At 39.7% G+C, this 60,948-nt stretch overlaps 4 protein-coding genes across 6 annotated transcripts in view; 2 read left to right on the top strand and 2 right to left on the bottom strand.

Moving 5' to 3' along the window:
• Window positions 1-892: 892 nt before the first annotated feature.
• heatr3 (HEAT repeat containing 3) lies at window positions 893-16,968 on the bottom strand. The gene is given in 15 exon segments (XM_042340326.1): window positions 893-1,269; window positions 1,733-1,909; window positions 2,331-2,474; window positions 3,044-3,132; window positions 3,552-3,688; window positions 3,772-3,857; window positions 6,653-6,816; window positions 8,383-8,473; window positions 9,194-9,489; window positions 10,322-10,462; window positions 12,434-12,543; window positions 13,369-13,481; window positions 13,883-13,970; window positions 14,646-14,818; window positions 16,901-16,968. Coding segments are annotated over 14 exon segments (1,851 nt in total). The 5' UTR covers window positions 14,750-14,818; window positions 16,901-16,968; the 3' UTR covers window positions 893-1,158.
• A 1,554-nt stretch (window positions 16,969-18,522) lies between these two features.
• On the bottom strand, window positions 18,523-23,015 carry cnep1r1 (CTD nuclear envelope phosphatase 1 regulatory subunit 1). The gene is made up of 6 exons (XM_007889434.2): window positions 22,837-23,015; window positions 22,251-22,322; window positions 21,802-21,875; window positions 20,670-20,779; window positions 20,156-20,210; window positions 18,523-19,510 (listed from the first exon to the last, which is right to left on the bottom strand). The coding sequence occupies exons 1-6, from the start codon at window positions 22,859-22,861 to the stop codon at window positions 19,469-19,471; spliced, it is 378 nt and encodes a 125-aa protein (XP_007887625.1). The 5' UTR covers window positions 22,862-23,015; the 3' UTR covers window positions 18,523-19,468.
• A 65-nt stretch (window positions 23,016-23,080) lies between these two features.
• Window positions 23,081-37,217, top strand: LOC103176076 (nuclear receptor coactivator 5). Its single transcript, XM_007889433.2, has 9 exons — window positions 23,081-23,174; window positions 27,590-27,654; window positions 28,982-29,044; window positions 30,517-30,593; window positions 31,262-31,388; window positions 31,658-31,857; window positions 33,008-33,289; window positions 34,922-35,137; window positions 36,357-37,217. Exons 2-9 carry the CDS (start codon window positions 27,596-27,598, stop codon window positions 36,392-36,394), a joined length of 1,062 nt encoding a protein of 353 aa, XP_007887624.1. The 5' UTR covers window positions 23,081-23,174; window positions 27,590-27,595; the 3' UTR covers window positions 36,395-37,217.
• An 8,775-nt stretch (window positions 37,218-45,992) lies between these two features.
• znf423 (zinc finger protein 423) overlaps window positions 45,993-60,948 on the top strand; it is a 128,338-nt gene continuing 113,382 nt past the window's right edge. For 2 of the 3 annotated variants that reach the window (XM_007889430.2, XM_042340318.1), the window contains exons 1-2: window positions 45,993-46,372; window positions 60,604-60,663. In XM_007889430.2, the coding sequence (XP_007887621.1) occupies window positions 46,333-46,372; window positions 60,604-60,663 (100 nt within the window). In that variant the 5' untranslated portion in view covers window positions 45,993-46,332. The remainder of the gene's footprint in view (window positions 46,373-60,603; window positions 60,664-60,948) is intronic. The other variant, XM_007889432.2, reaches the window with a different exon arrangement.

Below are 60,948 nucleotides of genomic sequence, written 5' to 3'. Positions count from 1 at the left end.
AAGCTGAGGATGTTGTTTCCTCGCACTCACACTGATTAGATTATTTTTTGATTCTATTTTAAGATGAGATCAAATGGCTGTTCATTTTTTTTTGGAAAATGAGAAGGAAGTTTTGACTGACACCTCATTATAAATCTACAGTGTTCAGTGGTAAACTGTACTTTAGAGTTCAATTGTTCTGTGAGGTGTGTTGCTCCAAAATGTTATCTTACATGAAGGGCGCTATGTAAATGCAAGTTGTTTGGAGCATAATTCTACAGACTGGACATATAGTGTGATTTGCTTAGCACCCTCCCCCAAATCACACAATTTTTTTTAGCATATCAATATTAGTTGTATGGTCAGTGTGCGTCCTCCCTATAAAATTACTTCCAACAGTACTTGAAAGGATTTTTTTTCTCTACCACACCAAATTCACAGTGTTTGTTTATTTTTTTGTGCTTTGCAGATCTGGGAAGATTGTTTTTATACTACTGTAGTTCAGTTGAAGGCTTATGAAAATATGACGGTATTTTGAGGAGGCAGAGCAAGTTTGTCCAGCAAACAAGTTCTATTCTAAACCAGATCTACAAGTAAAGATTATATATGTAACACAACGTACAACAACAAAATTACATTTATAGAGCGCCTTTCAATCCTAGGTGTCAATGTAGATTTTATTTCATCAAGAAGTCATTGCAAAACCATTAGTGCCTGAAGCTGAAGAATTTCAACTAAAACCCTCCTTCTGAGATGTATTAAAGATAAACAAGATCATTATTTTATACAGGAAGAACTGCATCTGTTTTGATACCACTAATATCTTTTGCCATCAAGTTCAGATGCAATTCTAGTCATCCTCAAGTATAAGTATGAATGCTTTTGCTGACTTGAACAAGTTAATAATTTAATGTTAAGATTTTGAACTTTTTTTATTGAAATAACAATCTTTAATATTAACACATTAACACTGTCAGTTCAACAGCATTGTTGCAACATCCCAACTTAAATTTTCCAGATCAGTAAGAAATGGTGGCATAATTCAAGATAGGAAATGTCTTAAAATAGTATCTTGTATTCTATTACAATTGAATGAGTAATGTTGCATTTAGAAGTTTCTGTCTGACAATACAAACGTCAGTTGCACTTAAAGCAGCTTCTCAATTTGTCTTCCTCTGCTTAATTTGGCAGTGCTTCTCGGTAGGCAATAAATCGGCGCAGATTCATCTTTACATTGTCAAGCACAAGCAGTTGATCGGGACCATAGTTACCCTTTCCTTCCTTCCGCATCTAACAAAAGACATTCATTGTTAATTAAAAGTTTACAAATGTACATGAAATTGTTGTATAAACCATTCACTTACTCATAGAATATTACAGCACAGAAGGAGGCCATTCAGCCCATTGTGCTTGTGCCGGCTTTTTGGAAGAACTACCCAATCCCCTGCTCTTTCCCCAAAACCTTGCAAATATTTCCTTTTCAAGTATCTATCTAATTCTCTTTTGAAAGTAGTTATTGAATGCGTTTCCACTAATGAAGGTTATTTCTACAAAGTAATGTACTTTGGAATCCACGGTCAGTAGAGGCCTTGGAGCCAGTGTATTCTGAAAGTGCGTGCATATTCACTAATCACACACTTACCATGGAAATGTTTGATTTATGGGATGATTGTGAATGAAGAAAGAATTGCAATAAAGAAAAATATGAAGTTAAATAGTGATTGGCAAAGTATATTTTAGGCAGAACTCTTACCCTTGCTTTGAAGACTGGCTGAAAGGACTTCAAGGTTTGGACGAGCTTAATCTGATCAGCTGCCTTGTCTGCCTCTTTGCCGTCTGCAAACACATCTATGATGGCATCCAGTGCCTCGCCGACCACCACCAATGAACAATCCTTCGTGGCTACCTGCACCAAAAAACTGCCCATCATCTGAAATTAAGGAACCACAGGCAAAGACAGATGAGCATACAAACAACAACAACAACATGCATTTGTATAGCGTCCTTCACACAGGGTAGCGTCTTGGAAGTGCTTCCGGGAGGCTTTTGTTTTACAAAACCACACTTGGTAAAACATGGTGCAAGTTCTGTCGAAAGGTCAAGTCAAGGATGAAGACAATTTGCTATGCCAAACAATTTGTGAAAATATCAGTAGAATGCAAAAATAATTTAAAAACTAAACATTCTTATATGACTGGACATTATAAAAGGAAGGAATAGCTTATACTTTTTTAAAAAACATACACTTTTTGTCATTTAAAAAGAATTCATAATAACCAACTGAATTGGATTGAATTCAACCACAAGAACGTATAAATAGAACTACTAAGCGTAGGCACTTTTACAATTACCTTGAGAGTTTCAGCTGTGTTCTCTTCTTTTGCCAGCACGCTACCACCGATTCCCAACATGGCAACTGCGTTGACACGAGCGCTGGCATTTTCACACTGCACTACAGCTTCACACAAAGCCATCAGCTGTTCAGGACTCATGGACTATTTAGGGACAGCAGGAAGAGAGAGAGGGAGAGAAATAGTTAACAAGGATATCATTCATCTCTCCTATTAATAAAAGATTAATCAATATATTTTTTTAAATCAAGCAAAATCAAGTCAGTACTATATGGCATAAATACAATCTCAGGTACATTAAGGTCACTAACCTCTTCATAGCACAGAAGGTTTGTAGACTATCACTTTAATTAGTACATTGCCCTTTGCCTTACATTCTGGTCCTATCTCGATTATACCCATATCAAAAAGGATTAACACGCTTTCTGATATTCTTATAAAGAATGAGGGAAGCATAAAACCAGAACTTATATTTAGTTTCATCTCAATTTGTCAAATTTCCATTTACACTAATTTGTAGTATAGCTCAACAAACTAGTTGTTTTTTAAAATCAAATCAGCCTCATACTGCTTGCCTGCTGGGCTTCCTGGCATCTCAATGTTCTATGAAGATATTGTAATTTGATCCAAGATTATTTTTTAACGCTTTATCACGGTTACCTTTTTAAACCATCCAGTTCTCAACTGCAGTAGCTGGAGAATAAAAGTCTCACCTGAGAAAGATTTTGGGAAGCCATAATTTGGAACAGAGACCTCATTGCACCAGTGACAGCCTCTAAAAACTCGGAATCCTTTGGCAGCTCTGCAATAAATGGGAGGTGTAAACACAACTATAAAAATTGATACAATAGCATTTGTTATTTAGTATAATATAGCTTAAATTTATTATTCTATAGAACCACCAGGGATTTTCTAAATGGCATGTCAGTTTTGGGGCCAATTATGCTAGAAGAGATGTAATACTACAAAAAGGTCAACAATTCATCCCCAGGATTACCTACCAATGAAACTATAAACCCAGATGATATTTAGACAAGACAATGTAAAAGGTCAGTCAGCATGAGCACAAGTTCAAAATACCTCAAAACGATTTGAACCTTTATCTATCATACAGTATATTACAACTGAACCAATTTGTGATCTTTGCACTGCAAAGAGCTATAAATGAATTGTTCAAAAGAAAAAAAAAGTACCAAAGGTTCTCATTTGCACGTAACTCACCGGTTTGTGAGAAAATTAGCTGTGCAAGGTGTTGTGACAGGGCTTGAAGCGCCACTGGTCCTCCAAGTCCCTCAACATCCAATACTGATAATATGTTGTGGAGGCACGTCAGGGCTCTGCACTGTATGCGCTTCATTCTGTAGAAAGTATTGTCATACATAACAATCCAAATCATTTAAAAAAATCAGCTGTTGCTTTAAGTGTAATGTCAAGCGGTTACTTACTTTGTAATCAGTGTCGCCATGGCTGGCTATTCATACATATATTCACAGTAACGGTGTCTGGGAATGTAGTTTTCTCCAACACCTGAAATAATTTGTGAATAAACAAAGCATCTTTACCAACAAAATGTTACGAAACCAAGAATAGGATTCCTCTCTCTGTTACCCCATACTATTTCTCTCCTGTTTTGCAGACACCCACCGAGACTGTCTATCCACTTGATTTTGTCCATAGAAACTGACATCTGAAACCATCTGTGGAACTGCAGTCTGCGCTGACTCAGTGAATCACTTTGCCTCCACTTGTTATGTCCAACAGAACCAGCTGAGATTTAAACAAAGAAACGGAGAACCCAAGAGTGCTGAAGGATGCCATTCAGCCATTGAGTCTGCCCCGGTTCACTGGGCAAGGAGATCACTTCAGTGCTACACACTCCCCCGTTCCACATCCCCCCTCAAGCCCCTTTTTACATGCCTGTCTACTTGCCTCTTGAAAGTTACAATGCACCGTCTCCACCACCCTACTCAGCAGGGTGTTCCACATCCCAGCAACTCTGGGTGAAAAACATCCTGTTGTGGCTATCTTACAACTATATCCCCCGTCAATGGAAATAACCTCCCTGTCAAAACCTCTCATAATTTTGTACGCCTCATGATTTAATTCTCATCTCATAATGATATTATTTTGAATATATCCAACCCCAACAAAGACCACAATGTGTTCTGTTCCACTTTGCTACCAGTCTAAACAATCAATTTCAGGCTGCCTTAGGTGTACAAACTGGTCTCTGCAAAGGGTAGAATGGGAGAAAGATGAATATCTAGCACAGTGAAATCCTATCCCAAGAGAGGGAAAGGAATGTATCTTCTATCATTGATAATGAAACTTTAATTATTCTGGCTACCATTTTCCTTACAAAACAGTCAACTGAGAAAAGATTGTAAAGCCCACAATGTGATAGTATTGCATGGAATGCAACTGAATGTTGCACACACTCCACCATCTGGAGTTGCGCTGTATTTCAGCCACATCTGTGCATAATTCCAATAAGGGTTGAGCTTGCTCGAAACTGATCGACATGGCTAGGGAATGATGTTGTCAAACATGAGGCTATATTTTGGAGGTGAGGTGGTTACAAAGTGATGACCTATTGTATCAAATTACAACTACCAGCAGATATTTGAAAAAAAACAGGCAGGTTGCATGAACAATTTTTCAACTGAAGGGAAACGCTCGTTTGAAAAAATAAATTAAGAGAGTATCTTTCAAATAGAACACAAAATGTAATTAATGCTACTGCAAATAGAGTGGAAGGCAATTAACCAAGAATGTTCATCACTTTAGCAGAACACTGAAGTAGGGTGATTTGTCAGTGGTTAAAGTGCAACCACTGTAAAGATGCCACAGAATAAAATATAATGCAACCATCTGCTATGGCAGTAATGATTTTATAGATGGCATAAATGGAAATGCTGTCATGAGAAAACATTCATTGGACATTTATAGCCACAAATGCAATTGTGATGATCAAAATGTGTAATATATTTATCAGTGTCTTCCTCTTAAACCAGATTGTAATTTATGGTCCATGTCAAATACGAACCAAACAGATCTTTAAGTGCTATTTATTTTCAAAGCCACACTGTATTCTAAAAGTTTTGCATTATCCCTACAGAAATAAACTAATGCTGCATACAAATGTTCTGAAGATTCACACTCACGCAGCAAGTGAGAATCATTAACAAGTTAACAGTTTGACTCTGTGCTGGTAGAACATACACCCCAGGGAAGGGAAACACAGCAGCTCTTGCCAGCTCTGTAGCGTGCACAGTAATTGTGCTGGTGCAGCGTGCCACGGTTCTGGAAGGGGCGATTTGACAGCACAAACCCAGCACAAAGCCAGATAGGGATCAGGAAGGATACGACAGGCATATTATTAACAGAGCACATCATTCCCATCATTTAACGTTCATACCAGTGTTTAAATTTTATTCTGCTATTGTAGGCAGGTAATGTGTTGATCAGCTGGTTAGGGTTGACAGATGGTCCTGCTTCACCACATCGCTAAATGAACCAATGTTTTTTGCTAATGGCTTCATTACTGCCAGAAAGTCTAACTTCGTAGAATACAGCAGGGTACGTGCAGTGGTTCTCTGCAAGTTCTGTAATTTTTTGATTGAGTTTCAAGTTTTAAAAGCTTGATTTGAGAGACAACAACCTAAGTAGCTGCTGCAACCTTACTTAGTGCAACTCTTGGCAGAAATATGTCAATCCTTTTCGAACCCTAATCCGTTCTTAAGTGCTCAAAATGATCAGAACTCAGTACCTTCATCTACAAAATACAGTCACTGCACCTTATAGAATATCTGGTGAAGCGTTTTGAGACAACATGTGGAGACTATTACTCCTGATTTGAACATTTAATCTTGTTAAGTAAATATAAGAATACCCGCCTCTCCATATTTCAAGCGATGGACAACTTTAAAATTGTGGAATTTAAAGAAAGACCGACGACCGTAACAAGAGGAATCATAAATAGCGAGATGGCACTCGAACAGCCACAGCAATAATACTCTATCCTGGCTGGCCACAGGAGGGCACTATAAACACACAAACATTAAAATGATTTTGTTTAAAACAGAGAACCCAGTGAAGGACCCAACAGGGTTTCACGGCTCAGTGCGCCACCAAGATCAAAAAGAGTCACAAAGAAATGATAAAGGACAAGAAGTGGTTAAGTGATGCCGAATTTGGAGTTTAAATGTCTGTAGATCGTAAACAGAGGGGAAGGACCAAAGGAGATCAAAGGGTTCGGTCCTGAGGAATGAATAATTTCACTTTACAAATACTATAGTCAGATCTAAAGTTTTTTTGACTACCTTTTTTGGAATAAGGCAGTTCATGAGGGCAGAATGGACCTCTGCGGATAGGCACAGCGGTGTACACAGTGCTCCAGTCCCTTCAGTGATGTAGTTCTCGGTGCAGAGACTGTAATCGCTCTCGTCACTACTTGACATTTCCTCCCACTCATCGTCTGAAGGATCTGAGCAGAGGAAAGATAGCTTTATATACTATATAAATGTGTATTATTATATATTTATATAAAACACTTGAATATCACAACGATAAAACAACGAAGATGCAGCTAATAGAAGGTTTGCATTACCCATTTAAAAGAAATTTAAGATTTTAGGGTATAAAACCTATGCATTACGTAATAAACACTAAGATTTATGGTTTCATTACACTCGCTAGCAGCAATGCAGTGTTGTAAGCCATCGATTTCTGTACCCAAAGCGAAGCATTTGGCAAATGTAGCAGTCACAATGCAATCTTCATAAAACAGGTTTACAAGCAGTTTTAAATGTTTCCTTGCATTTTTTTTAAAAAAAATCTTCTTCACTATTACATCCCCTATGGACTAAAGTAATATTTTGCTCTATGCACCAAGATTCTTATGAATGAAGTTCATGGAATCTTCAGCACTGAAACAAGCTATTAGGCCCTGCTAATCCGTGCCTATACTCCACATTAGCCCCCATTCATCATAATCTCTCCCCCTCCCTTTATTCTCCTCTCCCTCATAGTTATGATCTCAAAAATATGTAAACTAAGCTGGTTTACATGATAAAAACTGAATGGATTGAAATGGGTTGCAAGAGCCTCATTCTTGTCATTAAGGGCATTTATATCCCTTATTGACAACACAAATTAGTCTTCACTTTCAAATTATGTGAGTGCATTTTCTCTGTGGCGTGAAATAATGACTTTGGTAGGACAAAGTATTGTATAGAGAAATTCCTTCAAAATAAAACATTTTCTCATTAAGACCAAGTTCAAACTATTTTGTGGGAACTATCTTGTTTCTAATATATACATGATGATCCTGCCTTTATTAGGATGTCAGTGCATTACATTATCTATCCACTGTTGTGCAGTTATTTCAGAACAAGAGTAATTTCATTAAAACAAATTAATGTGAAGCAATGCTGTATCGACTCAACAACCATCTGCTAAAGTTCAACCAAACTCCATCCTGTAATGTAATGAGTTGTCAGAGAAATGCTTTCTTACATTATTGGTCTGGTAACTTGTCACTCTTTAGTGAATGAACAACATACACACCTGCTGGAGACAACAAAAGGCTTCTACTTTTCTTAGACAAAATTGAACAACTGTTTTTAACCATTGCGATACTCAAAACACTCAAAAGGTGCATCTACAATTATTATGTTTGCTGTTTCTTTCAAATGCCATTCTTTCCCCTGTTGCAAGTTATCACGGATTTTGGGAGTTAGCTTCCACGGCTGGAGAATGATGTATGCAATCTATACCAACAGCTGCTCGAGTCAACCTCCCACACATGTGCTGAGGTTCTATGAAAGAGAGTCCTCTTCATCCAGTCATTCCAAGTCAAGACCAACAAATTTAGAAAAGAAACAGATTCTGCGGCTATGGTCAGACCACAGCAAGTTCAACTCCAGTCTTTGGTTTTGTCTCCACTGCTGGATAGTCTTTCTGTTGCTGGAGGATAAATGAATGAGAAATTCTGCTATTCCATTTCAAACGTGTAATGCAATCGGAAAAGTAACCAGATTTTAGTTCATACCTTCTGAACAGCACATGTTGACGATGATCTCTAAAGCAGTCTGTTGAGCAGATAGCAAGGCCGTGGCGTGCCTCAGCTCCTCACTCTTTGGCTAAAAGAAATTCATAACCAGGAAATTAGTAATTTCTTACAATCAAAGCATCTATGTCTTTTCCAAAGTGTTCCAAAAAAAATACCGTAAGAATACTCCAATGAAAAGCAAATATTGTTCATGGAATCAAGACTGCTTTATAAGCACTTACTGACACTTTTTAAATTCCATCTGTAGGGTGAAGACAGTTTCAAAAGATAATACGAGTCCATTCAAGTGCAAAAAGTGAAAGTCGATGATGGAAAATCTTTGTACCAGAGATCAAAACCCCTCAGACGCACATCTAAGACACAGTTTTTTTCAGTCTGTAAAGTTTCAAAATAGAGAACATCTGCATGGGCCCTAAATCAAAGGAGTTTGGGTATTTTGTTTGTGTATTGTCAACTTAAAAAAATAGAAAAAGTGTCTGAGAGACCTACAAGTATATTTTCAATTGTTGGATTTTTCCTACAAGTGAAAAAAATATTCTTCTCAACATCTCCATGGTGGAGTCGAATAGGGTGGGGTGTGATGGAAGTCTTTTGAAAGGTGAATTTGATGGGATGAAAAATGGGATTAGAAATGAGACTAATTCAAACTTCGAAACACTATACAAACTTATTTTGATTTGCATTTCAATTTACAAATTGTCCCACAAAGGACAAGAGAAATGACAACAATGGATGAAGAGTCAACTTTAGCATGGTTTGAAATAACAAGATGGCCAAACTGGTCACTTACTGGTAGGAGGTCTGAAATATCATCATTTGTTATTTTCTTCGTTGTCCTTAATTTAGAAGCCTTTTGCGTCCCATCCTCCAGGTAAGTAGCAGCCTCCTCCTCCTCCTCAGCAATGATATCCTCCTCTGTGTCAGTCTCTCCCAGGACCTTTGATGCTGCACATTCAGCCTCCTTAAGGCTCAGAATGACTTGGTTAGCATTCATCTCCAATGTGTTGGATAGAATCTTTACAATAGCATTTATGGTGTCTGCATTGCGACTGGGAGGTATCAAACTCTTCACGTTCCATACAGTACCTGGAAGGCAAATATTTGCAATAATTATGAGGATGATAAGCCTGGGTGCTTTAGTGATGTACAATTAGAAACTCTTTAAACTAGCGAGAATCACTGTCCCTCACCACCTGCCGTGAGTACAGCATAAAATTACATTGCCAAAGGCAATGTACTGTAACACACGTACAAGTCATGTAGTGCTGTTATCCATGTTCACCGTGTGGCAGTGCTGCTGTATCAAAAAGTATATGTAGAGACATCTGAAAATATGAAGAAACATGCAAAGTTTCTCCTGTATCAATACTCAGTTGACCAATAAAAATATTATTCTTGTAGAGTCAGGTACCCTAATCAATGCCGGTTAAAAGCTGTAAAATATTCTAAATACCAAATGCACTACTTGGAACGCTTCTTTCACAGGGAACATGATAAATCCATGTCATGTAGATTTTGCATACAGCATTACAATGACTGCAGCATTTATACTACAGTATCAATCTTTTTTTCTTTATTGTGATTTCACTTGGGTTTATTGAAAACGAGCATCATCATTTTATAATGAAAACTAAAAGTAGAATCTAACTGAAATCTATAGTATCTAATATCGAAGAACCTAAATACATTTCTACAATTAGGATTTATAAATGAGACAAATTCACACTTCTAAACACTGTACTAACTGGTTTTGATTTGCAATATTACAAAATATGTTTAATGCGAGATTGATCGCTGTTATTCCTACACCCAATGTACATACAGAATTCATAGAATAATGAAAGGATTACACTCTTTTCTCTTGGGCAGATTACTGGAACAGAATTTTAGTGTTGTTGCCCTGAATTAGATATGTTACCTGCTACAAGTGTTTGCAACAGCAGATGTTCGGTGGTATCTTTGGATGATAAGAGTACTACTTCCAACACTTGTAGAGCTGAGGGAGATAAAGCCGCCAAAAGCTCAGCATTGTCCTCAGTGACTGCCTGCAAACAATAAGCTGTGGACAGAAACATCAGATCTACTCAGCTTTAAATTATTCAGTCGCATGCAAAAAAAAATCCACGTTTCATACTTGCAAGCAGCAGAATCATACCAATTTTTACATCATTACATCTGATTTATGTAGGTTGCAATTTGGTGGCATTTCAGATAAAGAGTCCAGGTTCATATGGAAACTCCCTTTAGACCAGCCAATATTCCAAAATTAAAACCAGGAAAATATATTAACAACAACAAGATTCCATTTATTGAGCGCCTTTCACGTCGGGAGGACGTCCCAAGGCGCTGGACAGTTGGGTCAGGACCCGAGCAGGGGGGAAATGGTCAGGTGAGGGGAGGGAAGGGAGGGAGCGAGGAGGGGGTAGAGAGTCGAGAGGGGAGCTGAAGGCACGGTCAAAGAGAAAGGTCTTGAGACCGGCCTTGAAGGAGGAAAGGGAGGAGGCAAGGCGAAGGCACTGGGGGATAGAGTTCCAGAGTCTAGGGGTTGAGAGGCTGAAGGCCCGGCCACTGATGGTAGGGCGGTTGGGGCGGGGGATGTGGAGCAGACCGGAGCCAGAGGAACGGAGGGTATGGGCAGGTAGGTAGGGGATAGTAGGTCGGAGAGGTAGGAGGGAGCAAGGCCGTGAATGGCCTTGTAGGTGAGGGTGAGGATCTTGAATTCGATCCTCTGGGGGATGGGGAGCCAGTGGAGGCGAGCGAGGGTGGGAGTGATGTGTTCCCGCATTCCACAATGTGGAATATATTGGAAACCTGAGAAGCTACCAACATGTTTTCTTCCATTAATTTAAATGTGCATTACAATGGAAAGAGTTTAGCAACTTCAATTAAGATGAGACTCTGATCAGTGAGAAAGAGGGTGGACAGATTGCACTCAGGATCTGGAACTCTGGCTGATTTCTACTTCCCTCCCTTCGTATCCGAGACCAATTGTATGTGGTACCCCAAATGCTCCTCAGTTGCAGTCAACTAATTCAGACAGTAAATTGAGCCTGTAATATCAGTTGCATATGGTTTGGTGCTACAGCAATCAATATCTTTTTACTCATGAGGACTTTAAGAGAGCTCTCTATGTGGGTTATCTGGGGAGCCTCAAGCAGATTAGAACTTGTTTGTAGCACATTTGGAACTAATTCTAAAATTACTTTAGTACTTGGAGTCTTGTAACTCAGTGGTTAGAGCACTCGCCTCGCAAGTGAGAGATCTGGGTTCGATTGCTGCCAGGGAGAAATGTTGGGCAGGTTTCCTTATGCCTCGGTTTACCTAGCAGTAAGTAGGAACCCGGTTGTTAAGACGGTCTCTCAAAAAAACAATAATAATTTGGTCACTCAATCCAGACTATTTGTGGGACACTGCTGTGAGCAATCGGCTGCTGCGTTTCACCCACAAATGTACAGCCAATTCACTTTACAGTATATTCTGTGAAGCGCTTTGAGACATCTAGAAGACGTGAAAAGCACTATATCAAATGCAAGGATTATTATTATCACTTTTCTCAAAAATACAAACCACAAAAATAAAGATCTATGTAAGTTTGAGATACATTTCTTTTCTGGTTTAGCTTTAACAAAATAAACTGGAGCGATACAAATTATCTAATTGCACTGTTTGTTTTAAACCAACCGGTTACTTCATTTTTCAACATTGACAAGTAGAAGATACATTGGAGCTGTCATCATACACTGACTATTCACCTGAAGCAATTGGGCAAACTGTAATCACACAATCAAGTGGATACCCAGAAAAATAAACAAATAATATTCCCCAGGGTGTTTTTATTGAGTGTTCATTCATTAAATGTTCAAGTGCACAAGTTCCCCAATTCCAAAAGTAAGAAAGCAAAACATAAATACATACAGTCACACTTTCATGCACAGATTTCCTACAATGTGCAGTAAGAGCAATTACTGAGGCTTTATCGTAAATACAACAGCTGCACCACACACTGAATGTTGTTAATGGAACAGCTTACCTGCAGAAAGGGCCAATTCAACATTTGTGGAAAATTGTCTCAGGCACTGAAGGCAAACATCCAGCAAACCTTCTTTGTTAAATACGAACACTGCCCTGCTGCTGCTCTCACTAAGAAAACAAGAGAGAAATGCCAGTCAACCTCTCTTCGTTCAACAACTACTGTGCAGTACATTTGTTTGGGTTTCCAGTGCCAAGACTGCTTCATGCTTGTGTACAAGCCATTAACCTATCCATCTAGAATAATGGAATCGGATACCTTGCCATGAGGCAAGATTTACAAGAGAAACAATGCATTCGTTCGAACACAATGCCAACCTCACCTGATAAAAAAACATGAGTGGCAATCAATATTTAGGCTAATTTGCCAAACAAAGAAAANTCTGTTTCTGGAACAACTATTATGACAGAAGCAATAATTTCCAGGAAAAATTAGCATATATCAGTTGCTTATGTACAAGGCACAAAATGATAATGTAAATATACAATATTGAAGCATCTCCTTCAAACGGCAGCTAAAGCAAATACAAGAAGAGGGAACAGAAAATAACTTGTATTTATTTAGCTCTTATCACATAGAGTAGAATAACATCTTGGAGCACCCTTTATAAAGATGGTGCCAGAAAAAGTTTAATATCCAACATGAATTGCTCTCTAATCATTAACGAACAATAACTAAGCTTATCCTTAGAAAGAGAATTTCATAAAGTCTGTGCTATGAACATGTAGGAATGATTGCCCCCTTTATAACAAAGAACATACTTTTCATAAAATTTACTCTGTTAAGCCAATGATTATCTGCAGCAGACAAATAGGATTAAAAACTACAGGAAAAAAGAACATTTAAATTGTTTGCAGAGTAATGAAAAAATACTAACAATTACTTTACTCTGTGGGTACTTGTGTTTCTGAACATTTAGTGAAAAGTAAACTTACCACAAATTCCAGAGAAGGTGGATAGCTTCATTGGCTATATCCTCCACATAGTTTTTCTGTGCACCTTTCCCTTTTTGTAAAACGGCCATGTTTGCATCCAATCCTGTACAACACTGTAACCATGCAACAGATATAGTTTAATGGCTTTTAACTGAAATTACTGCACGTCTGTAAAGAAGGCTCATATAAAGGTGGCAAAGTAAGCAAGAGTTCCAACACTTTGTGCCAAGGAGTGGCACAAAGATCCGTGCCCACAATTCACATACAAGTATGATTCCCAATCTCAACTGTGGCACTGTGAGGGAATGAGGAATAGCAAGCAGAGTGCCAATCATGCCAGCTGCTCTCACACAGCCCTTGTGTGCAGCCAGCTACATAATAGCATCAGTGGAAGTTCCTCTCAAACTGCCCTCTCATAGAAGGAACAGAATATGAGTAGACAGGGAGGGAAATCCTAAAATAATCCAAAACAACATTACATGTTTGGCTCGTCTGGTTTACTCAAAGGGCTTACCTCCCGTAACAATGCAATGAGTGGGGTCATGATACCTCGTTTGACCATCTCATCGCACACATCGAAACCACCACAAGCACTGAGGTTCCTGTTGTAAATAAATACGTTTCACATTAGATCCTTTCATGTTCATTTCAAGACTCCTTTCATACAGTATTGCTATTTACAGTTTTCGCAATAAATTATTTATTAAGTCCAGTTTCTTAAGTTTATTAAGTTTCCCTTAACCCTAAAATGAACTGCAAGTCCCGTTAACTCCTGGTGAGGACAAGTACAGCAAGGCACTCAAGTTACAAGGCACCGTTTCTACCGAGTTATCACAATTACAATAATAAACTGACAATTATACAGAGTGTGTCTTTAGTTATTGATCACTGCGCCTCCTGTTACCATGACATCCCTAGTTTAATTTGAAAGGATTCTTCAGTTTCAAACAACATACTTCTTGCCACTTTTTATATTGCAGCTTTTATATCTTCTGTTTTGCAAATGATCTCTCCTCTCCCCTTATTCGATTATAATACTACTGACCAATATTGAATAACCACAAAAAAGCTACATGAATTACTAAAAATGCTAACAATATTAAAGTACATTACCATGGCTAGAACATCTTTATAAGCTTGATAATTTTAAAGAATTATGATATGATAAATACAAAATCCCATTTGATATGTGATACCAATGCTCTTACAAGCATTAATACAAAATACAATACAAAATTACATTTGTATATTGCCTTTCTCATTGGGAGGATGCTAACCTGAGTGCACCAGCAGCTGTCTCCCTGACAGCTACGCTCGGATCAAGAAGCATAGGTCCCAAACACCTGACAGCATCTTTCTGTAGAAAGGATGGGATCACCATTTTCTCCTGAACAAGTTTTGAAATACTTGCACACGCAAGTTCCCGTACATCAGGAGAGCCACTCTGCAACTGTCACAAGAGCAAAGTTTAGTCTTTATGCACGTTAATAATAATAATCCTTGCATTTGATATAGCGCTTTTCACATCTAGACGTCTCAAAGCACTTCACAGAATACTGTAAAGTGAATTGACCGTATATTTGTGGGCGAAACGCGGCAGCCAATTGTGCATAGCAGTGTCCCACAAAGAGTCGTGGATTGAAAATTATCAATTTATTATTGTTTTGGAGGGATTATTATTAGGCGCGTGGAGTAAGGAAACTTGTCCAAGGTTTCGCCCTGCCTGGAATTGAACCCAGGTGTCTCACTTGCAAGGCAAGTGCTCTACCACTGAGCTACAGGACTCCACGAGGTTAATAATAATAATACTTGCATTTGATATAGTGCTTTTCACGTCGGGAGGACGTCCCAAAAGCGCTTCACAGAACACACTGTAAAGTGAATTGACTGTATATTTGTGGGCGAACGCGGCAGCCAATTGCGCACAGCAATGTCCCACAAACAGTCGTTGATTGAAAATGACTAATTTATTATTGTTTTTGGCTTTGGAGGGATTATTATTAGGCGTATGGAGTATGTTATTTGTCAGTAAGGTAAAGTGAGGCTAACTAGTACAATTCTCACATTTGGATTACCAAGAGCGCTTTTTAACTTGCTGATATATACTTCTTTGCCTTTGTGCTCTTTACAACTCAGATAACATCTGGCATTCACTCTAGGGCACGCGTACATTTCCCGAGCTTTTGTAAAGCACCGATCGTTCCATTGTCGAAATGCGAAGCCATGATACAAGTTTCCAAATCGATTGTGACAAGTGACTGAAAGAGCTTATTGATCACAATGTTTCTTTCTGAAGAGCAACACGACCGGGTTTGCTGTAAACATATTTACATGTCAGCGCCATGCTATTACAATCTTACAATTACTTACTCATCTTACTCGCTTTGCAAGTGAGAGACCTGAGTTCAATTCCAGGCAGAGGGCAAAACCTTGGGCAAGTTTCCTTACTCCACACAGAGCCTAATAGCAATCCCTCCAAAACCAAAAACAATAATAAATTGGTCATTTTCAATCTACGACTGTTTGTGGGACATTACTGTGCGCAATTGGCTGCCGCGTTCGCCCACAAATATACAGTAAATTCACTTTACAGTGTGTTCTGTGAAGCGCTTTGGGACATCCTCCCGACGTGAAAAGCGCTATATCAAATGCAAGGATTATTATTATTATTATTATTACAAGCATCAGTTATGAAGGCCACCCAATTGTAAGGTGTGATAATTCTGGTCCTTCGGATGTGCTACTTAAACCGAGGTTCTGCTCTGGTGGACATTAAAAGATCTCACGACACGATTTGGAAAGAGAAGGAAGTTTCTCATGGTGTCCTGTCCGACAATCGTCCAGTTAAATTGATCATTTCCGTGACACCACGAATCGGTACAATTGTTGAACTGAATGTGTTTTCTTTCACTCAGACACAATATTAGGCAAATCCCCCATTGCACTGATTTTTTAAATTAATGTTTGTAATTTTTTTCAAATGTTCAGCGCCCCCTGACGCTACCCCACGTTAAGGAGGTTATATAAATCCTAAGTTATTGTGGTTAAAATGATAATTTGAGACCAGCCAAATGGACGACCGTGGTCTCTTCAAGTTCGGCTCATTCCCATTTAGAAACAACAATGAGGGGGGGGGGAGGGTTGTTGGGTGTGACAAGACCTAAAAAAAAAGATACTCTTGAATATTACAACAGCACTATTCCCTTCTTATCATGAAGAAGACATCAATCACATCACTGAACTGCTGGTGCTGTCTAGTCCAGCTCAATGAGATGTGAGGGTGGGTGGTGGAGGAGGGGGGGGTCAGGATGGTAGTGGGTGGGGGGGTCAGGGTGGTGGGGGGGGGTGGGGGAGAGAGGGTGGAAACACTCAGTAACACTCCAGGCTTTTAAGAAAACTGAAAGAAACCTGAAACCCATCCATGGCACTTCAAGCAAAAGATGACCCATGACTGGGCGACCTGCTGCAGCTGTGGCACAGGAGGGGAAGCGATGGGAGCAGAGGGGAGAGGTGCAGATGGGAATCTCCTTACTTTATCCAGTAAATCCCCGGCCGGTGAGCAAACTTCCCTCTCCCCTCCTCCTCCTCCTCCTCCTCCTGCTGCTGCTGCTGCTGCTCCTCCTGCTGCTGCTGCTCCTCCTGCTGCTGCTGCTGCTGCTCCAGCTGCAGCTCCTCGGCGCCGGCGCCGGTGGGGGAAAACACGGGCCGTGCAAACTTCCTCGTCTTCATCTTCCCCATAGCTGTGCGAGGAGCGGGTCCGGGCTCTGGTCAATCTGGGGTGTGGGGAGGGGGAGAGAGACACAGACAGAGAGAGAGAGAGAGAGAGACAGACACACACACACAGACAGACAGAGAGAGACAGATACAGACAGAGCGCTGTGGCTACAGTGCGATACAATGTAACGCTGCACCATGTGAGGAGCCGCGGTGTAACGCTGTCGCACAGGCAGCGAGCGCATGTGTGGCAGAGCCTCCCCACCCCTCACGTCACGACCGGGGAGGGTACAGGAACATGACTGCACTCACACAACAACAACAACAACAAGATTCCATTTATAAAGCGCCTTTCACGTCAGGAGGACGTCCCAAGGCACATTACATATATATATACATACATACATACACACACACACGCACGCGTGTGTCTGCAAATTAAAACACTACCCCACCCCTCCCTGCAACTGGGCAACGGATCTGATGGTGCAAATGTGCAATAGCATTCCCCCCCCACCACACCGCCCACCCCACTTCCGAGTGCTCGACACAAAAAAAAATCTAGGGGGGGGGGGGGTGGGGTTTGATGACCACTGTCAAGGTGCTGTCCCATCATCTCCTGATTTCAAGAGGGTTTTCTTCATGCAATACTTTTTTTTAAAACAAAAGGGTTAAAGGCGGATCATTTTTGGTACATCCTCTGCTGTACCGAGTGGGCAGAGCTGGGGCTCGGGTCTCAGTCGGTGAGCAGACCCTGTTAGGTGCTGAGTTAACTATTTTGACCTCAGCTGGGATGTGGTGAGGCTACTGAAATTGGTCCCTGTATTTCAGGAAGGGTAGGGGGGGGGAGGGGGAAATCAGACTAGAATACTTGAACCTGGCGTAGGTCCAAAGAAAATCACTATTCTGTATCATATATTGGAAATCAGGGGATTGCAATAGCAAAGCCATAGGATCTGCAAATGTCTTTCTTGCTGGCCTTACTCTTACCCGATTACCGGTGGCATTTTTTGTTGTGGGAGTTTTTGTTTTTCCATCCCTCTCGTGATTAGATGTCCAACGCCTCTTCTCCTTGTTTAATATAGTGCTGGTGCCCACCAGGTTCAAAGGATATGAATTCAATTATGTATATATTTTGTAAACAATTCTTGCTTTGTTAATGTATGTCTTCCAAAATATCAAGCAGCATTGCTGACCGTATTCCCTATGTAACCTCCTGAGGGAAAGCTGGTGTGAGTTTGTTAAATGCTAAATTTACCCTCTTAAAGAAACATCTGAGAAATTCCATACTCCATTATACCAATAGAATCCGAATTTTTCAAACCACCCTATGTATTCAACAGATTCAAATATGTAATTCAAAATGTAATTGCTAATGTTTTGCAATTGATTTATTTCTCTAAAACCATTGAGTTCACTTTTCGAGACATTGATCCATATAAATGGTTTATTGCTATGTACACAGGCCTACAAAATTTAAGTGGCTGAAAAAACAGTTACAATGTCATGATGCTTTTAAAATTTAAAAATGTAAATCATTCAAGTCATTAAAATACATCTAGAGGCAAAAGTAATACTGTAATAAGTTCCAGAAGTATAATAAAGCAAGATTCAAAAATGTGAATTATAACTTATACACAACCGCACAAGTCTGTGCATAATTGAAAAGTGATGGTAGAATCTTCAATTTTTTTGTGCAACAGTTTGCAAAACAATTATGTAACATGATGTGAATGAGTTAAGGATTCAAGTTATCACCTGAAGTACTGATTATCCATCCCTTTAATTCATCTGCAGCCTAGATGCAACAAGGACAGAGGTGCCTTATAACAGATAGGTGAACAGCAAAGGTGTCTTGGCAACAAAGTTGAACAAGATATGCTAACCATTTTTGTCTTAGAGGCATATGTTCATCAGGACAAAACAATAATGAGAAGTACACAATAGATTTGATGTCTTGTTGGAACATTGTTTTATACATTTAACCCAATTCTCAATCAATGAGAATCAGTTTTTAAATTTCTTGTTACTGTATTTAATGAGTATGTATATACAATAGGTACAAAAAGCATCATATTAAAATATAAAGGAATAAAGTCCAGCTCAGAAGTTAAAACAGAAGAATTTAGGATCTTATCAATAAATTAAAGTGACCCGGTGACATTTAAATTCAGAAAAAGAATTGCCAATTGTATTTTGTACAACCTGCTAGCTGGAGTCCTGGATTTCTTATAAAATAACGCATCCTTATTGCTGATAATTTTCCTAATCCGAGGATCTTTACTGATGTGCAAATAAGGAGCTGATTCTGGAAGAGGCTGATCAGTGGACTTTTGCAGTATTTTCACATTTTCGAAGAGCCACGAATGAATGACCTGCAGATTTGTTATTGTACGTGAGGTCTGGGCTTTAATATAAGCTTTCCAGTCTATAAAAGAGAAACAGCCAAACAATTAAAAAAACTTCCAAATGTCATAAAATCCCAACCAATGCTATAACAGAGTGGATTCACTTGTTCACATTTGTTTCTGCATGCATGCAGAAAGACACTCAGCTTCATTCGTGCTTCAAAACACTGGCGGGCATGTGGGAAGCCAAATTGGCAAATTGGGTCATTAGGTTGCTGCCAATATCACTTTCTGGCATAAAGACATCGGCGGCAATCTGAATACCTGGACGTCAGCCATTGATCAGTGTGCTGGAAGCCAAAATGGCTAACTTATGGGGCATTAAGTGGCCAACAATGCCACTTTATGCCTGCACATCAGTGTTTTGCAGCATTAATGGAGCTAATGCATTAATTTTGGATAAGTAAATGTCAGGGTCCACACCCCAATAAGGGAACACATTTTATAACTGGGTTCTACCGCATTAATAAAAACAAACTACTGAAATTAATGACTTGCAATATTCCAATGTTCATAAAACAACCAGGAATTATTGCATCAATGTTTCCAGAACAAGTAAAAATAAAGGATTGTATCCAATGAGGGGGATACCCGTAACGAAAATTGGTAAATTCCCTCCTTCGGCAATTTATTCCCATGTATTTATTCCATAGAGAGCTACTTACATCATCGCATGACATATTGTACTCTGCCAGGACAGTTCGACATCTTGCAGCAATACTGTGAGATACAGTTAATGAAAACCAACTTCTTTAGAAAGTTTGTCCTTTACTTTTGTTTAAAAGTTAGGTTACTTGCTATTGATATCCTTCGAAAATAGACAGAATGAAGAGAAAACTATGCATGAGAAATTCTCAAGTTAAGTATCATGATTTTGATGAAGGATTTCTCTCTTAGTCCACACCATTGCTAGCATAGACCCTTTTCACTCTTTGTACCGGTTACCTCCACACAAATGTTAATTAAAATTAAACAGAGTTAGGGAGATTAACGGACATTATTCAGCTAACAGTTTCTATGCTTTTAAGTGCTTTAGTTAGCAGTTATACATGATGTGGACATGAAGCTCAATTACAACATAACATTTACCAAGCCCTGAAAGCTTTTATCTCTCTTTATCAACCACTACCACATTCTCAGCAATTTGTTTCACACTGTGAAAGGTACTACAAAGGATACATTGATGGTGCAACCACTCTTTTATGTATTCCAGCAAAAAATAAACCAATAAGAGTTATACAACTAATTGTAAAGAATGGATGATTCCATAGCGATGTGAAGAAAGATACCTAAAAAGATAGAACAGTCATAAAGGCATTTTAATTTTGTAATGTTTTTATAAATAGTATCAACTCATTTCAATAAATCCTAAAAATGAATTCAAATATTAGGATGATATCAATAAAAGGAATAAACAGCAACGATTTACATATCTTAATTTATTTTATGTTTGCTGCAACATCACACTTATTGCTGTTGAACCTGAAGTTGTTTGAATTGGGCAAAAGCAGGTGCTGAACTTTTAAAATAATGCCATCAACAATGGAAATTGCTGTCTCTTCAATTCACATAAATGAAAAAGAACATGGAATGAGAAAAGGTAATTTAACTCATCGTACTAGTTCCCTCTACAGATCAAGTACAAACTGCATTATCATAAAAACTAATTAATCATGAATTTTACACAGTTCAACAGGACCCAACTATATTTGACTTATCCAGTAAAACTGGTCGTTAACATCTGACATAAAAAGGAAAATTAAACTAAAATATTTCAACAAAGATCTCCTTTACTGATATAATCTGGGGTGTGAGATGGTATTGCCTTCCAGGACTCTAATGTTATCCATGCCATTCTGGTTATATATAAAAATCAGTTCAATTGTGCTAATTTGTAATTGAGGCAAATTTCCAAGGGTGACATGTAGCCAAATACAGCAGTTGTAATTTACAAACTTCAGCGAAGCTGGCAATACATCATATAACCATATGGTTTTCTAGCAACACCATTAAAAATTGGAATACAATCAGAAAATGCTGGAAATGAACACTTGATCCATCAGGATCTGAAAGAGAATATTGGATTAACAATAAGTGTTACCTTATTTTTCTCTTTCAGATACTGATCGAATTGCTGTGCATTTGCAACAATCAAAATGTTTCTTTATTGCAAATTTAGACTTATTATCAGCAGAAAAATCAAGCAGCTACAACTAAATTGCATGCAAATAATAATTACTAAGGATCTTTGAGGTCCACATATGAGTGAAACTCGGATAAGAAAGTGAAATAAACAAGGGTTCAACTTTACCTTTTGTGTTTCAGGATCTATTAACCAGTTCCAGGCACCTGTTGCAGTACACACTGAAACAACTATGAGAATCACTGTGAACAAAGTTAACATTTTGATATCAAATGATTAAGCAGAGCACAGTAATTTGAATTTCAAGGAAAAAAATACATTTGAAATATACTTGCAATAGCTCCATACATAAAACTGTACATGTACCATTCTTTGCCAACTATTTGTCTGTAGACTTAGGAGGTAATTTATTAACCCACCCTCCAATCCGTATTATTGTCATACTGTATATTATACACGTATTGTTAGGATTTCAGTTACTCATAGTGATAGAAGAAAGGATTCCTATAAAATATAATGGTGGCATGAAACAATATTGCGCCCCGTCCAATTAGTCTGAACTTCAGCAGCTTAATTCTACGATTTGTTGTTGCATTCTCAATTTATCTAACACTCACTTCGCCAACGTCCTGTCGCAGGTTGTAAACAGGAGACGTACTCTGTCAATCTCCTCTCAAAAGCCTTCAGATCTGTAACAGAATACGAAAAGTGTCCAACTTGCTGCTGCTGCAAAAAATGAGAAGATGACCACCCAACCCACCCATGCCCCCTCCATCCTCTCACCCCTGAACCTCTCGCTCAATCTCCTCCACATGTAGGTGGCAAACATGTGTCTTGAGTTGGCTATTCTATGTAATGGTGATGGAGTTCCACATGTGTTGGGACACCTGGGGACGAGTCTATCTCAACCCCAACCTCCACCACCCCCTGCCCCAACCTCCACCACCCCCTGCCCCAACCTCCACCACCCCCTGCCCCAACCTCCACCACCCCTTGCCCCAACCTCCACCCCCTACCCCAACCCTCAGCCGCAACCTCCACCCTCAGCCCCAACCCTCAGCCGCAACCTCCACCCTCAGCCCCTTTCTACGCCCGAAGTCCTCCCTCCATCTCAGATCCCCTCAACCTCCCTCAGATCCCCTCAACCTCCCCCAGCTCGCACCCTCCAGTCCAGCTCACGCTTCCCCTCTCTCTCCCCCCCACCTTCAGCCTGCTCCAGGGAATTCATCGCCGCGGAACCAATGAACGTTAGTGAAGAGGTCGCACAGCCCAAAACGCCGCGGAGGAGGAGGAGGCGGCGGCGGCGGTGATAGTAGTAGTAGTGTGGTAGTAGTTGTTGTCGACGTCTTGTCCTGTCCTGTCCTCCTCTGCCCTGCACTCCCCCAGAGAGGTGGCCGGCGATTGGCCGCTTGGCCGCGTGCGTGTGAGTGAGGAAGCGTCTGATTGGCGGAGGGGAGCGGGTGCTGATTCCGGTTCCGGTTCCGGTAGGCGGTTGGTTGGTGGCGGTGAGGCTCGAGCTCCGGGAGTCCGACAACACTCGTGTAAGTTTTTTTTTAATTCGGAGTGGGGGGAGAGATTTTTCTCTCAACACACACTCTCGGACTTCTTGACCGTCCGCGGCTCAACGGGCAGAGAGGAGGGGAAGACGGCGGGCTCTGGAGCTGGAGCTGTAGGCCGTGGGGCGGCCATTGTGCCGCGTGTTTGTTTTGTTGTTAGCTGCTCGCTCTCGTCTCCCTTTGTTGGCCGTCACTAAGGCGCAGGCCCCGCCCGGGCGGACAAGGCCGACTTCAGGCCCTCACTCCCGTTTCCTTTCCGGGAGCCGCACCGGCTCGGTCCGTCTGCACTCCCGCCTTCCGTTACCGCCGAGGCGGTGGGTGGGTGGGTGGGGGGGGAGTCGGTGCAAAACGATAATACTAATAATACTAATAATAATCCTTGCATTTGATGTGGCGCCTTTTACCACGTCTTTGAGGCGTCTCAAAGCGCTTCACGGAATATACTGTAAAAGTGTAGTGACTGTGTCTTTTGTGGGTGAAACGAAAAGATTTGTTGGGGGATTACTGAGTTCCTGGCTGCTTCTACTCTCATTTTAGGCCTATACTTCCCCCTCCACCACCACCACCCACTTACTTCCCTCACTCGTTTTACATTAAATTCACGGAGTTTGGGAGGTGGGGTTGGGGTGGAATTGTTATCAACGCTCGCATTTGGTGCAGCGCCTTAACCGTGTCTTAGACGTCGAGATGTCTCCAATCGCTTCACAGAAAAGGGTGTAAAGTGTATTGCTTGTGTATTTTAATTTCCTTGTCCCAAACTTTCATTGATATGGTGGCCGGATAATATCACAATGGTTGAAACATGTAATAAAATACCATTGAAAAGATCCAAGTGAGATTATTTGAAGCAGAGACTCATTCTCTTTGAACTGGACTCGTTGTTTATCACGTGATGAAAGTTCAGCTTGAGCAGTTTTATTGTTTGGTTGTTCAAAATGGAAAATGAGCCTTGCACTTTGAATACTGTATTAAATATTCAATTTGACATGGCCTGGTCAATAAGCAATGTAATCCTAACCTGATTTGATGGTTGTACCACAAACCAATCACTCCCATTCTTGCACGGCTTCACTTGCTCCTCACCGTTCTCACCTTCAAAGCCCTCCATGGTCTTGTTTCCCCCCCTGACCTCCTAACCCCATATCAGCCTGTCTGCTCCCTCTGCTCGGTGGACACCGGCCTGCTTCAGGTCCCCCACACTTCCACCCCACCATTGGCAGTCGGGCATTTAGCATCTCTGCCCCTATGCTCTGGAACTCTATCCCACAATCTCTCTGCCTCACCCCCTCTCTTGCCTCCTTTAAGTCTCGTTCTGAAGAGCTTCCTCTTTGACCGTGCCTTCGAACATCCTCCCACCTTGTCCTCCACCCGTCCTGACCTCAACTCCCAGCTCTCGTCCAAAAACCTTGGCTGTCCAGCGCCATGGGACGTCTTTCCAACGTGCAGGGCACTATACAAATGTAATTTGTTGTTCTAGTTGGTACGGGAAAGAGAGAAGAAGCATTCTTCTGATTTGTACATCACAGCTAATGATAATCTTTGCATTTGATTTAGTGTTTTATCATGTTGTCAAGACATCTCAAACTGCTTCCCAGGATTTTACTGTGCAGTGACTGTATTTGTATGCAAATGTAGCAGCCAATTTGCACACAGCAATGTCCCACAAACAACCAATGAAGTGAGTGATGAATTGCATTTTGGAGACTGTTGGCCACGCCACTGGGAGAAACCCTCTTCTCTTTTTTGAATTGTGCTGTGCGGTCTTTAACGTTGATTGAACAGGCAATTAGGGCCTTGAATCAATGTCTCATTCGGAAGGTCCACCTCCAGCAATGCAGTGCATCCCCACTGCTGCACTGTGGATGCAGCCAAGATTGAGAGTTTAAACTCCTGAATGGGTTTGAACCCATAAATTACTGACTTGGAGGAGAGATTGCTACCAACTGAGTCAGACTGATACCCAAGAATTCAATTGCAAAAAGTGTAGTTTCAGATTGTTGTAGTTTGACTCAAACTATTGTTTATTGGCTTAATGTAACTTTATTTTTGAAACAATAGTTTTATTGGTGAGGGACTTTTAAAATAGGGTCCTACATCTTATAGCTTGAGTTTTTGTTCTATTTATATCACCAAACAACATTGTCTTAAAATTGCTAGTTTAAGACGTTTTATTTCATTTCCCACACTACAAACTGCTTTTATCCCTCATTTCTGAAATTTAATTACAAAGGCTTTGTAAAAGTTAACTTATTAACAGTTATTGATCTCTTTAGATTTTAATTAGGCAGAATGCTTTTCCCAATCAGATCGATAAACTTTGAGGTGAATTTAGTGCTGCTGGATTGCATTTTAAGGAGTGAATTATGGGAAGTATAACTTGGCATTCTATGGTATGGAATGTAACCAGTCTTGTAATTGATTCTTGTGTAATTATATTGGGCAAATAATGTAACTGTTGTATAGCCTGTTTCTGTAGATGCAAAGTAATATGTAATAGATGAGTAATGATATTTGAAAATGGAAATTATTTTTACGGTGATCTGAATCCACAGCAAGTAGGTTATATTGTCCAGTTGGAAGTTGAATGTTGTCTTCAGTGTTTTGTTAACTCCGTTTATGCCAATGTTTTGAGTAAAATTAGCACCTTTTCAGCAGTGTTTTGAATTAAAATAACATTGCTGCAGATTGTTGTGGAAAAGACTTGAGGAATCTGACTGGAAACTGAACTGTAGTTTGGCCTCTTGGACTTGTATTAAGAGGATGCTGTGAAATGTATTTCTTAGGATGCACAGTAGTCGGTGGATGCATTTTTTCTTTTTCTCTAGCTGGGTTGCCACATGTTATTTGGTCATTTTGTAAAAGAAGAGCACTTTGCTTCCCTTTGTGGAAGCATTCTGCCTCTTGTGCGTTATTAACAATGGAATGCAATGGTGTTCGAAGGAACACAATAGTAAACAGAATGTTAATGGTAAACTCATTTAGAACACATTAAATACCAGGTGGAATGGTGTGGTGACTCGTAGTTATGTCTTTTGGAACATAATAAATAGGCAGTTTAGATGTCCCTTGAAATTATAAAAGTACAAGTACAAAGGTATGTATGAGAAGTCACCACTGAAATTTTTGGTACTTATGGGGCAAAGCCACCCCCCCCCCCCACCCCGGCTCATTCACTTACTGTAACTGCTATTTGTTTTGTGTATCATTTTGTATATGTAGTAGAGCTTCTTGAGAGGCTTGACCTAATAAACTGTTTAAAAACAAAAATAGAGACCTCTCTGCCTTTGTCAGAAAACAAGATAAGGCATAGGTGTTTTGGCTCGAAAGACCTCGAGTCTTCAAGTCTCATAAAATATTGCAAATTGGCAATGCAATCTTAATCCTTTGCAGCGTTCTGCTCTTGATTGTTGAAATTGGAAAATTAATGATGTAGAAGATTGTGTACTCACAATCCCAAATTCTCCATATTAGTGCTGTAATGCAACGATTAACAATTCAAATAGGAATTACTCATTGGCTAATCTTTATTGATCGAGCTTTGGTATTCTCTGATTCATAAGAATTTTGGTTAAATGACTAATAAAACAATACTTATGTTTCATATATTTTCGCAAGATGCAGGATTTGCTGTAAAGTGCATTGATATTTTGTGAGTGAATGCCCACAAATGTTTATGTGTTGTCTTTTTTTAATTAGAGCATCTTAAAATGCCAATGCATAGGATTATAGGTGATTTTGGGTAGTATTATTCCCAAGTAATGAAGTATGATTCTGTGGTTGAGATTAAGTGCTACAGTGATACTGTATTGTACATTGTCATTTTGCTGAGATCCAGAACAAACTAATTAAATGAAAGTGTTTTCTCTCTACCCTCAGTTATTGCCTTTAAAATGGTTTTGGCAACTTCATTTTCCTGTGGTTCACAGATGAAAACTGCCAATAATTTTGTTCCACATTAGAGGCAGTCGTTCAAGAGGTCATAAGAATGGCTGGTGTCGAAAGTTTGTTTCGAGTCAATTTGATTATTACTGAAGTTCCCCAACCTAATTGGGGAATCTGCTAAATATTTCAGTAGAATAATTGCATGCTAAATTGTTTGTTTTGTACTTGATCTCACATTATTGTATGAAGAATATGTTGTGTGAGAAGATATACAATCAATGTAATGAGAGTGCAGGCAATATATTTGGTTAAATATCACTTGCATTCCACATATTGCCTTATATAGTGTCTCTTTGCAAACATTTTGAGGTTTTTATGTAGCTACCCAACTAATAGACCAACAGGGTATGGATGAATGTGACTGTATGCTTGTGTAGAACACATGTTTTGTATTGATATTCCAAGGTATTGTGCCTTTTAAACTTGAATTGCTAGAACAATTTTTTTTATTTCTGTAGGTAGAAATGTCTGCTTGGTTAAATTCACGGGTAGGCCCCTCACATAGACTCAGTCCAGACGAAAGGTAAGAAGAACCTCCTTGTTTTGTATATTGAAATGTATAAACAATTCAAATATTAAACCCAACCATCTGATTTGTAATTTGTAAATATACTGTTCAATTTAAAGGCTTGAGCTAACATTTTCAAATATTTTAATGAATATACAATTTGAAGGTTGATATGGGGCATTCCAATCTAAAATTCTATAAGTTCTTTATTAAATTAAGATATTAGTTGGTTGTTAAAAGTTTGTTAATTTGTGTATTTCACCGGTGTAATATAAAATCCTCAGGCTTGTCTGATTACTGATTTCACGGTACTAAGTATTAAAATGGGCATATTATCTTAATTTTTATGCCTTATAAAATGTTTATTCAATTATTTTGTTTTTTCCTTCAGCTGTTGAAAAATAGAAATGGACCTATTGTTAAAGAGATGGAATGTTTCTTTCCTTTAATATGTAATGAAATAAAATCTGATACCACTTGACATGACATTGTACATTGGTGTTTGTTCAACTTTTGTAGCTGAGCTGCAAAATCATGTTCAGTGGTATCACAGTCAATTCCACTCCCCCCGCCCCCCACCACCACCAACACCAATCCCAGAAAGGAGTAACATACTGGAATTTTCAACTATATACTGAGGGAAATGAGCATGTTTGATTGTCTGAAATGCTGTGCTCTGTCCAGCGCCTTGGGACGTCCTCCTGACGTGAAAGGCGCTATACAAATGTAATCTTGTTGTTGTTGTCTTGTAATTTATTCCAACCCCTTTTATCCATTATATAAAGTACACAGGACATTGAACAACTAAATCATGGCTGTTGATACGTAACAAATTGTGATTGGCTATCAGTATTGCAAAATATCTGCTATGTTCAGATTGCTCATCAGTTTCAGGTGCTTGGTTCCCTCTAATATTTAAGCATTGGTAGTTTGAGGATTATTTTCTCACAACATAATTTCTAAATTGATTAACAAATGGTAGTAAAAAGTTTCAGAGGCTGTGTGTGAAGGGCTTCATTGTACTGACCACTTGTGTAAGCAGTTTGCATCATATACCAAAATAACCATTGGTATAGCAGAATCCCCAGTGTAACTGCCATCTTGGTGTTAGTTCTTAAATAAATATTTAATCTCAATAACATATTAAAGTAAAGACTGTATCAGAGATCTTTCTAGGCTGTGTAACTTGGTTTCACATATTAAGGTGTATATACACGCATAGCTAGCAGGAACATTTTTTTAGAAACTTTACAGTTAGAGGTTTTCAGAAAGTTCCTGTGTGAGAAAAGTTTAATTTATTTTAAGAAATTAGCTCAATAGCCTTTCTTGTTTTTTTTAATAGTGCCACGTCTTCTCAAGAACGAGATCGCTCACCTTTGCGAAGTGAAAGAGTTGACCTTTACAGGTATGAAAAAAAGGTGTTTCTAAGTACTGAAATACATTCAATGAGGTTTTCGGGTGGGTAGCGGGAGAAAACATTGGTAATTTGAAGGTAAGGAATGGATTATTTAGGACAATAGAAGTGTTAAATGGATTTTAGTTACTGATTTGCTAAGGTTCTAATTCCAGTACTAAGTTTCTTTACCCACTTTAGATAGTTATGATGTTTTTATATTGTATTTGGGAAATAGACATATAGTGGAAGCCTGTTAAGACGGACATGTCGGGGACGTACATTTTGTCCTGCTTAAGAGGGTCCAGGGTTAACCGAAATACCATTCCCGACCAGCAGAGGAGTGCTGCCGACCCCATATAATAATATGTAATAATGTTGTTTGACTTGAAGCAATGTTAGCTAACCAAACAAGACATCAAGTATTTTAACCTAGGAGTTAAAGGTAAAATACTGTGCTTCCCCTGAGTTTGGTAAAGTATATTTATCTTTGTTTGGCTGCAAAATAATTTCACGCCCAACAGAGGAGCAGCGGCGGCGCTTCCTTCCTCCCATTGCCGTTCACATTGGACTGGGAGGGGACACATCAGCAGCAGCGTTGAGTTGATTGACAGCCTTGGAACCACTTGTGAATGTGTGGCCTCCGCCCATTCACAAGTGGCTCCAGCTGTCAATCAATTGTGATTTGACTCCTCCCATTCCCTGCCTTGTTCTTCCGCATTCCTCAGCCCCTTCGCTGATTGACAGCCCATCTCCATCCACTTGTGGATGGCTGGAGTCTGCTGTCAATCAATCTTAGACTCCTCCCTTCCTGGAGCCCCTTGTGGCTGAATGGAGTGACTCGACACATAGAAGGCGTGAGTGAATACATTCAGCAGCGATCAGCCCGGCATTTGGCCCGAATTCACCCGATTTTTGTTTGAGTCAACTGGCATATTTAAAACAGCTAAGAATACAAGTGTAATGGGGGCCAGGCATTTTGTTCGATTTAGCCGAAGTCCGGGGTTAAGCGGCATCCACCTAAAGCGGATTCCATTGTATTGCACAGATAAAGATTGATGCACGTCCATCTATCCCATGCTTTGTTTAACTCTGGAGTGTTTGTTGGTACTTTATAGGAGTTGAGGAAACTCTCCATTTCCCTGTACTCTTCAATATAGCTTTTGATTTTTTTGAAGTGCAAATTCAGTCATGTTTTCTACATGGGAGATTTTGCTGCGGCTTTCTACAACTTCGTTTTTATTTTTGTGACCTATAGGTGGGAGTTGCAGTCCACTTATGTGGCTACTAAGCGTCATCTGTTTTGAGTCTATTTTGATGTTTTCAACAAAACCTGTTTCAGAAGATGTGGTTTTTATAATTGTGTTGCTGACCTTGGGCTGTTTCCTTTAACATTCATGATTGCTGTCAGATTTCTAGGTGAAGAGCAGTGATGAGTTGTTTGAGTCAATTGTTTTAATTAACAGATTTGTCTCTTTTTTCAGGACTAATGAAGTATTGGAATACTACAGTGGGTATCCTGAAGGTTATAATGCAGAGGACTACAACTATACTTGGCCTGGTATGATTAACCATTAACCTGTTCAATTTCCTTGAATTTTTCCAAAAATAATTGTACAGGAAGTACAAATAAAAGTACTTGAGGGCAAAAAAAAAATCCTTACATTTGGTATAGCGCTTTTCATGTCAGGGGGAAGTCCTTAAAACACTTCAAGGGATGTACTGTAAAGTGTAATGATTGTGGTATTTTGAGGCAACATGTACCAGTTAATTTGCACACATAAATGTCCCACAGTAGTGATGAAGGGGAGAATTGTTGACACGAGAGAAACTCCCATCTCTGCAAATCATGCCATTGGAACTTTTAACGTCCATCTCAACAGGCAGACTGGACTTTGGTTTAATGTCTCACCAAAAAATGGCACCTCCAACAATGCAGCATTGGAGTGTCAGTCTAGATTTTGTGAGTTCAAAGTCCCAACGTGGTGCTTGAACTCACGTCCTTATGGTTCACAGGGAAGAGTGCTACCAACTGAGCCAGGCTGACAACATTCCGCTAAAATGTTATAAATCATATATCCTATTTTTGTGTGTGGCAAACATTACTGATGGAGTCTTGTGTTTGGAAATTTTATTTGCAATCGTTGTCGATAGCATCAGTTAATTGTAACAGATTAAATTATAGGTGTGGATTTAGCTGTGTAAAATGACCTATTTTGTGTATTACAGAGAGCTACAGACCAGATGATAGCCGTCGTGATGAGCTTTATCAGCAGTTCTATAAAGAGATAGAGGATGACTACAGTAAAGAAAAGTACGCAGATTGTGTAGTTATAGCACTAAGCAAGCAACAAGGGTAAGTATTTCCAAGGGGATTTTTTAAACTTATTTCATATGTCTAAATGGGCAAAGTCATAATTTGATGCATGCAGTTTCCTATCTTACATAGGATGGATCCAGCAATTTGTATGACTAACTTAGTTTTGAAATTTTGTTTTGATGTAGAACAATTCTTAAAACTGTTCACATTGTCATTGAATAATTTGTGATTTTTTTAATATCCATTAAATTAATATTTGTTACTGATCTGAATAGTCATATGTATCCTATATTTTGTCTTTTAAGGGATTATGCCAAGCTAGTAGGACGACGAGTGCAAGAACTGGGCCTTCTTGTTGACCTTATGTACCTTAAATTAGAGTTAGCACTTGAAGCTGCTTTGAAAGATGTTAAAGAAGAAGGTTCGCCATTTTGTGTTGTTATTAGTGCAGAACATCAAACTCTATCATCGTGCACAGTGATCATCCTGTGCGGTGGCCACAAAGGTATGTTTGTTTCCACATAGACAAGATGGAGAATTTCATGAACATATACTGCCAGTAATATATTTTGTTCAATTTGTATTTTTATTGAAAGTTTATAAGAAACAAATTTGCCACTTGGGGATTGTCAGGGCAATTGTCCTGCTCCCATGGTCATAACTTTTCTGGTGTCTGGCTATAAGAAAACACATATAGATTGTCTTCCACCTTTGCTTAACATCAGTGGTCGCAACCTGGCCAAACTGCAACTCAACGTAAGAAATTTAGAGAATGAATCTACTTCCTCCCACTTTTAACTTACTGTGCCACCACCACACATGGCATTTGTGTCCTGTTGCAATGTGGTAATTTGAAGAGAATGCTGGTAGACAATCTTGATTTGGGGCTGCACACAAACTTTCCCCATGGAGTGATGGGCAAATTATATCTCCAGCTATGCACAAGATGTTTGTTACATTTACTGCCAAACTCTTCTGTGGGAAGCCACAATTTGAGTTGTGTGACTTCTGAATGGGAGAATACATTTCCTATACTAGGCCATCTAGTGGTCTGACAAGGAGCTGCTCCATCACCAAAGTTGAATCAAAATATTATGCATGATGTACTGTACATCATGTTAATTCCGAATTATCATTCAGGTGTGAGTGGGGCAGTCTAACGTTAATTACTTTTAACCTGGGTGGAAGTTCAAATTATTGTTTTTTATGCATCACATTCTGCATGCTGTATGTATTCTTGAAATGCACTTAATCCTTTCAGATAATTTCATATGAACGTAATTTTGCTGTATTTATCTTTATCACTTATGTTCAGAAATTGTACTTGAGTTTATTTTAAAACTCCCACTCACATTCTCTTAGCTATTTGCGCATTCGTTTCTGCTTCACAAATTTGCACACTATTGGTTTTATACTGTTGCTGAATTTTTGCCCTTACCACGTTTCACATATATCTTGGAATTCTGGGATGTCCTTGCATCAGTGTAAGTTTATAGCTATTTCAAAGAAACCATGCCTTCACCCTCCTTTCCCCCCACCCCCGCCCTTCACCCTCCCCGATCGCCAGCTCGCGTCCGAAACACTGATTGTCCAGCGCCTTGGGATGTCCTCCTGACATGAAAGACGTTGTTGTTAAATTTGCCCTTTTTCTATAGAGCATCGTAATATGCCTTTGGATGATGCACTGGACCTGATTTCTCGTGAGCACAAACGTGTTTACGGTGAACAACAAGAAAAAGAACGACTTGAGATCGCATACAAAGCAGCTAGTTTGGCTGATGATTACCTACACCGTGAATATTATGAGGAAACCCATATTGTGCCAAGCAACATTCGCCATCTTCTGTTTCTGCTGGGTGATGGAAAGCATCTTTATCCTGAAGAGATGCAGAAAATAGCTGAGTACTTGGGCCAGAGAAAGGAGCAGTATGAAGCAGGTTTGTGATGAAATATAATAATTATATCCATCAGATGAAAACCATTTAACTGCATTTGTAATTGTTACCTTTATAATAATTAATTTCAATAAGAGTGAACCAGACTTGGGTGCAATGCACTTGAATGCATTTGTGTAGTTAAATGCACATGAACTTGGATTTAAATTGTTTGAGGCAAAAGTTAACACATTTGCAGCTGCATCTAAATGTTTGAGTGAAGTATTTGAAGTTGACCAAATGCATTTTTTAAAATTCTTCAATGAAGCAGTGAATACCTGATACTTCAGTTGACAGGTGACATTTAATCACAACCCAGACACACTCGCATAGAGTCTGATGTGACTGCACGGAGGTTCCTTCTATGCATAACTGGGTTACGGAAATCATTAAACCGACATTCTACATTCATTTGTAAATATTGTATTCGCACTTGGAGACAAAACTTATTTGAATTTGCATTTAAATGTGGCAAAAGGGTGAAGCTTTTGGGTTTGCATTTATTACACAGCATTCCACTTGCATTGAAATGCACTTGTCCGCATTTGAACCCAAGTTAATTTTTTTTAGTCAACTACAAGGGAATATTATTCTAACAAGCTTCAATGCAGCATTGCCTTGTTTATAAGGTGGATTTGTTATGAACCATTACATTTATTATTGTGCAGTACCTCACGAGATCAGTTGGCCAGCTTTCTGTGAAAGCGATGAGCCCGGATGCTCTGACTGCCAGTCTGTTTTGCGTGGTCCTACATCATGTGCATTGATGTTTTCTGGATCTGGATCAGTGGCTGCTCATAAGAGTGTGGCAAGGGCGCTGCCTCACCTGGCGAGCATTACGAGACCAGCAATTAAACAATTAATTTGCTCAGCTCCCACACTGGTCTCGCAATGCTCGCTGCAAGATCTACAGTGGCTTACGGAGATGAGTGGGGAAGTTGGGTAGGCCCACTTTAAATCTCCTAGCCAGCACGAGACCTGACGTGGGACCAGCGAATCGAACCAATGTGAGCAAGCGGGGTTGAGCGAGAGTGGGAAAGTGACTTGACATCGGACAAGGGTGAAGGGTCCATTTCCGTGGTAACCAGCCAGCTTGGTTAGGCAAACTCAGGTTGAAGTTTGTCAAAAAGATCACCAGTCACCAATGATCTCAATAATTGCATTAGAACAGGGTTCCCCTATATCACTCTTAATGATCTAAAAAAAGGTTTTTGAATTGAAGTGTACATGTAACGTAAAGTTTTTCAATGATTTTGTAGCTACAGTTTACTCTTGTATGGTGCCCTTTACACAAAGTGTAAATTATTTACAAGATGAAATGATTAAAAATAAATGTTTTGGAGGCAAAACACTGCAGCTTTGGGCACCAGTAACATCTGACAACGATAAGATGAGTTTGCTTACAGAGCAGAATTGCTTGATATGCTTTTCAGTTATTTGCATTTCGGTTTCAGGAGAGAATAGCTAAAGCAGGAAATGATTTTGAGGGATTTCCCATTCATTGATGTGCAAATGACTGCAAATGTATAAGTTTTTTNATAATTACACTATACTGATCTTCCTGTACTTGAGATTATTTTGTATTGATATGATGTGTGTATTTTATAAATATATATATTCGCCCTCCATTTCTAGGTGCTGCCGCCGCCGCCGCCGCTGCTGCTGCTGCTCAAGCTACTGTTGCAGCTGAGAATTACTATGATCAAGGCGCTGTTTCACAATGCTCAAGCAAGCCTAAACCCCTTCTCCCAACCCCAAGCAGGCCACCACTTTTGGGCCAAGCACCACTTACTCAGAAAAAAGCTCCACTCTTGGGTGATCGCCCAATAAGAGCTCTTCTGCCTGTTCCAAGTTAGTATACAATTGAAGTTTTATATTAAACCAAACTTTTTTTTAAGGTAAAGGTTAATGCATTATCAACATTTCTGAACATTATTCAGTGTATTCAAACTTGCATGACAGTGATATTGTGATACCTAAGTAATGTTATTAAAATCACAATTAAAATGTTGTTGTTTCTGTCTTTAGCATAACTAAACAAACAGAACTGGGAATGCTTATTTTCATAATTTGATGGGAAATCTAGTTCATTGATCTAACTAACCTCTCCAATACTTTTGATGACTGTTGTTCTGAAAATAGGTTTGCAAATCATTGGGGTGTCACATTTGTGCATTTTGTACAGCATCTAATTTTGAGAAATTTTAATAAAAATCCTGTGAAGTGCTTTGAGGTATTTAACAGTTCCCATTCAGTAGAAAAGCATCCTGATCCTTCATCGGTGTAGAACTAAACCATTACAGATTGACAGGTTGATTTCTCGTCCTTTCTGAGTAACTGATCTTAGTGAGGCGTTAGTTAGAAAATCTAGAATTGACCTTCACACCCCTGGGGAAAAAAACACCCACTTTGACACTATCACAGACGGTCTGTGGATAGTGTACACATTGTATGAAAGAAGTAACACATGTTTATCTAGGCTGGAACACTCTTTCCTCATATTTAAGCTCCACCACTATTGAGCGCTCTGAGACGCTATACCACATGAAGGGCGCTATATAAATGCAAGTTATTCAACAAATTCAATTCGTTGTTACTGTATTATTTTCTATTCAATCATGGACAGAGTAACCAAAATGGATTGAGCTAGGTGGGGAAACCATCTGCTCATTGCTAACATGTACAAATTGATGTACCATAATAACCGAGAACAAAATTGCTTCCTCTTGGTTTTCTCCATTTCAGTATGTGATTTGCGGAGATTTAAAAGTATCTCTCTAATTATAATGTAATGTAATTTTTCTGCACAGTGCTTCATTTTGTGAATGATGACATTTTAGCAGAATGAGGCAGGAGCTTGAATGTGGGGTCATTTTGAGTTTCCATAATTTGTTAAAAGCTACTTCTTAGTTGCAGGCCTGTTTTAATTAATTTTCTTTCTGAATTTGAATTTTATCCTATTTTGCTTGTTGTTCACTAAGCTCTCATCTTGTTGCAAAGTTTAGTTGTGAACTTTATATTGGATCTCAGTATCCTGCACAGCAAATAATTTTTATTTGTTCCAACACAGCTCATTTAAAGTTAGGTACTAGGCCCCAGCCACAGTAAGCAACAGCCACATGAAATATCCGAATGCACGCTGCTTTGGAGCGGAGTTTGTATGTCCAACACAACAATGTTTGAAGAGCACCACAAGTATGATGCCATGCCAATACCACAGGACTCCTTGGTGAATTGTCAGATTGATTTGTAGTATTTTAGTATTTAAAATAAATCCCATTGTAAAGTTCAACAATTTCTTTCTGAAGATGTATGCCCACGATCTTGCGTAAGGACCATTTGTAATTTTTAAATGCCACCATGAATGGTTTTAAAAGTTAGGAAAAATTCTCGTCTTGCTCTATATCTTGTTTATTATTTGACTTGTTAGATGCTCATTAATATTCCCTCCATTCTGTTTCTGAGATCCTTTTTTAGTAAGATTTTATTGTATGGTGATATTTTTTTACAGGGTCAGAAAATAAACTCAATATGCTTTTGAAAACAGAATTGCCCTCCCAATTGGTGTGTATACCATGAATTGAAAGTTCAACAAATATCATCTTACAGTATTATCTTATCCAGATTTGTATAACTGTTGTTCACTTGACTGCTTTTTTGTACTGAGCATTGTAAAAGTGCTGCATTGATTTGATAAAAGCAATGTTTAGTATATCTCAATTAGAGTAATACAATTTCTTTACTGTATTTGAAACCTGTTCAATAAAATTTCCGGTTATTTGGAGAAGAACCCACGATGATCATTTCAGAAACCTCAGTTCTCAATGTTTTGCAATGTGTTGGGGTGTTTGAAGGAAGGGGGGATGCGTTCTGTATCTACTTTAATAGGTAGGTGTTTGAGCTAAATAAATATTCCCGTGTTACTTTGTAATGGTGCTTTTGTTTAAATATTCAAATAAATTGGTGTAATCTCACTGCAGTTGAATCAAAATCTGCAGTGTGCTGAGGAGTTCTACCAAGTACCATCGCCATATGCTTTTGTGGATATTAGAGAGAATTCTCCTTTTCTCTTCCAAAAATGGTAGAATTTGAGATGACCAAAATTATTACGCTTTATAAATACATTTATTTTGCCTTGTGTAGGATTCTGATTGTATCCTAGATGTATATTAGGTAAACAATTGCATTGTTCTTGGCATTCAAACATCTTGGCATACTTTACAGTAATTAGTTGTGAAGTTGTATATACTTTTAATAACATATACAGCCAGTAGTGCTTCCTGATAAAACAGATAACTGTTTACTCAGTTACAAAAAAAGTACCTCAAGGAAATATGTTTGCAGCTTCCTTGGGCCTGTATATGGAGTCTGATACTGCTATTGACACTTCTTTCTCTCATGTTCTCATTTCTACCTGTCCTGCATGGATTTAATTTCTTGTAGATAAGGAAAATCTGTTGGAGGGCATCTCTTGACGTTTAAGTTCAAGAATGGAGCCTGGAAAAAATGTTTGACACAACACCGCTGTGAAATCTTAACCCTGTCCTCTGTAAACACGTTTTCTGTTTTGAAGTCTACCTAAAAGTTCCCAACCTTGAAATATCCAGATTTCTTGCTCTCCTTTAGAATTCTGAGCTACTGAACTTAAAGCTCTTATGACAATTCACTATGTTTTATTTGGTATTTGGATCGGGCTGTTTTTAGAGCCCCTCAAGAGATTTACGCTTTGAAATGTTTGAGTTGTTTCATTCCCAAGAGATTGATACTATAAAAAATACAGTATCCTTTGGAGGTGAAATTCAGATTCAGCTTTCAAATGTTTTTCCATACTTAAATGAGTGTCATACCAACAAGGCTAATGATTTCCCTACATCTATGCGACTATTTGTTTCATTTAGTAAGAATGTTTGAAATGCATTGCAAATCAGAGCAATGTTTGGTCACACACCTGGTCTATATGCACAAATAAAGGTAAACACTCATAATACAAGCTACCCATCTTTGTTTCAAATTGTAACTATAATGGACTTGTTTAGGCAGCGATGCAAAAGACCCCAAATATGTTTCCGAAGCCTACGACGGTTCTCCCGACACGGTACTCTTTGGCGCAATGACACTTTAAAGGCAAGAATTGATGTAGTACAGTAATATATTCTGTGCATTGTATTCCCTAGCACAAGAGAAAAAATAGAAATAATTAATATTTTACTCATATTGAAAATTCTTGCATCTGGTGTGTTTCTCGGATTTGCCTCTTCAGTTGCTGGACTATCTCTGGTGATGTGTATCACAGGGAGGAAACATCTATTTAGTTTAATAGAAAGAATTGTTTGGTCTAGCCAGTGGGTGATTCAAAACCATCCAACTACCATGAAGTGACGTTATAGCTTAGTATTGCTTCATACTTGTCAGCACCATGCTCTATTTGGGATCATGCCCATTTTATACAGCAGTTTTGGGTGGCAGTTTGCCAATTTAAGTTCAGTATAAATGAAAGATGAGAGATTCTGAATGAAGCTTAAGTTCATGAACTTTTAAGGCAACATTTTTTATTGTTATTAAACAGTCGGTTGCTCAGTTGAACGTGTATAGAATTCTCCTCAGCCTGCCCCTGGTCAATCCAATTAAGAGCAGTAAATGTAAATCGGGCTTCCCTGGTTCCAGCTTTACTGCTGGAAGCAATATCGCTTCACTTGTAGTACTTTATGCTGGGTATGGAAGGTAGAAACCAGGCTTCTAACAAAATTTTCAGTGGCAGTTGAAGACTTAACAAGCAGAGTGGGTATGTTTAAGTACTTTCTTTGATGAAGAACAAAGCAAGTGGGCAGTGTAACTAGTCTGCTTTCCTGCATTCCTCAAAAGTATTATAACACCAATACTAAAGATACAATTGCACCATATGATCGTTGCATCTCTTAATATTAAAAGAGGTAAGGTTTCAATCTAAGTCCTGCACAGCAATTTAATTTTAATTTCCTTAAGAATTTTCTGAAACTCAAAACCCAATGTACTGGCCTTAAATTTCCCCAGATTTCATTCATAAAAAGTGGTAAGATTATATCATTAACTGTATCAGACAAATGTATGGAGTCTTAAAAAATCCTTAAGAAAAATAACCATTCAGCCTTACATCACACGTTCAAGTGTAAATGTCAGTTGAAAATATAGTCATGCAAATGACAAGTGCAAATAGCTATTAATAATTGTTTGATTATACGCTTCATGCAGTATTTTACTCAGCATGCCGAAAATCCTTTCATCTCATAATTATGTGGGGTTTTGTTTGCATTTTAGCAGTGCAAAACTCTTCTGAACTTTTCATAGGTATCATTCTTAACAGTTAAGAATTTTCTCTAATACTAAGTGTGTTTGTATTTTTTTGCAATTAAGAATTCCCCTTGAGCTCTGATAGTGAGTAAAGGTATCTCAAATGGCACTCTGAGCCATCAAAACTATAAGGATGCAGGTTCTATTATTGGGTCTGTGCTGAGTTAGCTGATCGCAGCCTGGGCATCAGTAGGGGTGCTAAAATTGGCCTTGCCTCCCCTGGACTTGAAAGGGAAAACTCAGCCAGGGATCCCACTCCTAATCACTATCCAGTAACCCCTGCTGGAAAGTATGTATGTGGACGTTGAGTGAGAACAACATTGCACTAGGCTGTGATCCTCCCTATAGTCGAATAGCCTGCCAACACTCATTGTCTAGGCTCACACATGAAGAATGGCAACTTGGGTGAGATCCCAAAGGGCTTCTAGCATTCATGGAACCATATCCTTGCAAGAATTAGCACCTAAAGAAAATTAGAGGGGAAGAAATCTTTTAATGTCGAGTACTTTTTTTAAGCGTATTACTTAGTGTAACTTTTATTGAACAGTAAAGTTGAAGAATTGAATAATTTTTAGCCTGAACTGTTCCATAAATAAGATGGACTTAGAATGCCCAAGAATATGTAATCTGGCAGAAAAACCTTATCTAACATTAATTAGAAATTGGCCTCTCTAAAGATGATATCCTGGGAAGATTGTAATTGCGACTTCTCCAGGTTCACTCAAAGACCCAGCTGAGTGAAGATTTACATCATGTGAGCAACTGCCTCATCGATTAACTTGGAGAGTGCACTTGGATGAGCCTTTTCCACAAGTATTTGTCTGGTGCTTTGTATGCTCTCCTAAGCATGGTGACCACAAGGAGTGTAGTGCTGATGAATTTCTTTGCGTTTGAAGTAAAAGTGTTAAATCTGACCAAGGTAGTGTGTTTTTTTTGTGCTGACACTGGCAAACATTTCTGCTCGTCAGTAAACTTCCTTGGCAATGTGCATTTCTTCATAATAAATGCATACTGGTAAGGTCGATGACTACTAAACAGCAGGATTTAATGCTCTAGGTGTCCAAAATTTATTCTATTCACAAAAAAAATCCCTCAATGAGTGCAAGATTTATTTAAAAAAATTGAGTGATAATATATCCAAAAACAGCACTATAAAGAAACAAATTCCTGAAGACAAAAAGATTTTATTAGGACACATTTGGCTAGCAATGCAGCTTAAATAAAACAACTTAAATCTGATAAATGCTGAATTTCATAAACCTTAATATTTTATTCTACCCAGAATCAAAACAAAATCTTTCTTATTCAGTCATCTCAGCACATTAGAAAATAGTCAAAAAAGGTTACCGCATCATTAAATCTTCTAGCACCACATTTTTAATCTCTAAAAATGCGGCATGTGAGGGAGAAAAAAAAATACTACTTCAGGGGATCTGCTAGGCAGATTGTGTATTTTGAAACAGACAAATTTACAATTACAAACTAAACAACTCGTGTTTACACTTACAATAGATACAATTGTGCAGATACAAACCTGTACTATGGTTCAAAGTCTCAGCAATCTCTTCACCGGTTTATGAATCTAAATGTAAACAGCTACTAAAATGTAACATTTCTTCAGTAAATATTGACAGTTCACTAGATAAACAAAAACATGTCAGTTTATTAGAAAAGAAACTGAAAATCAACTAAGTTTATAACATTCAGCTCAAGAGTAAAACTTGAATTTTCAATAAAGAAACATAAACACAGCATCTATACTAATAAAGACGAAATGTATTTCTGTGTATCTGTCTGCCCACCAATAATGCAATAACTGATTGACATAGAGACATAATTTGTACCTCATCGGAAAGGTCTTGTGAGGGGGATGGTCATGGGCATTTTTTTTCAGGGATCTCCTATCGTTGATGAGCTTTGACCTAAACAAGCTCATCACCCATGTATGGACTCCCAACAAGGAGTTCTCGCAAAAGGAGCCTTCACAACAAAGAGTCCTCCCTGCAGGAGTCCTCCTAACAAGGGGCCTCCCAACAGCACATTGTCTTAATCTTCATGGATAAAGATGCCTAAGAAGGGAAGATCAAGCCTTTTGAGAACAAATAAAAATGCCAGACGAAAGAGAAAAGGTGGATTAAATGAAACTGAAGAACAAAGAACAGCACAGTTGGACTTTGATGCAGAAAGGCATGCAAGAACATGGCAAAATGAGTTGCCCGTTCACAGAACAGTTTGGCTGCATTTCGATGCAGAAAGGCATGCAAGAACACGGCAAAATGAATTGCCCACTCGAACAGCATGGCTGGACTTGAATGTTGAAAGGACAAGGTTGGTGGTAAAGCAGTTGATGCCACATGTTTTAGAAGCAACTTGACTGGTCAGTTCAAAGGGGAAGATGTATTCATTCCTCACATCCCACTACTCCCAGGTGACTGCCCGTTTGAGTTCAAAAGGCTCCATTTCCCTGTTGAATGTTCTTTGCCATGTCAATTAACAAGATACAGGGGCAGAGCTTAAAGACTGCAGGTCTTTTCTTCAATACACCCTACTTTTCCAATTGGCTGCTCACGTGTTGGTTCATCTCAAAATCTGTATTTCATGGCCGAAGGAGGAAAACCTGCATATGTCGTCTACACGGAAGCCTTGCAATAACTCAAGGACTTGCCGGATCACGCAGTGATCCCTTCAGTTAGCGTAGCTTTGATAGGATGTTCTATCGTTGATGAGCTATGACCGAAACGAGCTCTTCGCACATGTATGGCAGTTTTGCTTAAGGTGAACACACAGTGTTTGTGGGAAGTTGGATGGTTTGTGAGTGGTATCACTGAAATCTGTATATTGGATCCTTTGGTTCCAAGCGTAGCTGCAACGGATACAGCTAGTAGGAAATAAATGAGTACAATACTATCAGTTGAGATATTACCCCTATTGTTCTTTGGAAAAAATCAATACATTTTCATTTGAATTTGGGGCACTGATAAGATTTTATACATGGTATTGAATAGAATGTTCTGTTGGTCTAGACAAGCTTTTTGAAGCACTGTATTTAAAGCAATATTATTAAGGCACTACAGGAAATAAAATGAAATAATCGCCCGAGGGTTGAACCGAATCTAAGGTAACATATCTGACAATGGAATATCGGAAGCAAGTCAACCCTCCGTAGCGGTCTTGGTGGTCCAGTTCCTGAACCAGGCACATCTGCAGGACCCCAAGGACTGTTGATGACAGATTAGTCCGCTTGACTCGTCAACAGGATTTGGAGGAGCAGACGAGACGCTGGGGCAATTCGATAGGCTCCTGTTAACCTTGCAGGCCAAAGCAGTAATGGACAGGGTGTTCTCGTTGAACAAGTGGTGGGTAGCTTGTCAGAGTATTTCCAATGGCAAGCTTGCATGCTTCAACTTGTAACATTGCAGTTGCCCAATGTGCACCCTTAAGTCCCTAAGCCTTGGCTATTGCCTCTAATACTTCCCAAAATTAGGCAAGCGAGGTGCGTCTCTCTGGGGTAGAGTGCTCGCACGTTCCAGACGAAGGGAAATTTCCAGGCGCGTGTGGGTGGCGCGAACGGGTGGAATTCACTTCTCGGCGCACCACCACGCCAAGTCTACCTCAAGCAAACGAGCCACGCACCGTTGAGGTTTTTTTCGAATTATATTAACGTTCTGCGGCGAAAAGAAAAACCGACAAGTAATCCCAAACAATTCCCCCTTGGTCAGCTGGGTCCACTTTCAGGTGAGTAACCTTAAAGGTGACAGTATTGTTGTCGAAACGCCAGTGCTCTCTCTCTCCACCCTGAGCAAGACAAGCGCAGCGGTTTGAACTTTCACCAGCAGGGGGCGCACGCCACCTGAGCACCTCTCAGGCAGCATTGCCCCCCCCCCCCCACCCCTCGCCCAGCATCAGCATCAGCATCGCACAGCACAGCACAGCACACGAGGACTGGTTTCGGATCTGCACGTTCGTTCATCCGTAAATGTTTCTGTGTCGGGAACGGGGAAAAAACAACAACAACTGCGATTTCGTGACCTCCAAAGTACAAGTGGAAACTATTTTACAAGTCGCAATGTGGTGGGGGTTTTTTTTTTGGGGGGGGTGGGGTGTCACTCCACTCCGGACCTGAGTTCAAAGTCATCCATGCGATTCACGCCAAATACACAAACATCAGCCAGAAATGGGCAGAATTCAGTCGTTCACATACCCCCCTTCCCCACCAAAAAATACAAACTGGCTGTGTGCTCAAACCATTCAGAGATTATGTTGTTAACCCGTCCTTTTCGTCGCCTATATGTTTTTTTGTGTGTGACTGTGCTGTAGATTGTGCTTAAAACCCCGCAGAGGTGGTCTCAGCACACACGCGTGACAAATAAATAAATTCAAACCGATTATATTTGTTAGCCGCATAGGCGTAATTCCATCAGTTTATAATTAGATGTAAACGAATTACTAACACTAATACCCTTTTAATTCCACTGTATCATTATGGATAGTTTTGAAATTCGCTGTGCCCCGCAGGGAGTTGCGCGCTGGAAGCTAAAGAATTTCCATTGTTCGGCAGGAATTAGGTTATTAAAAAAAAACCGCGAGTGAGAGATTGCTTCTGCGAACCAAAGGAGATGTGCAGTAATGGCAACATTAAAGCGGTTTGAGGTTCATGTGAAGCGATTTAGTTTAAATGGACAGGAGGGCTGACGCCGTGCACTGCCCATTACCAGCCTCAGCGCTCGGACGAACGTCCACGATTTCTTTCCTCTTTCCTTTTCGACATATTTTTTTGTGTGTGTGTGTGTGTGTGAATACCGCCGCAATCATTAGGAAAAGACTGTTCTCAAATCGAACTGGAGTTTGCGGATGACTTGTTCGTCGCCGCACGTTTACCGCGTTCGCTTCGGCGATTTCAAACTATTTCCCCCTCTCCTCTCTGACGGGGCTCCGGATTAGTTTTACGCAGTTAACTCCATTTTCCGGGTAAAGCAGAGGGGTAGAGAGAGAGAGAAAGAAAAACAAACAAACACATTTGTTTCTTTTTTTTAAAAAAAAACGGTGGTTAGTGATCAACTCGATTTAGTAGTTTTCGGACCGCGTTATATATATATATATATATACACATATATTAAAAAAATGCGAGTTAACAATACGCGATTTAGTAGTTTTGGAAGGGAAGGGAATGGGGAAGGGAATGGGGGGGGTCGGCGCAGGGGGGGGATTTGGGAAGGACTTCGTTTAGAAATGTGAAGTCCGGAGACGCTCCGGATAAGGCGTTCGCGTTGGTGCGGTGGGAGTCCGGTCCGATCCGGTCTGTCCGCGGCTCCGGGCTTTCGGCACGACCGGAGCCGCTCAAGACTTTTCATTATTCACCACGCGCGCTCTGCACTTGGACAGCGATTTCCTCCGTGATTACGTGTGGCGCGTCTCCCTGCGGGAAAGCTCCCCCGTGGAGAGGTCCTGATGGGTTTGGGCCTTACTTGAATTTCCCAGCTTATTATGTGTCTGCACTGCGCGCTCACGCAGTGCCTCGGCAGCCAGCTCCGCTCCCACCACAAAGAAGAGCGGGCTGTGCCGCTGATCGGGAAAGCCGGACCGCAATGGCAGAGACCACTTCCTCCTCCTCCTCCTCCTCCCCAGCAGCACAGTGCGTGCCTCCTCCCGCACACCGCGACAGCCTGCCGGCCGCTCTTGTGCTCCTCTGAACGCAAGCCCGGGCCAAACAACCGCAACGTTATTTCTATGCGTGGCGATAAAAGGGAGAGATCGTGCCACTTTCAGGGCAGGATAAACCAGGGACGCCTCGCACTCTCAGTAGATTTCTGGCTGAACAGGTGATCCCCCCCCCCTCCCCTCCCACCCCTTCCACCACCGTTTGCTAAGTTTTTTTTTGCGCGAGGGGTTTAGTTAGTAAATAAGGTAGTCACGATCGGATTCACGCTTTTTTTTTGTTAACTTTTTTTGTGTGTATATATATATATAAACATTGTTGTTAGACAGAGAGTGAGAGAGAGAGAGAGAGAACGAGTCTTCGGCTGTTGTGAACAATTTTTTTTCGCTACCGATTCCGGGAGGTGGAGGTCAACGAAAAGAGGACTGTTGTGTCGAGAAATATATATATATATATATATATGTGTGTTTGGTGCAAACAACAATAGAAGCACGTTATCGAGTGGATCCTCGGTGCAAAAAAGATATCTCTGTCTCTCTCTCTCTTTCGCTGGATATATATATACACACACATACACACACATACACAATCTCCACGAGTCACTTGCGTTCGTCCACCAGTTGCAAAGAAGTTGTGCCGGAGAAGAACGGAAAGGAGGAGAGAGAGGGAGAGAGAGGGAGAGCGAGAGCGAAAAGAAATAAAAAAAAGAGAGATCACAGAGGGGATTGACTGACTGACTGACTGACCGGCATTACTTTCCAGCACCAGTGGACAAAAGTACGGGCGGCGGGTGGTGGTGGTGGTGGGGGGGGAGGGAGACGTCACACGCAGTCCAGTCCACTCCGAGAGGTTCAAGTTGCCGCATTGCAACGGGGCAGCAGGAGCAAGAGGAGGAGGAGGAGGAGGTGAGAGGGAGAGGAGGAGGAAGAGGAAGGAAATCGTCCACGGAGAGCAGATTTATGTGACGAAAGCGCCAGGCCGTCAGTCAGTCACTGGACCGGACCGGACAGCGGCACCTGGCCTCAGAGAGAAGCCATTCTTTCGGAAGAGTGAATAGCTGGACATGTCCAGACGGAAACAGTCTAAGCCTCGGGCCGTTAAAGGTGAGAGCAGGAGATTATTATTATTATTATTATTTTTTTTGGTGGCGTTTTTTTGGTGTGTGGGCGAGGTGGACATTTTTTTTTGAGGGGGGGGAGGGGAAAGGGTTTGTTGTTGTTGTTGTTGTTTCAGGGATTGACTTTCTTCCTCCCCTCCCCCCCCCCACCACCTTCCTCCTCTCCTCTTCCCGCTCCCCTCCTCCTGCTCCTCTCGCAGCGTGTCAGTCAGCCAGCAACAGGGAGTCTGTGTGGCTCAGCTGAGCCTCCCTCCCGCTCCCTCCCTCCCTCCACGGCTCACAGTGCGCAGGCGGGGGGCGGGAAGAGCCGCCCCGCCCCGCCCGCCCCGACCACGTGCTCCAACTCCGCGATCCGATTGGCTGCCTGTCCGCCCCCCACCCCACCCCACCCCTCCGGCCCCAGCACGCGGCCCGATTCAATTTCATTTGACGGTTGCAAACCGGTCACGTGGGCAAAACCCGCTCAGCTCCGGCGAAACCGCCGAAGCCCTGACGGCTCCGGGCGGGTTCCCGGCGGGTTCCCGGCGGGAAGGGCAGCGGGAACGCCCGCCCGCCGGACAGCGATGTCAATGGCTACCCGGTCTCAGCCGGTTAGACGTGCGGCCGTTAGCCTAACGTGCACTCTGGGCTCTCCCCCACCGCCCCGCCCGCCCTCCCTCCCACCCACCCACCCACCTAAGCCTTGGCTCGTGCCCACCCATGCGCCTAATACTTTCAGGAATTGGGCAAACCCTGGGATGCGTTCCTCTCTCCAGGGACGGGAAGAGAGAGAGAGAGAGAGCGAGAGAGAGCGCGCATTCCATTCCGGCAATCTTATCCGGGATGTCCAGGCGTAGGTGGGATGCAGCGGATCCCCTCGGTTGCTTTGGGTACTCTCGAGCCCGGTGATGGGCTTCCGCATGTGTGCCGGACACCTGTCTGAACTCCCCCCTCCTCCTCCCCCACCGGCACAAAACAAAAAAAATCCAAACTCTCCCAGGGGAGTCTTCCTCTGCTCTTTCATTCCCCCCCCCCCCCCCCCCACACACATACACACACACCACGCACTCCCAGGTGAGTCTCCTCTCTTCCCCCCCCCCCCCCCCCACCACCACCATGGAATTGTTCTCTTCCGTCTTTCCTAGACATGCCACGTGTGTCTCACTTGTTCCCCGTTCCCAGATGAGACCCTTTTTTTCTTAACCCAGCTGAGATTTTTTTTCTCTCACTCTCTGGCCACTCTCCCTGCCCCCCTCCCCCCCCCCCCCCCCCCCCCCCCCCCCCCCACCACCACCACCACCAGTCCCAAATGAGTTATTTTTGTCCTGTCCCCATTCCAGGTATGTCATGTTCAATTTCCTCTCCATCTTCGTTAAATCTTTCCCCAAATCCAGCTACGTCCCCTTGAGAAATGTTGCACTGATGCAGATCAAGAGCTGGCAGAGGAGCAATTTCCGGAGGGGCACGGAAATACCAACCAGTTTTTTGACAATAGTTCAGCAACAAAGCCCAACCAACGTAACCTAGGAAATCACATATACGCTTGTTACTAATCCTTTACTGTTTTGTTGTAGCCTGTAGGTAAGATGGGGGACACCTTAAAACTGGAAAATGGTCAGTGTGGTGTCCAGGTGAGTGACAGCATTGGTGAAGAGGAACTGGTGGGCTACAGTGGTGAAATGGATGATTGAGTACTTTCTAACTCTGGGATTTTGAATTTATTTTGTATATGTATGTATATATAGTGCGTGTGTGGTGTGTGTGGATGTATATTTTTACATATTTATACACACACATTATTTCCTCTAGGTATGAGTAGTTTTGCTACTGTTTGCCCTTTCCTCTCTCTTTGCCCCTCTGAAGGGATAGTCCAGGCAGATCTACGAAGATGATATGTGATGATGTTCTTACCAGAGATTAAGTACTATGGTTTAATCACTGTAATTTATCAGTTGATGATCTCCAATTGACTACCACAAATGCAGTTAAGTTTTATATACGCAAACTGAGAATATTGGGTAGGAATGATTACATAAATCTTACTGAGTGGTTCAGTTTATAAAACATATGATTGAGATCAAAGCATGAGTGGTTTACAATCGCCTAAACCACAAGACTTTTTTTATTATTTTACCATTTCCATTTTTTGATAAAGCTTATCGGGTACTTTTTCAGTTGCTGTAGGCAACTTGTAACTTAAAACAAATTAAAAATATACAGTACTGTTATTTGTCCAGCTAGGATTGCTCTCTTAGCTGGAGAGAAGGGTTTTCATATGCAGGAAATGTCCACTTCCAAGTTACATTGTTAAATTGTTTGATCATCAACAGTGCTTTTGGATTATTATGGATCCGTCAGTTGAATCCCAGGGAGATGAAGCTTACTGTGCGTCTCCCCTTCCCCTCCTTCCAGCACGATGCGTCTTTAGAATTGCTCCTCTATCAGTTTTGAAAGGGCCATAGCCTGAGTGGACTGGTTCACTAGAATTAATTAGTGTATTACTGGGAAATAATACTCCTCTATTATGTTTATGAAACTAATTAAGGGTTTTGTATGATGGAATCCTGAACAAAGCTTTGAGTTGTTTCTAAAGATCTAAACATTCTAAAGTTACAACTCATTCATCATTCAAAACTACTATTTTATGTACTATATTGAATTTAAAGTTTACTAACTTACTGTTTTCTTTGAAAGTTTTTTTTGTCATATTTGGACCCCTTCAGATATTTTTAAATAATATAGAATGGGCTTTTATAGTTTTGTACACCCCTAGGTAGTATTTGCTAAAGAATATTTTACTAATGTCTAACTCAATTGTATATGGTGTATATAGAATGTCTGATGTGGATCTAATTTGCAATGTTTATATGAACTAAGGGTTTGACGTGTTCTTGTGTACAATGGTTCACTGATGTGCAAATGTTTGTGGAGACAACAGTTTAAATCACAATCATGTAATTTGTCCCTGTAGTAAGTCGTTCTGGAGCATTCAGTTGATGGTGTATCAGGGGGGGTACAGAAGATGTCGGGATTGTGGTATTGTAGAATGTGTGCGTTTATTATTGCAGATTGATGGCTCCAAAATGCCTGCCCTGCTAAACGCAATAGTTTCACAACGGGAGGCATCTGAATGTTCACCATCATTGATACTGGATGAGTAGATTAAGAAACTTCCTCACTGCAAGAAGTTATGGTTTTTAAATATACTTTTTCCTACAGGAGTACAGGTAGTGTTAACAGAGTGTGATCATTGTACACTTTTTTAACCCCTTTAAGAACGTTCACAATCTTGATACAAAAAAAAACCGTGCAGCCAGCCATAGGCCCATGAGCTTGGTCAATGAAGAAGAATGTTTATTCAGCAATCTGTTTTGGTGAAGTGGTATGTACAGAGCCTCCAAATCCACATACCCATCTGAAAGTTTCATGAAAACTTGTTCAAGTTCTCTTGGACATAGGTGATTGTGTCTGCTGCTCATCCACATGGATCATACATTTACACTACTAAAACAATTGTGACTATCATCTTTCTTCGTTGTTGCAATTTTTAGTAACCATGATATACTTGTGTTGTGTGAATCACCAAAACTCTTGGAAGTACTTTTAATCAAAGTTGCTGGTGCTGAATGTTTTAATTATATGTGGTACCAGAATCGAAGCTTCTGTAGCTCAGTGGTTAGAGCACTCGCTTTGCAAGCGAGAGACCTGAGTTCAATTCCAGGCAGGGCGAAACCTTGGGCAAGTTTCCTTACTCCACACAGAGCCTAATAATAATCCCTCCAAAGCCAAAAACAATAATAAAAATTGGTCATTTTCAATCTACGACTGTTTGTGGGACATTGCTGTGCGCAATTGGCTGCCGCGTTCGCCCACAAATATACAGTCAATTCACTTTACAGTGTGTTCTGTGGAGCGCTTTGGGACGTCCTCCCGACGTGAAAAGCGCTATATCAAATGCAAGGATTAATTAGAAGCTACTATCTGGTAGAATTTTTTTCTTTTTAAGTTTCTTTTGTGGGGAGGGTTACTTAGATTGAAATAGTTCTCCCAAGGAAATGTTGTTCCTCTTTAATGGGCCAGGTATTCCGTTAGGCTGTAATATTCTCCACTGTAACTCAAAGTGTGAAGAGTTATCCCATATTACAAGTATGGGTTGTTGACCTCCCACAGATGAGATCTTTTAACAGAATTATTTCTCAAAGGGAGAACTATGGGTGATATTTTAAAAGGCATGTCAAGTAATAATAATCCTTGCATTTGATATAGCGCTTTTCACGTCGGGAGGATGTCCCAAAGCGCTTCACAGAATATACTGTAAAGTGAATTGACTGTATATTTGTGGGCGAACGCGGCAGCCAATTGCGCACAGCAATGTCCCACAAACAGTCGTAGAATGAAAATGACCAATTTATTATTGTTTTTTTTTTGGAGGGATTATTATTAGGCTCTGTGTGGAGTAAGGAAACTTGCCCAAGGTTCCGCCCTGCCTGGAATTGAACTCAGGTCTCTCGCTTGCAAAGCGAGTGCTCTAACCACTGAGCTACAGGACTCCAAAGTGAAAGTTTATGTCGTGTCCACCAGATTTGCACATGGCATTTCTAAGTACGGTCTGACTAGATAATTGGAGTTTCAACACCATGACTGGAGATTTGAACTCAATACAGACTTTAGGGCAAATAAGTGGTAAAGGTAGTTGAAAAAGCTGGGGAAACGAATGAGAATCTTCAGTATTCGACACTCCAATCTTTTACAGTTTCCTACTAATTAAGAATTTTAGATTTATTTCTCAAGAGTTCAGAGATTTTGGATTAATTGAAGGAAAATGGAAAAAACATTATCTTGCAGGTAAATTTGAAATGGAAAATATTTCCCTCCGGAGGCCAGTCTCAATGGCACAATGCAACTGAGAATGGCTTCCTGAGGGAAAACAGTTTCCATTACCAAAACGTCCTATTGATTTCACTGTGCATAGTCTATACTTCGTGGCACTGAGGGGAAAGTTGATTCAAATGAGCTGGGGGTATAAAAATACTTTTGTACATGGTACAAAACTTTCATCTAATTTAAATGTTGTAAAGTACTGTTGATCCTGGCAAAACATCCATATTGGATTTGTTGCATTATCTCCTCTCTGAACTTTAGTGAAATTTCAGAATCCTGTGTATTACAGGGTGTATAGAATAATGAATAATGAATATTCTGGTAAATGTGCCCCATTTGTTTTTCTGTAAAGAAAAACATCTCGTCTCTTAACAACATTTTAAATTTGTCTTTCATGGTGGTGCTGCCAATTGGTAGTGATGGAAAAAAAGTAGTTGTCAAGCAAAATATGGACTCAGGCAGGACAGATAAAGAAAATGAATTAAAGATGCTTGTTGCTGGCTGTAACTTTTCGGGCATCCTGATTGCAGAAGTTAGTTTTGCTCTTGTGGTTTGACCTCATCACAAGCTATCAATTGTATAAAGCTTCTACCACATGTAAGGATGAGAAATAGCAGGGAATATGGATATAATAATCCTAAAGAACTGGGATGGTGCAGTCTGGAAAGAATTTGAAGATTCTAAATTATTTTGTAGACTGTAAATCTGGCCATGATAATAGATGGTGAAAGTTGATACACATTATTCCTGTCTGGAGAAAAATGTTGAAGACATGAGCAAGAAGATGCTTTTTTCTTCTCAGAATGGGATTGAAGAGGACCTTCGTGGGCATAAACACAATAGCCTAGATCATTTAGTTTTATAAATTTGGTTATTGTGAACATAAAACCTGCATAATCTTTGGTTCAACCGAATCAGTTTTGATAAAGTCAAGTTCACGTTAACTTTAGTGATGTCTATTCTTGAAGATTATCAAATACAATAGAAATGCAAATCTACCACCATAGATTTGTTTTACTTCTAAAGATGTATTTTAAAGTAAAATGTGTGACCTGAAGTTAGCAGTTTAAAAATGGTTCAAGCATCTGTTATTAAAATAATTGCACAGTAATTATCATTGAATGCAGTTTCAGTGGATGCCACATTTCCAGAATTAATCTAAATTCAACCTTAAAATTTGGTGAAATGGTAACTCCCTATTATATCTCATATGCTGTGTACTATAAACGTTTTGGTAATTTTGATCAATCCTAATGTTTCATTTTATGGTGCATATATTGTACTTGTTCATATTGTGGTGGAAGAGCTACCCTGAATATGGGTTCCTAATACTGTGTTCACACATGTAGTCGTTTCAGGGTACAACCAACAGTCTTCACAGGGGTGGCTGCATACTGTAGCTAAATCTGACCTGAACCATGCTACAAGCAGGTAAGGCGAGCTTGTAAACTTGCTGTGTAGGCTTATGGCTAGTCTAGCTTGCTTGGCGTTGGGGGTGAGTGTGGTACCATGCTAAAAATCTAGAACTCGCCTGATTTCGGATTTACTGAAAAGTGACCGAATTCTGTTTTATAGAAATCCAAACCTAATTTGCCAAAAAATATTGTCTTAGCCAAGTTATTCCTTTCAATATTACTTTCTAATTGTTATAGTTAGGATTCAGGTTCAAGTTTGTGATGGACTGAAGTCAGTTTGTGTTGAACTGATCTGACAATTCTAAACCAAGGCTGGTTCACTCATCCCTCCTTGCTGTAATGAAGGTATGACTGTGGGGGTGAAAATGTGATATTCTGTACTTTTTGCAAATAGTGATCCGTGCTGGTAACTGGAAGTGCATAACACTGATTCACTGGAACTCTGTTCCAAAAGTAGATTACTTCAAATTTGAAATCCTACGGATTGGTATGATACACATCTGGCTAGCTGTAGGAGTTGCTATTTGTGAATCCAAGTACTGAATATTGCATTTTCAATCCTGGTATACTTATTCCAGGATGGGCGTTGGGTTTAAATACAACTCCTAACTGGGTTTTGGAAGGCTTTAACTTTTAAAATACCATTGAGGATTTTGCATTATTCTTTAAAATTTAAGTTTTTATAAACCTTTCATAACGATCGTTAGTAAAACAATAGTTTGGACAATGAAATAATACACGTGACTGCACTCCAAAATAAATATCTTCCTTTCAGACCAGAACTTCCAAAATCCATCCTAGGACACTTGTTCTACTTGTGTTGATGTTACTTGTATTGATGTGAATGTAGCACGAAAAACTGATATTTTCAATACCAGATGTATTACTCTTAAAAGTAAGCATTTTTTGTCAAATATGATAATGGAAAAACTGCTATTTGGAATTTTTTTAAAAAAGTATGTATTTTGTTATCTTTATTTTACAAGTCATGGTAATTAGCAAGTTAGTATGATGAAAATGGGTGTTGGTGCTTAGGAAAATTGTTATCTTTGCCAAAGCACCAACACCCATTTTCATCATACTAACTTGATAATTTTGAAAACATCCAAAATCTTTAGTCTCACAACTTGCCCATTTGATGCAATGGCAAAAGAAACCTGGCTGCAGAGTTAATAACCTCAGTTGCTTTTTAGTGGGTCACTCTTGTTTATTGCATATCGTCAGATATGAAATTGGTTCCTTTGTAAAGCAGTAAAGCATTTGAGCACCACTCTCACAAACCGTGTCTTATTTCAGGGCCACTTTCACTAACTACATAATGGGGTAAAGGGATATGGGTCTGTGTCTCTTAAGATTCCCCACGTGATGAGCTCCTGATTCCAATGATGCGACTGGCTAGTTGCCAAGTAGAGGCAGGCCCTTCTTTATAAGCAGAGGACAGTAACTATAGGATCAATAGCTCTCTGAAAAGTATTGGTCTTGTAGATTTAATGCCTCTTTCACTTATTCTCTGGATATTGTGATAGCTTCATCACTTGTGCTCCACCGAAGAGTATTTCCTGTTAGTGAGACCTTAAAAAGGGGAATGGCATTGAATTTGACCTCACCATCATACAATAGTGAAGGGTATGAATGAAGGCTTGGATGAACGTGAACCACAGGTAAAGTGAGGTGGGTTACATGTATTCCCTGGGCTACATTAAGAGTGCTTCTGTGCTGGTTAAAACAAATTACTGTTTTATTAATATGTATTGTTAAGGCCAGAAAATAAAGCATTGGACTAACGTTACACTGAGATTTTAGATCTGTGTCTTTAAGTACAATGAATAACTTTCAAAGCTGGCTTGATCCACTTTTATGGTCAGGTTTTGTGAAGGTTCATTTTCTTTTCCTTCCTGCTTATTTTTTTCTTATTTCTTTCATATTTTGTCCCTTTTCTGCTTAGTGTTTTTTTTACTGTCTTCTCACAGTGACTATTGAGTGGCAACTCCTGTCCATTTTATTGATCATGTTACTCAGCAGGAAAGACGCAAGGTTTCAGTCACCAACAACATGAAATAAAGAAGTGCCCTTTCAAGTGCAATATGTAATTTGTAAATCAGTGATTCTATGTAATTGTTTCAGAACATAAATTAAACTTGGGCTGCAATATTAAGTTACGGACTTGTGATTCCAATATAATGCTTGTATATCTATTTGTTATTCAAAACTTCAGAATATTCTTTTTCCTCGCATTTCTACTTTTCATCTGTTCCCTTCTGCTTCTTTTCCCCCTCCATTACTCAATTTCTGCTACACACTGAGTGTTTTCTCCCTCCTCAGCAACCCCCACCCCAATGGTTTTGGGGCTGTACGAAAGTGCTGGGGTTATCACTGTTTGGTGCTGGCTGCAGCCTTGTGACCAGAGTGACTTGAGGCTTTCACTGGTACTCAGGCAATTTGCCTCCACAGATAGTCTTTTGTATTGTCTGCCTTGGCATTGACTCTATGCTTGGTCAAGGCTGAATGAAAGTGACTCAGTACAAAATGGACCTGGCCACTGAAGCTCCACTGCAACAAAAGTTTTGCAAAATTCATATTTATCAAGTAATGTCCTCTTCATTCCTTTCTAAGAATCCTTTGTTATGTGTTCTCAGCCACACAGACAACACATGAAAATTTATCCTTGACTGTTTGATCACGACACAGACTAGATAGGGTCATCCTATGGGATATTGACCTGAATAGTGGTCAAACACTGAAAAATCAGGATGACCTCAGTGTTACTTGTTTAGTGGGTGCACTTTTCCCAAGTGGTTATTCTAAGATATCAGCTTGGCTCTGTTAGCCCTCTTGGATATAGATCAAAAAGAAGTGGGATCAAGCTCTATTTGAGGACTTCGATTTGATAACCTAGGCTAACACTCAAATTTCATGCTGTGTGAACAATGCATTGACAGAGGAACCATCTTTTGAGTGAGACATTACACCAAGGTCCTCTCTGCCTAAGCAGGTAAATGTTAAAGAGTCCGTGGCCCTTTTTGAAAAGAAGGGATTTTCTCCTGGTATCCTGTTCCAGATGGTAACAAGATAAATTGAATTCACTTGAAGGCTGGCTGTTTGTGAAACATTCCTGGGCATAAATTGGCTGTCGTGTCGACCTGTAACTAGACACTACACTTAACAGCAATTACCTGTGAAGTAGTTTGAAACGTTTGGATACCATAGGTGCCAAATTAAATGCGAAAATGATTATAATAATTGCAGTTAGTGTTCTCCATCTTAGAATAAGAGCAGGATATTGGGAATGGGGCAGAAAACAGAGTAAACATTTTGCAAACAGGAAGAAGTGTGCTGAAAAGGAGGCCTGCAAATGTGTGTGGCTTCATAGAAGGGGCACAAGGTAAAATGAAGGCACTGATTGAATGACAGAGATACATTCTTCCTTTTCCTGAGAACCAGGCATGAGTTAACATTAGATAGCATTGGTCAAATGACTGAACTGTTGCAATGATTTGCCATGGATTATTTTCAATATAGGAACCACAATGCACTCATTGTTTTTGTGTGGCTGACTAACAATTTTCATCAGACTGTTTTTTAAAAAAAGCTGATTGAGCTGTTATTTCCTGTAATCAACAACCTGGAAAATGAAATTTGCACTGTAAAACAGTATTAGCAGAGGCTAAGAATTGTTTTGGAACTGACTGAAAGAGTTGGTTTAATTAATAAAGCAAACTGCTAGGTCTATGTAAGCTAAAGAGCATACCCCCTTGGATCAGCAGATTTACTCAAGGGACCAAATGTCCTTGACAGGTTGGATAATACAATCCTAGAAGGAACCAGTGGGCCTATTCATTGGTTGTCTTTTTAAGTGACGCATTGTAGTGGAAATCCTCAACAACTTGCTATAAAAAAAACATGTGTTGGGTAGACTTTTGACACGGCGATAAGAGATTTAAAGTGTTGACCAAAGACACAGTTGATGACATGGTTTGGGAGGTTTTAGAGGCAAGTCATTGAAAAAGTCCCTCTTGGCTAGGGAAACTCCTGACTTTATTCTTGCACCCAAAGGATTTCTTTTGGGAGAGGGAAGGAAGAGTTTCACTTAAGCTGATGGTAAAGTGTACATTTTTCCAAGATCAGTTTCCTCAAGTACTACAGCAAAAGCTGATGTGTATGTAAAGATTGAACCTCTTTTAAAAGACCAAGGAGGAATACACATTGTAGATAATCCTAATATTCTTTGATGGTCTAATTGTTTCAAAGAGCATTATTTCTCAGCTTTTGTCCTGCCATTTCAGAAAAATTCCCTACATCCATTACATTTTTTTAAACTATATTGTAGAATTACAAGAAAAATATATTATTTGCCCGATAAATTGAATGTTTTGATCAAAACCCTCAGTAACAAATATGTTTACAGATTGTCAGCAATCTAAAGATTATGGTCTGCAATCATTTTCTACTAATTTTGACCTGAATCATGTGCAGTCTAAGTTAAAGCAGCCTGCACTTTGCAATCGCACTCTACAAGCACCTGTGTTACAGACCACAGCCTAGACTTTGCTGTGACGTACAGGAATTTGATCAGGAAGTGATGGAAACCTTCAGCTGTATGTTTTCCACTGACAATTTATGAAATACAATTGAAACAAATTTGACTTTAAAAGTTTTTGATACAGCAGTTTTGTTTAAATCTCTACCTGAGTTACTGCCCAGAATCCTGAGTGACTTATTTTGTCTAGGCCAACAATCTGAAGCAAAAGGTTAATTATAAATATACTACAGTTCATGTGTAAAATAGCAAATGTTCAACATTTCTAATTGTAGTTTCCACCCTGTTTACTGTAAATGCACATTTTAATATGGTAAGTTCTGTAAATTATCATTTATTTAATTAGAACAATTTAAAGGTGAATTGAGTACATTTCTAACTGAATATTGATATTTCCATATTTTCTTCTCCCCCCTTCCCTCCATAGAAAAATTACTCATTGAAATTAGTCATTAGTTTACTCCATCCAGCAGCTGTTCACAAGACCTAGTTCACATGGCATTGAGCCATATCCAGAGCAGAACAGAAAAATATGAATCTCCAAAGGGCTGAAACATTTGGCAGATCAGAATCCTATTTTGATCCACCCATTGTATTTTATAGTTCATGAACTGCTTTATTCTTGAGTGTGAACTCCTGCTTTAGCTACTTGGAATTTTTCATTGCGACATGAGAATGTTTTTTAATTGTGGACGTTTAAGTTTTTTGCGTCTCATATATTCAGGTTAGAATAAGTATTGCAGTTTTATTGCACGGTCTCAGAAAATTCTTAGGACTCCTTGTTGCTATTCAAACAGGTAATTAGAACTAATTGCTATTTGATCAGGTACTGGAAATATGTTTTAAGCAGATTGTAATGTTTTTGTTTTGTCATATTTATTGTTGAGATGGCACTTGTAGCTTTTTTTATATTGTAATATATTTTGATTGCAAAGAGATTGTCATGAAATCAATTTGTGCAGCTGATATTCTTGTGACCAGCAAGTGCTGAAGTTCTGTAGTTCAGGCATTTTCTGTCCAACATCAAATGAAGAACAACATGTCTTGTTATGATCTATGTCGCTTCTTGCAGACTGATCTGATAACCAGTGTCAGCTACATAATACCTTTCCACTAAATCCAGACCAAAAATGGCAGTCCTTGAACAACAAGATCCTGCTATGTCACGCTTGTATTTGTCCAAATACATATTGGATTGGTGATTTAGTGGTAAAGTAAATCATCAAGGAGATTAAGGATTAAAGAAATAATTCTGATTACCATAAACTGGGTAAGTGGAATTGAATTTCATGAATCATATTTTCTGTTAAGGGTATCTATCTTCCATTCTCTAATTTCTCTTCAGTGTATCAATTTGCATCATATGCCTCTACCACTGAGAATGCTGGTGGCCTGGTTCCACAACAACAACAACTTGCATTTATATAGTGCCTTCCATGCTAGGCGGTGTCTCAGGGCGCTTAACAGTGGTTCTAGGATGCCACCATTGCTTTCCTCTTGGATGTTTGTTCAGCCACCAGGATGCTTGTTGACAACTATTTCCTTAATTTGTCTTTGTCGCAGATGCCTCTAATGTCTGACTTCCAAGCACTAATCGGGAGTTGTGTTGATTTGTTCTTTTCTTCACTTGAATTTGTTAGCATAGGAAACAGTTCTCAATAATTGAATTCACTGCAGGAGTGAGCAAAAGTCACGGAAGAATACTGTGTGGTATATTCAGATCTGACAGTCTGGGTGTATTTCAATTGAGGAAGCATTCTGATTTATGTTACTTTCGTGCAGATTGACAGGTATTAGTCTTTAGAACTGGCAGATGGGTTTGGTGTTAGACCATAGAAACTTCTATGAATTATTTTGAAATGTATTCTGAAAACCGCTGAAATTTGGGCCTTTCTGCAGCATTACAACATTCTGGCTTTTTGTTCAAAGGGGAACGAACGATAGTTGATCTATGGGGTGACATCTGGAGTAACCATATTGATACTGCTGCCCAAACATGATTTGGTATTTGATAGATCAGTATGGATTCTGGAGTATGGTTTCTACCGCTTGATTTGCTCTCTTTGCTCCCCAAACCTCAAGGTACCTATAGTCTTCCATACCATGTCAAAAATGAATGAAGAAATTAAGTTTGTCTTGCAGGTTTTTCTCGTTTATGGAATTAAACCTGGACCATTTATGGACATTCCTCCAAACCTCTCATAAGTGTTCATTTCTCCTGTCTAAGTATTTATCCTTTATTTTGGTTTCTGCTTGCTTTGATTTTAAAAAAAACTAAAATACCTCTATTCAGCATGAGAAATAGGTTCAACTGTGTCTTGTTATCAAGAGCACTTTCAGAGTCCCTAAGGCATTTGCTTCTGCAAACCTGCATCTCTCAATTATGACTTGGGCATATTAATACTGTATTTCAATTATTTTGTGGTTTAGTTTAATTTTGAATCTTTTTACAACTTCAACGTTTTTTTTCTGTTGCTTGTACCGTTCACCATCAACCTGGAGGGAATATGTTTTGTTTGTGTGGTGTCTTCAGCATTTCTGCTCAAAACCCAAAAGAGGCATAGTATAGTGTTCCATAATGTTAATTATTTTTTAAACTGGGTTATTTTGCTGCTGCAAGCCACTCCATCTTGTGGGTCCAATCAAGAATAGGTGAAGTAAAGTTCAAATACAGGTTGAGACTGAGATTCTAAACTTTGTCCAAGGAATAGCAAACTGATGGAGTATCATTGCTGAGAAGTTAAAACAGTTCAGTTTGTGAGAGCAAAAGTCACAGGTCAATCTGTCCTGATGGTTCTCGAGTACTTGTTAATAGTATTGGCTAGTAACATTTCTGGAGGCTTGGAGCAGATCCCTTGTCTGTCTTCTTGTCCATGGGTGAACTAGGGACCAAAAGAGTGGAGAGCAAATCTTATTTTATAATCATCAGTAACCAAAACATAGAGTGCATTTGTTATGTGTACTGTTTTATATATGCTATTTGTTTGCATAACCAATTCATAAGTTCCTCTAAACGTGTACTACTTTTAAAATCTGAAATTACATGAACATCACTATCAGAATAACCTTGTCTGGTTCTTGATACAGGATAGTTTCTCTTACATTATTCTCTGAAGGAATAGCATTATCATTTTATGCTTATTGACACTTTTTGGATTACCTAGTTGTCAATAACTGAAAGTATGTTTGTTTAATTAGAACCTATTGACTGCGTTTTCTTGTTTAATTATGTCACATGTTTCCTCCACCTTGGATGATTTGATATGGGAGATGCAACTGCACATATTCGCGAATGACATTTACAAGCAAAAAAGGCATTGAAGTGCGTGTTTCATCTGTTCGGTTTTAAAACATTCAGAGGGTATGAATGATGATATAACCAGGTCTCTCTGCATTTTGTTTCAGTTGAAGAAAGTGAATCTTCAGAATTTGACTTGACCTGGGACTCAGCAACTGTACAAGCAGGTACCATTATGTCATTCATAACATCTCAAATCCTTTAATATCAGAAAACTAATAATTTGTAGTTCAAAATATCAATAATGTTCTTTTGCTAAGAAAATCTTCATTTGAAAAATCTCTTTATAGATGCCAGTTGCCCAATAAAAATGCTGCATTGTGGGGCCTTAATGTATTGATTTATAATAGAGCTATTACAATTTTGGATTTTGCTTGACTACATTTATACTGGAGACAGTTTCCAAATTAATTTGTTTTCTTTTAAGCTATGTTGTCTCCACTTTTTATTTT

The sequence above is a fragment of the Callorhinchus milii genome, unplaced genomic scaffold (assembly GCF_018977255.1).
Source record: "Callorhinchus milii isolate IMCB2004 unplaced genomic scaffold, IMCB_Cmil_1.0 Scaffold14, whole genome shotgun sequence".
In the NCBI taxonomy this organism is placed as follows: domain Eukaryota; kingdom Metazoa; phylum Chordata; class Chondrichthyes; order Chimaeriformes; family Callorhinchidae; genus Callorhinchus; species Callorhinchus milii.
This window is presented reverse-complemented; position numbering and strand designations above follow the sequence as displayed.

What these genes read in the sequence shown, in the direction of transcription:
- LOC103176076 (XM_007889433.2), top strand. Translation starts at nt 27,596, where the DNA reads ATGTCTGCTTGGTTAAATTCACGGGTAGGCCCCTCACATAGACTCAGT. An exon ending in GAAAGAGTTGACCTTTACAG is followed by an intron (nt 29,045 to 30,516) that starts GTATGAAAAAAA and finishes CTCTTTTTTCAG; the next exon opens with GACTAATGAAGTATTGGAAT. An exon ending in CCTGTGCGGTGGCCACAAAG is followed by an intron (nt 31,858 to 33,007) that starts GTATGTTTGTTT and finishes CTTTTTCTATAG; the next exon opens with AGCATCGTAATATGCCTTTG.
- cnep1r1 (XM_007889434.2), bottom strand. Translation starts at nt 22,861, where the DNA reads ATGAATTCCCTGGAGCAGGCTGAAG. An exon ending in TTCCCTGGAGCAGGCTGAAG is followed by an intron (nt 22,323 to 22,836) that starts GTGGGGGGGAGA and finishes ATTCTGTTACAG; the next exon opens with ATCTGAAGGCTTTTGAGAGG. An exon ending in TAGATCCTGAAACACAAAAG is followed by an intron (nt 20,780 to 21,801) that starts GTAAAGTTGAAC and finishes CTATCTTTTTAG; the next exon opens with GTATCTTTCTTCACATCGCT.